Raw genomic sequence first — 72089 nt, 5'->3', positions numbered from 1 at the left:
CATGGGTTTCGAAAAAGACGGTCGTGTGAAACCCGCCTGGGTTGATAGAAGAGATAGAGAAGATCCAACGGAGAGCAGCGCGCTTCGTTGCAGGATCATTTAGTAATCGCGAAAGCGTTACGGAGATGATAGATAAACTCCAGTGGAAGACTCTGCAGGAAAGACGCTCAGTAGCTCGGTACGGGATTTTGTTGAAGTTTAGAGAACATACCTTCACCGAGGAATCAAGCAGTATATTGCCCCCTCCTACGTATATCTCGCGAAGTGACCGTGAGGATAAAATCAGAGATATTAGAGCTCACACAGAAGCATACGGACAATCCTTCTTTCCACGAACAATACGAGACTGGAATAGAAGGGAGAACCGATAGAGGTACTGAAGGTACCCTCCGCCACACACCATCAGGTGGCTTGCGGAGTATGGCTGTAGATGTAGATGTAGAAATTTTGTGGTACGAACAATTCTTCAATTTGCTGAGGGTAGCATAACACACTTCACAACTGATCGTTGCATCATGAGGGAGTACATCAAGCAGAATAGCCCCTTTAACCGGTTTACTAAAGAGCCTGTCTACACTGCAGTTGTTGGTCCTCTTCTCGAATGTTGCTGTGCAGTGTGGGACTATTATGTGATAGGACTGACGGAGGACATCGAAGAAGTTCAGAGAAGAACAGCTTGTTTGGTGTTATCGCGACATGAGGGACAGAGTGTCATGGATGTGATACGCAAGGTTTACATCTACATCTACATCCATACTCCGCAAGCCACCTGACGGTGTGTGGCGGAGGGTACCTTGAGTACCTCTATCGGTTTTCCCTTCTATTCCAGTCTCGTGTTGTTCGTGGAAAGAAGGATTGTCGGTATGCTTCTGTGTGAGCTCTAATCTCTCTGATTTTATCCTCATGGTCTCTTCGCGAGATATACGTAGGAGGGAGCAATATACTGCTTGACTCCTCGGTGAAGGTGTGTTCTCTAAACTTCAACAAAATCCCGTACTGAGCTACTGAGCGTCTTTCCTGCAGAGTCTTCTACTGGAGTTTGTCTATCATCTCCGTAACGCTCTCGCGATTACTAAATGATCCTGTAACGAAGCGCGCTGCTCTCCGTTGGATCTTCTCTATCTCTTCTATCAACCCTATCTGGTACGGATCCCACACTGCTGATCAGTATTCAAGCAGTGGGCGAACAAGCGTACTGTAACCTACTTCCTTTGTTTTCGGACTGCATTTCGTTAGGATTCTTCCAATGAGAGTCTGGCATCTGCTTTACCGACGATCAACTTTATATCATCATTCCATTTTAGATCACTCCTAATGCCTACTCCCAGATAATTTATGGAATTAACTGCTTCCAGTTGCTGACCCGCTATTTTGTAGCTAAATGATAAGCGATCTTTCTTTCTATGTATTCGCAGCACATTACACTTGTCTATATTGAGATTCAATTGCCATTCCCTGCACCATGCGTCAATTCGCTGCAAATCTTCCAGCATTTCAGTACAATTTTCCATTGTTACAACCTCTCGATACACCACAGCATCATCCGCAAAAATCCTCAGTGAACTTTCGATGTCATCCACAAGGTCATTTATGTGTATTGTGAATAGCAACGATCCTATGACACTCCCCTGCGGCACACCTGAAATCACTCTTACTTTGTAAGACTTCTCTCCATTGAGAATGACATGCTGTGTTTTGTTATCTAGGAACTCTTCAATCCAATCAGACAATTGGTCTGATAGTCCATATGCTCTTACTTTGTTCATTAAACGACTGTGGGGAACTGTATCGAACGCCTTGCGGAAGTCAAGAAACACGGCATCTACCTGTGAACCCGTGTCTACGACCCTCTGAGTCTCGTGGACGAATAGCGCGAGCTGGGTTTCACACGACCGTGCGGTGAGAATCATGAAAGCGAAGTCGTTTTCCGTTGTGGCCTTATCTTCTCACGAAAATTCAATCGTCAACTTTCTCTTCTGTATGAGAAAATATTTTGTTAGCGAAAAGCGAGCGTCGTAACAAAAGAGCAGAGATCGCACAGAAAGATTTAAATGTTTTCTCCTAGCGCTGTTCGAGAATGGAATGGTTGAGAAGGAAGCCTCCACCAGGCGGGATTGTGAACTGCAGAGTACTCATATAGATGTAGACGCACTTATTGTCCAAACGACTATCAAGTGCATGGACGAAGGTACTTAGGATTGTACAGCTGATGGATAGGGTGATGTCGGACTGCACCCTCGCCCCCTTCCCTTGTAACCTTGGTTGAGGCGACAGACTGATCGGTAGCGTAGCTCGAGCTCTTATTTAGGGTGAAAGATCATAATTCAGTTGAGAATCGACGAATGCCTAATAAGGGTAATTGTAAAAGATGGACCTGTAGTTAACCTTTTATTTACGTTCGCGCTATATTTAAATACAAACGATGCACTATTCATCATAAAGATTGAAAGTGCAATGTAAATTCAGAAAATGTGTATTGGATAATGGACAAGGTTCCATCGAGTATTTCGATGTGTACTATACATATATACATATATATATATATATATATATATATATATATATATATATATATATATATATATATATAGTAAATAAACTGCAAAACTGCAAGGGGGGTACATTTATAAATACTTCCTTCAACACTATAATATACATGAATACTTTCTCGGTGTGTCTTCAGGTACTGAACTTAAAACATTCTCGATATCAGCTTTTAACTGGAATATCTGTACTTCCGACTCTTTTTGCTTGCATACCATAACCCTAAAAGACATAACCGAATCTTTATCAATAATAACCTGGCGGAGAATTTACGATTATGGAATGGGTTTAACAAGGGGAGAGTGGAAATTTCATTATGCACTCAGTTAACATTTGATTATCATTCCTTTGAAACATGCATAGCCACTTGAAAGCTACAGCAATGAAATAATCAGTTTGCACACATTACAGGCGACAATTGCAATGAGAAAGGTCACGTGACCAGAAGTAGCTGTTAGCACACATACTTGCCTGTGCCTGCTAGCTGCTACATGTAACTATTTACAATGCAGCATCTACAGTGGTAAATCGCGATTTAACTTTGGTAGGGTGCTGAAGGGTACAAGTTGTGAATTCGTGAACTGCGATTTGAAGCTGTAACAAGTCAGGACTGCCTCAGTAATGCACTCATGGAGGTTAGGGGGCATGAGGATAACTCAGGAGTGGAACTGCTTTCAGGGCGAGTAAAACGATGCCACCACTGCAGTCCAACATGGGACCAGTTATGGATGTCAAGGCCAACGGCAGTAATATGATGTGAAAAGGTATGGCCTGTGTGTGTGAGGAAGTGGTATCAAATGGGGTTATTTGCTTGGATATACAGGGTGTTACAAAAAGATACGGCCAAACTTTCAGGAAACATTCCTCACACACAAAGAAAGAAAATATGTTATGTGGACATGTGTCCGGAAACTCTTACTTTCCATGTTAGAGCTCATTTTATTACTTCTCTTCAAATCACATTAATCATGGAATGGAAACATACAGCAACAGAACGTACCAGAGTGACTTCAAACACTTTGTTACAGGAAATGTTCAAAATGTCCTCCGTTAGCGAGGATACATGCATCCACCCTCTGTCGCATGGAATCCCTGATGCGCTGATGCAGCCCTGGCGAATGGCGTATTGTATCACAGCCGTCCACAATACGAGCACGAAGAGTCTCTACATTTGGTATCGGGGTTGCGTAGACAAGAGCTTTCAAATGCCCCCATAAATGAAAGTCAAGAGGGTTGAGGTCAGAAGAGCGTTGAAACCATGGAATTGGTCCGCGTCTACCAACCCATCGGTCACAGAATCTTTTGTTGAGAAGTGTACGAACAGTTCGACTGAAGTGTGCAGGAGCTCCATCGTGCATGAACCACATGTTGTGTCGTACTTGTAAAGGCACATGTTCTAGCAGCACAGGCAGAGTATCCCGTATGAAATCATGATAATGTGCTCCATTGACCGTAGGTGGAACAACATGGGGCCCAGTCATGACATCACCAACTATGCCTGCCCAAACGTTCACAGAAAATCTGTGTTGATGACGTGATTGCACAATTGTGTGCGGATTCTCGTCAGCCCACACATGTTGACTGTGAAAATTTACAATTTGATCACATTGGAATGAAGCCTCATCCGTAAAGAGAACATTTGCACTGAAATGAGGATTGACACATTGTTGGATGAACCATTCGCAGAAGTGTACCCGTGGAGGTCAATCAGCTGCTGATAGTGCCTGCACACGCTGTAAATGGTACGGAAACAACTGGTTCTCCCGTAGCACTCTCCATACACTGACGTGGTCAACGTTACCTTGTACAGCAGCAACTTCTCTGACGCTGACATTAGGGTTATCGTCAACAGCACGAAGAATTGCCTCATCTATTGCAGGTGTCCTCGTCGTTCTAGGTCTTCCCCAGTCGCGAGTCATAGGCTGGAATGTTCCGTGCTCTCTAAGACGCCGATCAATTGCTTCGAACGTCTTCCTGTCGGGACACCTTCGTTCTGGAAATCTGTCTCGATACAAACGTACCGCGCCATGGCTATTGCCCCGTGCTAATCCATACATCGAATGGGCATCTACCAACTCCGCATTTGTAAGCATTGCACTGACTGCAAAACCACGTTCGTGATGAACACTAACCTGTTGATGCTACGTACTGATGTGCTTGATGCTAGTACTGTAGAGCAATGAGTCACATGTCAACACAAGTACCGAAGTCAACATTACCTTCCTTCAATTGGGCCAACTGGCGGTGAATCGAGGAAGTACAGTAGATACTGACGAAACTAAAATGAGCTCTAACATGGAAATTAAGCGTTTCCGAACCGCATTTCCACATAACATCTTTTCTTTATTTGTGTGTGAGGAATGTTTCCTGAAAGTTTGGCCATACCTTTTTGTAACACCCTGTATATAGTGGCACAGGTAACAGTCATTTTGAGGAAGAGAGTGAGAAAAGGTATTTGATAGGAGTAGTGTAGAGGGATTGTGGCCAAACAGGGATGTTGTTGTGGTGGCCAATAGAAACTCGACCTCAAGGTATGCGGAGAGGGTTATCTCTCTGGTGGAGGATATATGGCAAAGTATGTATAGAATATTTAGCTTGGAGGAAGGTTTGATTCAGGATGAATGCATCAATATGGTGTTGGGAGAGTGTGCGAATGAAGAGGTATTTCTTAGCTGAAAAAGAATGGATATTGTGTAATAGTGTATTATACTGCTGTTGCGCCATGTTTTAAGAAAACACGGGATTGTGGGAATGGGTGGTTGGGGTGGGTTTAAACTTGAGTATCGAGATGGGTGCAGACAGAGTGGGCAGCAAGGGAAATTTGGCGTGGTGTTTGTGGCCATTAGAAAGGGTGAATTTTTTGAAGAACTATAGTCATAAACGAGATGATGTCTTCATCTGTGAGAGGTGGCCAGAGGGAGTTGTTGAGGTGGAGGGGGTTGTAAATAGATTTGATGGGAACTACCAGCTCAGGTTTGGAAGGTGGAGGTTGAGCACTACATTTGGAAGAATACATTGGGTGGGGCAGGCTACAGTTATTACATGACGGAGGGAAGGGAGGTTAGGACATTGCACAAGGAAATGGTGGGATTTACAGTAGGGGCAGGTGAGAGGGTTCTCGCAGTCAGTGGTTACGTGATCATTATACATTAGGCATCTTTGGTAGTGGTAAGATTTGGGACAGGATTTGAGTGGCTGAATGGTATGTCATCATACGCAGATCAGGGACTCAGGGTGGAGAAGTTGGTCAGTTGTAGATTGGGATTAAGTGAAAATGCAGACATTGATGGTTGGGACAGAAGATACAGAGTGCTTCTTGCATCATTATCTCAGGGTCAGTCCTTTTGATCGTGGCAGTGAGAGTGGGGGGACAGTGAGGATGTTGGTGTTGCTGGGTTTGGGTGGTTGTGGGAAAGGGTGCAAGGTTTGCATGGGGACTGACAGTGACACACGGGATCTTCTGGAGGAATTTGGTATGGAATTCTGCGTCAGGGGATGTGATGAGGACAGAGTCTTTGCTAGGGATCATATGAGTGATGGGTAAGGAGGGTAATATTTTTTGATGTTGGGGAGGAGGGTTTTGGATTTGAGGAAGTGGGAGCCAGGACAGGAGAGAAGAAAGGTACCAAGTTCTGTAGTCATAGTTGCAGATAGGATGACCTAGCAGTCCATGATGTCTGGAGTTTCTGTTTGTTTAGGTGTCTTTTTGGGTTCAGGTTCAGGTGGCAGTGTTATGAATGAGGTGTCTGGCCGCCCTCCTGATGGGTGTAGTAAGGAGGGAGTGGTTGGCACTACTGGCAGTAGCAGGTGATCGGGTGGTTTGGAATGGGGTTTGAATGAAGGGAGAACCACAGTCCAGGGATTTACTGCAGAGACATTGACTTAGTCGATGGTGATGGCGCAGGTAGATTTACTTATGGTAGTGGCAGTTTGGGTGTTGGTGCTGCACTTGATGACACTGGTCCCTGTACTGTATCTGAAGAGAGTGTTACTGAGGATGGTGTGTCAAGAGAGGAGAGGGCAGGGAATGGGGGACAGGCCTGATGGAAGCTGGAAGTGCTCCTAGTGATTCTTGTAGGGGGCTGGGAGGCACAGATATAAACAATGGTAGTGGTTGGAAAAGACATGGTGACAGTTGGGTTATCAGTTAATGGATGACTGACGAATTCCCCAGCATTAACGATGGCATTGGCATGAAGGCAGTGGCGATGACAGCAGCGATGTTGGAAAGGTGACGAAACAGCAGCGAAATGGAGATGGGAACACTAATGAGAATGGTGCACAAAACAGAGCACCGATGAATAGGCAATCTTGAAGGCAGAATAAACTGACAATGAACAGGGACACACACAGAAGAAGTCTTTAAAGCGCAACAAACTACATTGATGAGTAGATTGCCCAAATCACGCCAGAGTAGCGCCAACTGAATTAGTGGTAGAGTGTACACTAGTTATAATGAGATTTTCACCCTGCAGCGGAGTGTGCACTGATATGAACTTCCTGGCAGATTAAAACTGTGGCCAGACCGAGACTTGAACTCGGGACCTTTGCCTTTCGTGGGCAAGTGCTCTACCATCTGAGCTACCCAAGCACGACACACGCCCCGTCCTCACAGCTTCTCATTCTGGAAACATACCGCAGGGTGTGGCTAAGCCATGTCTCCGCAATATCCTTTCTTCTGGGAGTGCTAGATCTGCAAGATACGTAGGAGAGCTTCTGTGAAGTTTGGAAGGTAGGAGACGAGGTACTGGCGGAATAAAAGCTGTGAGGACGGGTCGTGAGTCGTGCTTGGGTAGTTCAGTTGGTAGAGCTCTTGCCCGCGAAAGGCAAAGGTCTCGAGTTCGAGTCTCGGTCCGGCACACAGTTTTAATTTGCCAGGAAGTTTCACATCATCGCACTCTCTGTTGCAGAGTAAAGGAGTAACAATGTTATCTGGGGACGTGTCCTACAGTTGCTCATCTTCAAACAGACTCGCTACACCGATTAGTTTTCAGTTGACACACACAACAGGAATTCGCCGTGCTACTATAGTGAGATCACAAAAGTTGGCAGAACTCGTAAAACATGAGACAGGCAATGCTATGTGTAATGTAGGTAGCTGAAGCCCAACCTGGCATTGACGACTTATATACGTCGTGCCTCCCCCCCCCCCCCCCCCCAACTGCTGTCAAACTTTGCAGTCTAACAAGCATTGTAAAACCTCATATTAATACTACTAGCAACTGCCATATTTTAATTTGAGTGTCTTACACACTAAAAAAAAGTCGTGGTTGCAAAATACGGACCGCCCCCCCCCCCCCACCCACCCATTAATGCCGCTGAGGGTAAGTATTGCCTAGGCTGCCTCACATTTCTAACTGATTCTCCCTAAGGTCTATTCCTACAGTTTTTCAGTTCTTCTGTAAATAATTAATATCAGTATTTTGCAACCATAACTTAATTAACTCATATACGAATCCCAAAAAAATAGAACAAACGCATATTTCATCAGAAAAACTGTAAGGGAATGCAATCTTAGAAGAGGTTTATCAGATGATGGATAAGGTTCCGAGACAGTAGTGGATGGCAGGAAATCGCCTACCTGTTACAAATCACAGTGATAGAGAAGTCATATATATGACAATAAGAACTTCACAGAACCTAGCTGCGACCGAGCAAGGTGGCGCAGTGGCTAGCACACTGGACTCGCATTCGGGAGGACGACGGTTCAATCCCGCGTCCGGCCATCCTGATTTAGGTTTTCCGTGATTTCCCTGAATCGCTCCAGGCAAATGCAGGGATGGTTCCTCTGAAAGGGCACGGCCGACTTCCTCCCCTGTCCTTCCCTAATCCGATGAGGCCGACTACCTCGCAGTTTGGTCTCTTCCCACAAAACAACCCAACCCTCTAGCTGCGATTTCAGCCGCAATTAGCAGTCGCAAGTAGCACTCACATTTAACGCCGTGTGCCATCTGTTGGCCGAATTTTTTATTGCTTTCCGTAGACCTGCTGTCATGTTATGGAATTAGCTGCGATTTCAGTGGCAAGTCGCGGCTAGGGGTCGCAAGTAGCAACTAAAAAGCGCAGTTGACAGTCAACGCCGTGCGTCATCTGTTGGCCAAGGTTCGTACTACGTTCTTTCTCTGCGGTTCGCTATCGAGTCCAACTGCGATTTCTGTGACAAGTCACGAGTAAAATTCGCAAGTAGCAACTAAAAAGTGTCGTTAACAGTCAATGCTGAGTGCTATCTGTTGGCCTAAGTTCGTACTACGTTCCTTCTCGGTGATTCCTTATCGAGTCCAACTGCAATTTCTGACAAATCGCAACTAAACGTCACAAGTACCAACTAAGAAGCGCAGTTGACATCCTTTGCTGAGTGCCATCTGTATATCGACGTTCGTAATCGTTATAAGAACATTGTGCCTCACGATGTCGATGTACTGTGTGTGTATACTGTATGACGACATGCACATTCAGCACCAGGTATGGTTGGCCAAACACAGCTGTGGCTCTGGATGTATTGTATCAATAAGAAGCAACATTGACTTTTCTCCTGGAAATGTCATTTAGAGACAAATAACCAAAAAATGTATTTGATTCTGCTTCCAATATGACAGTTGTGGTTAATACTCCGCATGCCTACAGGATTTTGCAATGTTTAACATAGCAGAACTCAGACATCTGTATAAGTGTAATGAAATGAAAACAATATTAGTAAGTCAAATGAATGCCTCACTTTTGTTCCGACACAGTTCGAGACTCTAGAGAAAAATTTTACACCTGGTGTTCTACATGGCAACTGTACACAAAAGAACTTTTTGCCGACACTACAACCACCTACACAAGTAAGCTTTTCCTGTGTCGCCTTCAAGTACTGCACTTAAACTATGTCTGATTTAACTGAAAGATCTGTATTTCCCACTTTCATACCAACAGCCTCAAAGTGCATACTCTAGACCTCGGTCTATGTTACAGGTCAGCATCACCCCATCAAGATTACGTGGAAAGAAGTGGGGGGCGGGGGGGGGGGGGGGGGGAGAGGGGGTTCACTCTCCAACAGGTCGTTACCAATAATTAAAAGGCGGAAAATTTACCGTTTATAGAACGGTTTAACATGGGGAAAATGGGATTTTCGCTATTCACTGACTGTATTTAACATTTATTTATCATTCCTTTAAGATCGCATAACAACTTCAATTAAACACAGTTCAGTCGCCGGCTGGTGTGGCGAGCGGTTCTAGGCGCTACAGTCGCAGGTTCGAATCCTGCCTCGGGCATGGGGGTATGTGATGTCCTTAGGTTAGTTAGGTTTAAGTAGTTCTAAGTTCTATGAGACTGATGACCTCAGAAGTTAAGTCCCATACTGCTCAGAGCCATTTTCTAACAGTTTACTCACTGATTCTCCACACTTATTTCATGGCAGTTTTAAGCTGCAAATCCTCCAATAGTTATCATGAATCTTCACTATTCTCACTCAAGAGCCTTGATGTGCATAGATACGTACAGCAACCAGCAATCAGAGTCGGAACTGTGTCTACAAAATCACAAGGATTATTAAACATTTTTGATCCCATTAATTACAAGCAATCTAATTGACAGGGTAGTATTGCTAATATCTCCTGTAATGAAAGCCACTCAACGACGGATGTTTCACATTTGCGAGAACGATCTCACTTAAATAATTTAGTTCATTGTAATACTTACAAACTAGCCTCTCGTCTGACGGAGAAGATCTAAAGATGCAGTGGCAATTTCTCCAGATCTGTTGACAATGATTCTTTGTATTAGCGCTATACTGAGTGACTGAAACGTAGTTCAGCAACCTGTGAACATTACAATAAGTTAGAATTCGTTTTCTAAACACGAACTATTATGGTACTGTATAGCTACTTACATATTAACTACACTATTAATATTCTCACAATAGTTTCTTTAGTACAAAGTTAAAGCCATCGGAAGAATGAATGTAAAACATATTTACTAATGACAGTTTTCTTGAACTTATTCATACGGTGATAAACTGCAGAAATCGCAGCAGTTACAGAAATCGCAGGAGTCACGAGAAATTGCAGGAGTCACAGAAGTCGCAGAAATAACAGTGCTAGAGTGCGTAGGGACAAGACCTGGATTCGTTAAATGCTACACTGCTACAAATCACAATTAAGAATAACGGATACTGAAAAGTAGCCGCGCAGGATTAGCCGAGCGGTCTAAGGCGCTGCAGTCATGGACTGAGCGGCTGGTCCCGGTGGAGGTTCGAGACCTCCCTCGGGCATGGGTGTGTGTGTTTGTCCTTAGGATAATTTAGGTTAAGTAGTCTGTAAGCTTAGGGACTGAAGGCGTTCTATAGGTCGTGGGAATAACTGTGAGAGTGCTCGCCATATCTTGATAAGAACTGTGCACTATTTCGTGCACCTTCGATACTTTTAGCACAAGCAATTAAATAAAGTTAATGCCGGAGCGGTGGCTGACAGGAGCTGCATTTCGTCGTGCGGTAGCGTTCCCGCGCCCGGGTTCCCGGGTTCGATTCCCGGCGGGGTCAGGGATTTTCTCTGCCTCGTGATGACTGGGTGTTGTGTGATGTCCTTAGGTTAGTTAGGTTTAAGTAGTTCTAAGTTCTAGGGGACTGATCACCATAGATGTTAAGTCCCATAGTGCTCAGAGCCATTTGAACCATTTTTTTTGAGCTGCATTACAGGCATTAACAAGTGCGGTCATGCCCTTGAGCCACCACTTCATATGTCAATTTAGCTTGGACGTGTATAGTTGAATTCTTTTATCTTGGCGGCTCGCGCATGCCCGCCCAGACGTGGAGATTGCTGCGTTGCCAGTTGCACGCACCAAGAGAAGCAGCGCCTTAGTATAGTATAGTTCGCAAACTTACGTTTAGGGGGGAGCGCGCAGTTTATGAAGTAAAGCCACCACGGCCGCATTAACCCTTTCGCTGCTACAGAGACGTGCTCCCCGCATTTTGTCATCACTGCACTGCTCGCCTGTGCAGACACATGGTGTTCCCACTGCTTTGACAAACTTATCATTCGGTTTCACAAAAACTATTTGGCCCAAAAATTTGATTTTTACACATCTCCTTGACTGATACCTTCCCCCCATAAATGACTTAATTTTGTTTCTATGTTCAACGCAGTTATTGTGCAGCATTAAATATAGTTAACCATTGCACGAAATTTTCAAGAGGTAAAAGTCCATAGCATATACTTTCCGTATGATCGATTTTAGTTGCCACAATGTTAAGAATGAAATGTGGACAAGATACCTAAATTTCATATAAAATGTACTGTATAACAATAAGTCATTTAATTTAAGTACCAGATAGGTGTCGTATGTAATATTGAGAAAAATTCCATCTTTCGCGACCGTAATAAAAGTTTTATTTGCATCGGGCCCGTTTGGCTTTGATTTAAAGCACTTCAATCAATCAAAATGAAGTAGACAAAATACATTAAACAAAACTGTGGACTTACAAAAACGTTAGGACTAGAATATACTGTGTATCAGTGAAGTGCTCTGAGCTATGTCAAATATAATTTTTATGTGTGGCATACACAAACACCATTTATTTGCTAAAACACTGATCAGCCGACACAAACGTTGAATATTGTGTTACTGCAGCACAAAACTACGAAAGGTGACTTGGCGATGGAGCAGACAAAATACTGTCCACTGAAGATGCTTCAAAAGAGAAAAACGCATCTGGTCTCAATAAGACGCATATTACAGTTGCAGAAGAGGAATATATTTCAATACCATTGCTAAAACTGCGACTGTGGAACAAAAACAAGAATGAGAACATGAGTATTATTGTATATGTGCCTTACCATGCATTGTTGTCGATCACTGCGAAAAACCGAAAACTTATGATTATATTGAAGAGACAAAGCACTAGAAATTTCAATAAATTACATTCAAACGAATAAAATTCATGAAGTAAATATTAAGCACCTAACAAAGTTTGAACTCAGAACTTTTCCCTTAACAGCCAAACACCTTAACAACTACACTAACGCAGCTCGTCCTTTCACACAACTCAAAAAAATATAACACAAAATACTAACAAACACTGTTGGTATGATTATGAATTACTCACGTTTCGTCAAAGTACAATGGGACATAAACAATTACCGCTGTTCTTTATTGCGAAAAAGCAGTTCGTGAGTATGATACAAACACCTTTCCTTGCTATCGCCTGAATTAGGAGACTTATTGCTTGTTTGGTTTAATTAATTAATAGAATATGAAGCAATTGGTATAAAGAATGCTTTTTCCAAACTTTCTATAAAAGAAAGTCTGCTATCAAGACATTGCTTTTGTTCAATTACTTCATTTATGACTGAACGTCTCTAAAACTGAAGACACTCGTCCGTGCTCTGCACTGCAGTCGAGCTCTGGCAACATCGTTCTCTGTTCATTGGCTGACTGTGTTTTGTGACGTCAGATGCGCAGAATGAACCTAAACTCAGCCGCCGTCGTAAATGACGTGCACTATAGTACAAAGAGAGTTACCATAAGGAATTCGAGCGACTATGGAAATAAGTGTCACAGGTCGGTACTGTCCTCCATCTCCGGCGGAACTCTTATCGAGTGCTGTACTTTGAGAATTGTTACCACAACTGTCAAAGCGCTAGGGTTTTGCAGCAGACGCAGCAGAAATCAACGGCACCTGTCCCCCCACAGCAAGAGCAGCAGCAGTAGCACCAGTGCCAGCCAGTTCTAACAGCCCAGCAGCGACGCCAGCAGCAGTAGCAGACGTGGTCCGAGCCATCGCCCCCCCCCCCCCATTGGCGGCAGCGGAGTGGGGCTTTGGCACCAGCCAAGGTCCTCTTCCTCGTCCTCATCTTCGTGTGTCATTCGTCGCTGTCTTTCTCCTTTTTTGTTTCGTTTCTCCCGTTCTGTTTTCCCTTGTAACACCTACCGTGACTACTCCCACTACCACAGCCACCACAACCACAACAGTGTACACCTCCCCTCTGCCACTGCCGCCACCACCATTACTTGGTGCACGCAGTCGCCCCCTACCCAGTACATCCCCCCTCCTCACCCTTACAACTCTTGCAACCCCTACACCCTTCCTTTCCCCATCTCCTGATCCTGCTCCAGCTCAGCAAACCCTTTCCTCCATTTCCTCCCTCCCCCACCACTACGTCAGCTCCTGCGGCCCCCACGAGGGTGGTCACTCGACAGGCCACAGTCCGCGCCATCGTCACACCGTCACTGGGACCTGCCTCCTCCCACCGTCTCCGGCCACTCCCTTCCACCAAACCTCCTCTCACCCCTGCACTGTGGTTAAGCGCCCCAGCGCTGCCCCAACTCCTCCGATCCTAAAAAAACGCAATCTATTCCTCCTCCCCCCTTGACACCACGAACGTCAGGCCTCCCGCCACCTCTTCCGCCACCCTCCCCTAGCCTCCTCCCCTACCTCTGCCTACCGCTATGTCCTCTCCGATCCCGACCGTCCCTACTGGAAGCCCGTAACCTCACCTTGCTTCTCTGGAAGTACTGCCCTAGTGGCCCTATCTCCCTCCTCACCCCTCACAGGGAATCAGTCCCTATCTCCTTTCCCAGCCCCACCCTCCATACTGATAGCCTGGCCAAAATTCCTCACATCCACTTTGACCCCTGCTCCATCCTTCTCCTCCTCCTGACAACCCCAACTCCCTTCCCATCCGCTGACCCACACCACCGTAATCACTCGGCTTAGCCCAGTGGTCAAAGAGGAGGAGGTCATGGCGGAGCTTAAGGGGGGATAGGATGTCAAACGGGCCGACTTGGAGCAGGAGAGGCACCACAGGACATTTTAATTTCCTCTGTCTATACTTTTACAAATAAAGTCATAAAACTTTAACAGCATGACCAGGAAGGATTCAGGATTCATACTCATAGCAGTGGAAGCTCAAAAACGTAACAAAACACATTTTTTTTACATATCAAATTTCATCATTTTTTCACTTACTACTGGCTGCATTTGTTGCTATAGGTACACTTTTCTTCCTAAACAAGAGAGATTCTTTGATGACTTTTGTACAGCATACAAACCATAGTTACAGGTGTATGAAACTCTAGCAGTTATTTAATTTATGAAAAAATGAATGAACTGTTACATTTTAAACTTCATGTTTAGAAAAAATTCAAGTTTTAAAATTATCTCAATTTTTCCACAGTTTTTTAATACATTTGGAAAATTCTAGAGTTTCATATCCCTGTAACTACTGTTTATATGCTATGAAAAATTCATCGAAGAATCTCTCTCACTTAGAAAGAAAAGTGTACCTACAGCAACAAATGCAGCCAGTAATAAGTGAAAAAATGATGAAATTTCACATGTAAAAAAAGGTATTTTGCTACTTTTTTTAACTTCCACTGCGATGAGTGTGAATCCTCAATCCTTCCTGGTCATGGTGACAAAGTTTAATGAATTTGTTTGTAAAAGTATAGACAGTAGAAATTAAAATGTCCTGTGGTGACTCTCGTGCTCCAAGTCGGCCCGTTTGACGTCCTACCACCCTCAACTCCCATCCCCACTTGAAATCCGCGTACCCAGCCACATCCGTAATTCTGCTGGCTCCACCTTCCTCGTGTGCTCTTCTCTGAGTCTGCCCCCACCATTGACCGTCTCCTCCCTGTTGTTCAACCGTCGTTACAACGTCGATCCTTCCCATTCCCCTCCCCAGTTTGTTCACTGACAGAGGTGCCTCCAGTACAGTGCGCACCACACATCTGAGTGTCGCGAGGCCCCGTCTGCCCTCACTGTAAACAGGCGCATTTCCTGCAGCAGTGTCCTAACCTCAAATCCCCCCCCCCCCCCATCTGCAACACTTGCAGCCTTCCTCACCCCACCTACTCCAAAAAACGTAAGGCCCGGCCCCATCCCATCTCTCCTGAACTCACTGTCCCTGTCTGACACACTGATAATCCCATCCCTCCTGGTAACACCCTTCGCCCCCTGCCCACAGCCGAGGACATCTCTTTTTTGTCAACTATGTTGGAGTTTTGGTTGTGATTATTATGTTGTTGTCATCAGCAAATAGCATTTTCCCCCATATCTGATACTCTGCAGAAAATCATTAATGTGAATAATAAAATGGATTGGACCTGTATCAATATTTTTTGAAACTGATGACTGTTTTACTAGAAATCCTCATGACGTATGTGAAACCTCAACATCCAGCATCCGGTTTTCAAGGTAGGGCTTAAACCACTTCTTAACCACACCTCTTACTCCTACTAACTCTAACTTGTGTAATAAAACTACGTGGTCTAGCGTATCAAACGCCTTTGATAAGTCCAAGAAAATTTCATTCACATGCTCACCTTCGTCAAGTGCCACAAAAATGACCTTTTTAAGCTGTGCAATAGCTGATTTTGTACCTCTTTTGGGCATGAAACCAGGTTCTCCTTTGCATAGAAGGTTAAACTTATTTAGATACTGCATTACCCTATTTTTCATTACATTGTCAATAATTTTGGAAATGGTGGACAGTAGAGAGATTGGTCTGTCATTTTCTACATTTTCCGTATGAGCATTTTTAAGTATGAATTTACTCTTACTTGGGTGCTCAGGTAAACAGCCAGATTTGAATGTTTCATTGATTATTTTTGTTAATGGAGCTTTTACGGAATTTGCACATTCTTTAAGGACACAAGCTGGGATTTCATCTAGACCAGTTGATTTTTTTTGTTTCAATTGATGTATAGCTTGTGCGACTTCTTTCTGACGTGGATAATTGTGGATTAATGCGTTTAACCGATCTTCTGAATGTGGAGAGTCACTCTGGTCAAAACAATCTTCCTTAAAATGAGAAAACCATTTTCTTGCCATGATCCCGTCCAGTGAAATTATCCCCATATGCTGCACAAATCTTTCTGGCTGCTTCCACTGACGCCACCCATCTATTGAACTCAAATAGAAGAATATGTCCGAAATGTTCCGATTTCTCCACTTGGCACTCCATTTTCTAGGATCCACAGCTCCGTTCACTATTTCCAAATGTCAAAACGACAATACGTAAACTGAAATAGTGGCAGTGAAACAGAAATAAAAAAATGACAATCAATAAATAAAGCCAAAGCAACCAGAGTACAAACATGCAAAACAAAAATTATGCACCAATCAAACACGAAGGCTAGTTACCCATTTCAGATGCTAGAACTCAGTGCTATAGTGTTTTGCATCCAGTGAACTATTGATACAACTGTTGTAAGCACTTTCATCCATTCCAGAAAAACTACGAATATAAAATACCAGCACACAAGAAAAATGGTTTCTCTGTCAGAGTATTTCTGTGATAGTAGCCTAAAGAATGATAATATTCACACATAGTGGCATTCATATGCATCAAATACTTCAAAACTTATTAAGTTGGAATGTAAGTTTCCATGAATCTAAGAAGAGCAGTACTCAACAAATATATATAAAATCTGTATAGAATTTTAGTAAGCTGTTCCACGCCTGCATTAAATCTTATTGTTTGTACTGTAACATTATAGCATGCCTTATCTATAGAATCAAATGAATAAAAAAGCAGCTTGAATATTAATTGTTGCATTTACATTAGGAAGAACCTTTAAGGGCGTGTTTAGTTTTGGTGTAGGCCTATTATACAAGCAAAAAATAAATCGGTATTTCTCCCATGATATGGTTTCTCTGTCAGAGTATTTCTGTGACAGTAGCCTAAAGAATGATAATATTCACACATAATGGCATTCATATGGATCAAATACTTCAAAACGTATTACGTTGGAATGTAGGTTTCCATGAACCTAAGAAGAGCAGTACTCAACAAATATATATAAAATCTGTATAGAATTTTAGTAAGCTGTTCCACGCCTGCATTAAATCTTATTGTTTGTACTGTAACATTATAGCATGCCTTATCCATAGAATCAAGTGAATAAAAAAGCAGCTTGAATATTAATTGTTGCATTTACATTAGGAAGAACCTTTAATGGCGTGTTTAGTTTTGGTGTAGGCCGATTATACAAGCAAAAAATAAATCGGTATTTCTCCCATCATAAATTTAAAAATCACTGGAATTGTTCATCAGTTTCACTTGAGCGAAATCAGAGCCGTATTTAATTTTCCTACTCCACAAACTGTGCTTGACTATTCCTGCTCGCATTCGGGAGGATGACAGTTCAATCCCGTCTCCGGCCATCCTGATTTAGGTTTTCCGTGATTTCCCTAAATCGCTTCAGGCAAATGCCAGGATGGTTCCTTTGAAAGGGCACGGCCGATTTCCTTCCCCATCCTTCCCTCACCCGAGCTTGTGCTCCGTCTCTAATGACCTCGTTGTCGACAGGACGTTAAACACTAATCTCCTCCTCCCTCCACTATTCCTGAATAGGCAGTAGAAAGAACATTTCAGGACTCTTGCAGAAGAAAAATTTTCTTAGTTCCTTGTTTTCCCAAAACATGTGTAACACACAAACTGTGCAAGGGAAACTGAATTGTTTATTTGTCTTTTTGGTCCTATTGCATCATACTGATCACGCCAAAACTACTGAAATGTTAGACCTAGAAACGATGGTTGTTCGACGCATTTGACAATGTTGTACCAAATACCGACATGCATTTAAAATGTGCTGCTACTGCCATCTGTAGCGGGACTTTGAATTTCGCCGCGCTACACTCGTTCCCTCAGACATAAATTATACCGTCGCAGTGGTATGGGCGCTCCACGGCAGAGAAAATACATAAGAAAATGAAGGTACAAAAATTGTAACCCTTTTTGTTTTCTATCCGGCTTTTGTCTCTTGATAGTGGAAGCTTAACTTACTTATTAGCTGGTCTTGGTCGGATTAAGACGAAAAAACTCATTGATGTGCAGACGTATTGAGGAAGTTGGTATGAAATTCGGAGGATGGAAGTAGCAACGTAAAATAAATTGCATTCAATACCAAGATGGTTTTGATTTGTATAAATTAGTGAGTGATTCCTGACGATTGCAAGATTTCGGAGCAACTACTACTTTTCACGCAGAAATGAAGTAGGAGATTTTTGAAGACCTGGACGCCGCACGAAAGAACACATGTTAACATGGTAAAGAATGAACTCTTATCTACGCCATTTCCCCCTGTTAATCACATTTTCTTATTCTCTGTTCTCTTTCAAATAATTTTTGTCGTGGAAATTGGTTTGACTTTTGCTCAGAAACGCCACAAGGACCACCCCAACAATAGCTTTTCCGAATCACGAAGTCCGATAACTTTTCTGTAATACGAAGTCCGATTTGCATTTCATTCTTTCCCTTTTTCACGGTCATTAACGATTTTAAAACCCCCTTTTTATTCAACATTTCTTCCCACATTAACCATCACAACTGGCTCCCGCAACAGGACGCAATCTTCGGATGTGTCGTTTTTGAGCAAATTTGAAACTTTAATTTATATTTTTTCCCAACAGAGAATAACCAAAAATCCTGAAGTTTAATGGTAACTAAAAGACCAACTTTATTGTACCTAAGCAAAGTAAAAGTGATTTTTCGTCCTCCACTCAAGACAGCTGCTCTCGTGGGCTATGCAAAGGTGATTTGCTGCTCCGAAAATCTGGAGTTTACAAAATTCCATGTGAATGTGGCCTTTCTTACATCGGACAAACAACTCGTACTGTCCAAGAAAGATGTACAGAACACTGGAGGTACACACGACTTTTCCAACCTAACAAGTCGGCAGTGGCAGAGCACTGTATTGATAATGGTCACAGTGTCTTGTATGACAACGTCGAAATTTTGGCAACTACATCATCCTTTTGGGACTCGGTAGTGAAGGAGGCAATTGATATTCGCTTGACGACGAATTTAATTAATAGAGATTGTGGTTTCAATCTTGATAAATCATGGAATCCGGCACTTACTGTAATAAACTCGCAAAGACGTCGTCACATTGCAGCTCACAATGGTATATCGATATGCCAACACAGATCAACTGCAGAGTCATAGCACAGTCTAACATAACAGTCGCGACACTCACTGCTGTAAAAGTTGTTGCCGTTTGACAGATGGAGCGACACTAGCGCTCCAAGCGGCAGGTAAGGTGAACGTCAGACGCGTCGTAAGCATAATGTTTGTTTGCCTCCATTTCCTACGTAATTTCCGAATTATTCGAGTTAGTTTCTTGCCTCCAAGAGTTTGTGTAGTATCAGAAGGCATCAGAAGGCGTCTGCTATTTAGCCATTTTTTTGCTCCTAAAACGAAACATTCATCATTTATACACATACATTTGCAAGTGAATCCTGACGATACAGTTTAGTAACATGATGGTATATACCTCTCAGGATCCTTAGGAAACCTAAAAAAGACGGCTGTGGTGTCTTCTGCCTATTGCTGCTGCAATTTATTGTGCTACAAACGCTCCCGATGGTAAAAACCATTGTATAAATCAAAATAAACAATCACTATTCGCTTTCACGATCGCGCCGAACTCACAGTTCAACCTACCGGGCGCTTGGAGCGCTGCTTGCGCTGAAGGCAACAAAATCGAGGCGAAGTGTCGCGATTGTTATGTTATACTGTGGTCATAGATACAACTCGCGCATTATGCACGTCTCCGCCGCCGACCAACGTCTCTGGCGCATTTGCATCTGTGGCCGCATGCGCAGTCGCGCGGTACAACAGTATGAAGGGACGAAGCGAGCACTGGAGCGGTAGTCTTGCGGCTCACTCTGAAGATGGCTGAACGTTATACAGCCGAAATATTAGAAGAAGAAGGAGGAGATTTCTTGCGGCTGCACACCCGAAACTTAACCCATTACTGGCCATTGTCCCTTTTTTGGGACGCGTATATTTTACTTATTTCTGCGTAAGCAATGGAGCTTTTAGCCTTTATTGTAACACCTGTAGGTTCAACTAACTGCTATAATGCCTGTAAATGTAAAATAAATATCTTTTTTCCAAGTACTTCACGTCAGGAAAATTATAAACTTGCTGATTTTTTGTTCTCGCACTTGGCAGCACTGTATGTCTGCTGGTAGTTCCTGGACGATAATGAGCTGTGATTTAGTGGTCTGGGCGTGTTTGTTGTGAACATACGGCTGTCCATGTAAGATTAAGTATACTTCAGATTTTTTCAAGTAAGTACAATATCGATGTATTTTATGCGTCCCAATAATGGGACAATGGCATGTTACACTATCATTTATTGTTGATGTGCCCTATTCTTGTACACACGTATTATATGGAGAAGAATTGCATTTTACGTTCTTTATATCTGCTTTTTTTCATGTTCTATTCGAATTTTAAGATTCCAGCAGGATACAAACATGCGGCATGGACTCACACTTGAAGAAATTGTAGCAGAACTAGCGAACCATCAAGAGAGTGACGATGAAGATGATGACGTAGAATTGGCGATCATTCCACCCGATGCAGATGTCATAACACATGAAGAAGACATCGACAAAAATCTATTGAACAATGAGTCTGTTGTACAAGATGTAGCCGGTGCTCTCACATTTGGATGTACGACAGAGAATAGTGATGTTTTACCTATCAAAGAAAGCAGGATCAGTACCAAAACGCAGAGGACCACAAGGAAGCAAACTGATGGGAAGACGTGTGAGCACAGATGTACGACTAGATCCAGGAAATCGTTTCATTGTGTCAAGTAAAACACAGAAGAGAGTAAAACACAGAAGAGATGTGCTTACTGCAAGAAAAAAACAACAAAAATTTGTGATAGGTGCAATTTTGGTGTATACGACAAGTGTTTTGCTTCATTTCATACTGAATAGACATTCAATAATATTAAAACATTCTTTATTTATTGTTTGTGTTGTTTCTTACAATATTATGCATGGAGAATAAGGTTGTGAATTTGGATAGCGCATTTGGCCAATGTCCCAAAAATGGGACGGTCTGTAGTTTTTGTTCTAATAAACTGAAAATTTTCAAAACAACTCTTTATTCAATTAATCACTCAATGAAACGTATTTATGTACAAAAGTTTGCAAAAAATGATCCGATAGAGTTTTGGATAGTAATGGGTTAACGGAACACATCAATACAGTTATGCCAACCGGCATGGCCGATGACACGTTTGTAAGCCATGGGTATTTCCAGACATTTTCCAGTGAGGACAAGCACAAAGTCCACCCTATTGTGTTTATTAGATCATTTGACTGTGTTTTTCCACGCAGTTGGTCAGAAGTCGATAAAATCAGATACGTCACCAATCTCATGAGAGGACGAGCAGCTAAGTGGGGTGCCGCTATGAAGCGGCGGTGCCTTACGTTTGAACAGTTCGAACAAGCCTTTCTGGACGAATTCTGGTCCGAGAATGAGCAACAGAGTCTAAAGAGAGAAGTGTGCAACACCGAGACCTATGACCCTAAAAAAGAGACATTAAGACAATACTTTGAGAGGTACCTAGACAAGACACTGTACTAGTCCAAACCAGCCGACTTGCCAGCGACAATTAACACTTTAAAGAGCAACTTACCCTTTCCATACCGAGACAGATTAATAGGAGTACCGGAGAATGACATTAAGACTTTCTTAAACTTCTTAGATCAAATGGACGTAGTTTGCAGAGGCGATTCACGTCACTCAAATTTTACTCATATTAGTAACCAAAATCAGCACCCACCCCAAACGAACCGTAGTGACGGTGGTTGGTGCAGCCATCCGTCCGCACCGCGACACAATACGATGCCTGTGCGCGAAACATATTCAAATGGAAACCTGTATGACAGTAGGAACAACCGCAGAAATTCGTGGAATAATAACAACAATAATTATCACCCATATCAAAATGGTAACTACATGCAAAATGAAAATCACAGACAGTACAACAACAACCGCAATAGGAGACGTGAGAATAACCGGTACAACCCGGGCTACTTCGACAGGAACATGCCATATAACAGACATAATTGCCTCCAAAACAACAACAATCCCAACAATCACCGACAGAATACGTGGAACACAAAAAATTCATACATGACAAATCATAACCCTCCACGGAATCCGCCGCCGTTCCCCAGTACAGTTATGCACTCCCCGCCACGAAGTAGTAATAACAATTGCGGCGCGCCATAAGCTGACGCGTGGGCGCCAACCGGCCGGAATGTACACATAGTGGAGCTGGTCAATGAACCCGGCCAAACACAGCAGACGACGGAAAACAGTCGACGACCGAGCTAAGCGCTCGTGCTTCGGTCGTGAGGTGTTGTAAGAGCGCAACGGCTGAGACGGTTTGTTTCCTCAGGTACGACGACAAAATGACAGCAGAACAGGAATTAACAAACCTATCAGGTTGATGACCTTGTTCTTTTACATTAACATCCCAAGTCTACAAAATTAAAACAACTGAACAGAAAATGGCAACTATTATATTCAGGTCCTTTCAGAATAGCAAGCATACCTCACCTAGGTTGTTACTCCCTAGAATACCCGTTATCTCACAAGCCGAGGGAGCTGCATCCCAACAGACATTTGAAACCCTTTGTGCACTAAAACAACATAATATAATGACAACTAATTTGAACATGAGCAAGTCGCTGTGAAAACGAGATCGTAAATATTTGTATTGAATGCATGAACATTAAGTTATACAGCCTAAGAGCACAAACGTTAATTTATGGAAATTATATACTGCAGTTAAACTTATACGCGTAATTATGAAGAGAATGTAAACCCAGGTAAGTACACTTACTGAATGAGATAAGATATTCATACAGGAATGAGATCTACGCAGGTTACATTTGTTGTTAACTGTAAATTATAAGGTGAATCAACAACTAGTCAGTTATTTCAAGGCACTCTAATGAGAGGAGATAATAGCTATTGAGATCAGTAATGACATAGGTATGTAGCAGAATCAATGAGGATGTAAGAATGAATGATCAGTATGAATGAGTTAATATTTAGGTTAATATTGTAAGTAGGCTGTTTAGGTTTTCTTACTGTATGAAAATCACTGGCTGTGCTGTGTTCAGTCTGTGGCTGCTTTGCATTGTTGTAATACTCGCCATTGTAGTGTTAGGAAGCTGGCTGTGAACAGCGTGTAGCGTTGCGCGGTTGGAGGTGAGCCGCCAGCAGTGGTGGATGTGGGGAGAGAGATGGCGGAGTTTTGTAATTTGTCATGAACTGCTATATATATTATGACTAGTAAGGTAAATACATTGTTTGTTCTCTATTTAAATCTTTCATTTGCTAACTATGCCTATCAGTAGTTAGTGCCTTCCGTAGTTTGAATCTTTTATTTAGCTGGCAGTAGTGGCGCTCGCTGTATTGCAGTAGTTCGAGTAATGAAGATTTTTGTGAGGTAAGTGATTTCTGAAAGGTATAGTTTAATGTTACTCAGGGCCATTCTTTTGCAGGGATTTTTGAAAGTCAGATTGCGTTGCGCTAAAAATATTGTGTGTCAGGTTAAGCACAGTCCTGTACAATTGTTCAAAGGGGACGTTTCAATATAAGAAGGTAAGTTACTGTGAAGTAGTTAATGGAGACAAGAGGTTATTTGAGGAAGATATTATTGTAGTTTTATGAGAATGGAAGTGCCAGATGGCCCCACGTATGTGATATATTAATGTTTGATGAGGAATATGTTTAATGTATAAGGATATATATATTATGATGAATAAGAGAAATATGTGAGTAGGGAATGAGAGAATGTTTTGGGTAATACTGTGCTACATAGAGAAGTGAGAAAATAGTCTACATTTTTAAGATTACATAAGAATTTCAGTTTGAAAGAAAACATTTGTGATGAGTTAGAACACGTGAGTACAAGACGTTAAATGTGAATCAAGTTTCAGTGCCCTTGAAAATGAACGAATGCAAGAAAAGCGGAGTGAACATAATGATGATTACAGCTGTTGAAAGAAGTGTAATAAGAATGTAACTTGGAAACACATTAGCTTTAATTTATTTCAGAAGTGTAACTTAGTAACCTTCCGTTAAGTTTTGCTAAGCCACTGTGTGGAAGAAAACATTTATAGTGGGTGTTCAGACAGGAGAATGATATTTTAAGGAACTTAAGTTGAAATATAGTTTTTACACAGTCCTCGTATGAATACATTTGTATTAAAAAAAAATTTTACGAAAGTGAAATTTAGTGCCATGTTAGCATTTATTATACTTACACACGACAGAGAACCCTGAGGAAACAAAAGATAGGAGAGTTATTAAGGCCGTTTTTGCGACTCGTACAACACCTCCACCTAAGCGAACAGATGACAAAATTACATCTACGTTGAAGACAACATTTGACTTTTCAGGTTATGCAAGGTAAGTGCAAAGGAGCAGTGACCACCCGTGCAACCGACGTCGAGCAACGGACGCTGAGAAAGAGACATTTGACTGTCAATTATAATACTATGTTCTTTATTTATGTTTTATAGAAATAAATGACATATATACACACATACATGATGTTTAACCTTTACTAAAGTAGAAGGAAGTTCATGGCTGAACTCGTGAGAGGAAATTTGCTACGTTATTATATAATACACACTACGAGAGAGACAATCTCTGTGAGATATATTTTCCATTTGTATAGACGGTATCCACAAGAAGTGGAGATATCGAGGAAGTACTGAGCAGATACGTGATTTACTCATGCAAGGTTTTGTTACGGGATAATACGCTTAGTCATATTAACAGTCAGAACACAAACTGAGAATCTGTCATGATGTTACACTACACAGACTCGACGTAAGGACACTTACATTTACCCATGATTTGGTAAATTGTAAGCACCTCCTTTCACACATCCCTTGAAGGTATGCCAACGTTATAATGTATTATGTTCTCTTTTTATGTAGTAGCTGTAGGATTTGGTAGTTTATAGGTAGTGAACAGTTTCTTACATTATATCTTTCTTTCTTTCTCCATTATCCTACCCTGCAGCTGGGTAGTGTTTGTTTATGGAATGTAAGAGTTTGTTGCGTGACAGTAAATTTTCAGATATGAATAAAAAGACATGAAGAAAATTAAGTCTTTTGAAAAGAGATTATTGATGGCATTAAAAGCTTGGTCAACCACTAGCCAGATATGGAATCAAAAGAAAGAAATGAATAATAAATGAAAGAAAGCCCGTGCTTTAAATATAAAGTCTGATATTCCTTGGTACGGCCAAACATGAATAATGAAACTTGAAAGGACCATAAGCCCCAATAAAAGAAAGCCAATGGGACTTAGTATAATTTTTAGTGTAAATATTTCACATGCATATTCTTGTGAATTTATATGTATTTGTATATGTGTTAAAACTTTGCATATTGTCAACATATTTTGAAATGTGACCACGAAATGTAAGCTTTCATAATTAACGATGTAAAAATAGTGGGACACAGTGAACTTTGTTAAAATGTAAATATGGCAAAAAGTGTTGCAAACTGTGTTAAACTGTGTACGTTATAAACGACGAAATTTGTGTTATTTGTGAAACTTATGGTGCATAAACCAAATAACTGTTTGTAAACCGATATAAACTGCAATTTACTTCGACGATAATGAGGAATTTCACACTGCAAATGAACGTTTGTTGGCGAGTGTAAACAAAGTGATGAAACACCTACCTCTGCGAACTTCGACGCCGTTGTTCCTGGCCGGTCTTCAGATGCTTTGGAGACAACAAACTCAGCACCTGTCGTAGGCGATGTGGAGCCTAAAACTACATCGACCACATGTGCCCCGGGAACAATAGTCATGAAAACGCACAAGGACCTGGAGTGTTGTGTCGTAACAGAAGACATGGACATTGCTTCAGGTCACGCACACGCTCAATCTTATGGTGTCACCGGACTTAGCATGCCATTCATGCTGGAATAACAACTTGTAATGAACACTACGTGAAAGTGAATACTGTGCAAGACTGTCATAACATAGCGATTTTGAAACTGCCGCACGCGAAATTCAGTAATGCTATTGCGCATGCGCAAAGACTACGTGCTGCCAGAGATGCATTGGGAAACCAACCATGGAGGTAGAATAAGGGGAGATGGCGCTACAGTGGGCGGTGCCTGCCGCCATCTTGGATCCCCCAAAACATTAGCAGACGAGTGTTTACAATTGCTTCTTGTTCGTTATTTCTGTCGTGTGCACGCGATATTCGTTTTATATAGTAAATGTTACACTGTTTTAGTGAACAACTAAGCATAAGGAACGCAACTTCAAACGTTTTTCTGGTCTAAAATGCGTATTCGATTCAGTAATACGACACGAAAATATGACGATTCTTGCCTCAGTACTGTAATTCATTTTGTTTATACACTTAGAATAACCGAGAAGAGAAGTATGTGCTATGAAAAGCGTGCTTTCGTAATCCATTTCTACTCACTTTCATTGTGTTTGTGACGATAATTGATAAAGCCAGAGCTTCAAAAGCAATGATTGATAGTTTAGAGGCACCTATTTGTATTTGTTGTATTTTCAAGTCAAATGCAAATTTTAAATGTTCCAGTTTACAAGAAACTTACCTCATTTCCTTTGGTGTCCCACAGATGTATGCAGGGATGAAATAAACAAGCCAGCTGTCATGTCAACAAGGTGAAAGATTCGTTAAATTACGAAGGAAAGAAGTGAATTTAAGATTGTCAGGCCCATTGTAGTTTAGACAACGGCTTTGTTTTTAAATTGTACCTACCAAGTGACATTCAGTGTGGCAAACAACAGCAATTTACAGGGTAACACGACAGCACAGTGATTAATGTAATGATCTAAATAGCCTGGACATAGATAGGGAACTTTGCTTTAACAAATATGTAACCCTCTAAGTACTTATAATTTAACCACTGTAACAGGTGTTCCACACATTTTACTGAAGGTTTACTTAACTAAATGTAGTTACATTACATTTATATTAAATTATCGCATTTTAAAACATTAGTCCCCATTTCGAGGATATTTCTTGCCACGACTTTTCGGTCACTTGGGAATAACCAAACAATGAAAACCAAGTGTATTGCTCACCCAGAGAGCTCCTCACGTTGGTTTGATAGGAAATCTAAAGTCAAATCACAGAAATAATACCATCATGTAAAACTTTACAGTGCATCAGAATTTCAAGTATATATAGCGCTTAAATAAGCCCACTTACGAATGAAATGTGATTTGTTTAAACTTTAGACTACAATCACAACGATTAGTACACCCGTAAGCGACGCAAGTCGGCATTTTTTATCAAAACACTTCACGACTACACGGAATCAAACCACCAGAAGCGAATGTTTTGGGGTAGCTAACGTGGCGGATCTTCACTTGGGTCGGCTTCAAGTTTGTGACGTCATGACAACTCCTCTTATTTTTACCTCCATGAAACCAACGCTGGAAGCACACAACATTAACTGCGCTGGCGAGCACTTGCGTCTAGGGGACGCCAAGGAATTGGCTTTGCTGATTGGCCACGTCGTGCCATGACGTCGTCTCCCACACCAGCCAATCCAGATCGTTGTTACATTCTGAAACGCGCTGTTCTTAAAGAAGTCATTCGTCTGTCCGCTGTCGATACATTGTGTGGGTAACTCGTTATAGTACTTCACTATTGTTTGCTAGCCTGCCACGCGTGACAGTCGAGGGGGCGATGTGGCGGGACTTTGAATTTCGCCGCACTACACACGTTCCCTCAGATATAAATTATACCGTCGCAGCGGTATGAGCGCTCGGTGGCAGAGAAAATATATAAGAAAATGAAGGTACTAAAATTGTAACTCTCTTTGTTTTCTATCCGTCTTTTGTCTCCTGATAGCGGAAGCTTATGTTACTTATTAGCCAGTCTTGGTCGGATTAAGACGAAAAAACTCATTGATGTGCAGACGTATTGTGGAAATTTGTATGAAATTCGGAGGATGGAAGCAGCAACGTAAAATAAATTGCATTCAATACCAAGATGGTTTTGATTTGTATAAATTAGTGAGTGATTCCTGGACGATTGCAAGATTTCGGAGCAGCTACTACTTTTCACGCAGAAATGAAGTAGTAGTTTTTTGAAGACCTGGACGCCGCACGAAAGAAGACATGTAAACATGGTAAAGGATGAACGCTTATCTACGCCATTTCCCCCTGTTAATCACATTTTGTTATTCTCTGTTCTCTTTCATATAATTTTTGTAGTGGAAATTGGTTTGCCTTTTGCTCAGAAACGCCACAAGGACCACCCCAACAATAGCTTTTCCGAATCACGAAGTCCGATAACTTTTCTGTAATAGAAGTCCGATTTGCATTTCATTCTTTCCCTTTTTCACGGTCATTAACGATTTTAAAACCCCCTTTTTATTCAACATTTCTTCCCACATTTTCAATCTTTTCTTTTCTACTCTTTTTCTTTTTTATTAACCGCTACAGTGGCTATCCACCGAATCCGATGCAGCCTTCTGCTGCATTCTTGGACAGGACAGTGGAAATTTTTTCCTAAAAGACATTTCCATGTTTGACTTTCTAAGGTAGTTAACCTTGGGTGGAGCAAGCTCCGATTTAAAACTACGGTTGTTAACTGCAGAGGCACAATGCTAGATTTTTAGGGTTTTTGGTTGGCATTTCCTCATAACCCACTAAAGTATGGTTTTCCCTCCAATACTCGGATTTATTAGTTACCTAACGTATTTTAACGTGTTGCACTTTGGCATTGTATCAGAATCCGCATAACCGTTGTTTTTCTTTCCATTTTAGTACTGACTTTACGTCTGAAATTATAATTTGGTAACACTCAAAGGGGCGAAATTAATTATTTGCTAAATTATGAAATGAAGTTTCTTTCTAAGTAAAACAATAGCCAACACATGAAAATGACTCTCTTCAAGAAACTCAGTGTGGTAGTGGATGAGGACACCCGTGTACTTGGTGACGGGTGTTAGTCCTGCTCTCAGGTAAACAATAAATCTTTTTTGTAATAAACTCCTTTTCTGTCAAGACAATGATTTTAAGGTCGGTACTACAGAGGTTTTTAACGGGGTTAGGTAATGGTAGGATTGGGTACTGGATGGGGGAGCGGGAAGGTCGTTGAAAACATTAGAGGGGCACTGACGCATCACTGCAGTGAGCAGTTCAGGTGTATGTACGCTCTGCAGAAGTAGGCCCGAGATGCAGACACTTGCGCGGGACAGAGCGGCATGGCAACAAACCAGCGTGCAGAATCACGAGAGAGCCAGATCACAGAAGAAAAGTGCTGATCCGCAGAACGTTCAACAGTGACAGTTACAGTTCTTAGAGAGAAATTACAGGATGCGCCCTGAGGGGAGGTATCAGGGGGTTTATACAGCAGAGGGTATTAATGGAAGATTTAACTCTTTCTTAATCGTATTGGTGCAGGGCTTTGAGTCTCAATTTCCCTTAAAATAAAATAAATAACAGAAAATTGAATAGAAGTGAGGGTCAGAAGTATGTTAACTGTAAGTCGGCTGACTTAAGAATGAAAGACACCGAAGTGGAAGAAGCGAGTCTGACCCGCTCGTGGACTGCAATGGTCTGCAGAGCTGTGTCCTCAGGCAGAAATTCGTGGCAGATCGAACTGTCGCCATCAAAAAAGTTGTTCGAGCTCATCCTAATGTCATATTTGGTGTTTGGCATGCAACTGTTTCTTGAGAGGTGAGGAAGGGGATGAACAAAATGCCATTGACTGTCACCTGATGCTTCGATTGTATTGGTAGCACCAAGTTTCACCTCGTATAAAGATGTGGGTATCCGATAGTGTGTGACCGTGATGCTTCGAGAGATTAGGCAAGCATCTACTGGCAGTTTAGGACTAATGTCAGAAGTGTTATTGTCTAATAGTGATTACTCTGAAGTACAGTAAAAGTATTTGGTTGGCAACTCTTTTTTCCATTATATTCTGACACAATTCACTGAACTTTTCAGATACACCTTGTACATGCAACTCAAATCATCTTATGTACATATATGTTTAAAGAAAATCCTAACTGCAGCAATTAGGCCTATGTACACTTATCACAAGGAAGGAAACACTACAAAATAGAGTAATTCACAATGCTAATAAAGAAGATGACAATGGCTCCCTTACACATTACAGTCAGCTGGGTGGCATTGGCTGCAACCAAAAGAAAATCAATACCGGTGGACGCCTTCCAAATTCTGCCAGTCAACACCCCATGGGCCAATATAAAGCTAACACACTGTAAAGTATCTCCTGATAGTTATAGAGAGCAAAACATAATTCAGAGAATGAGTGATACCATCAGTATAGACGAATCCTCCTCTCTTATCATTAAATAAGCAAAATTGTGTATGACGCTCAAAAAGTAAAACACTTTCAGAATAAGGAAAAACTACTTGGAACATTATTAAAAAAAGAAACAAACCAATACAGTATCCTAAATGTAATTTCGCACAGTCTCAGTGTGGAAGACCACATACTGGTTAGTATTTAATTGGTTGTATGTAACACTTTAGCACAATGAATTATTCTAAAAATCATGTGTTTTAGAAAGATCTTTATTGTAGTATATTGCTATAAATTTGTTTCAATTTTATGTGAGGTCACACGCACTGTGGCGTCAATGGCTGACAGAAACAAATTGAGTGGGTACCATGTTAGTGGTACTGCAAGCTCTTCATGATGACGAGTCTCTCATAGATATACACAATGTGATCAAAAGTATCCGGACAACTGGCTGAAAATGACTTACAAGTTCTTGGCGCCCTCCATTGGTAATGCTGCAATTCAATATGGTGTTGGCCCATCCTCACCGGTGCGATGTGTGGCCTATGAGCAGCCACTCGACCATGGAATCCAAGTTTTCTCACCTCCCACCTAACTGTCATAGTACTTGCAGTGGAGCCTGATGCAGTTTGGAATTCCTGTGTGATCATCTACCTATTACACATTATGACCCTCTTCAAATATCAGCAGTCTCTGTCAGTCAACACGTGATGTCGGCCTGTATGCTTTCGTGCTGTATGTGTCCCTTCACGTTTCCACATTGGAAAAAGTGGATCTAGGGATGTTTAGGAGTGTGGAAATCTCACATACAAACATATGATGTAAGTGGCATCGAATCACCTGACCACGTTTGAAGTCCATGAGCTCCACGCAGTGCCCCGTTCTGCTCTCTCACGGTGTCTAATGCTGACTGACGTTGCTGATATGGAGTACCTGGCAGTAGGTTGCAGCACAATGCACCTAATATGAAAAACGTATGATTTTGGGGATTCCCAGGTGCTTTTGATCACATAGTGTATTCTTATCCTTGTCCGAGTCTTCTGACACTGTAGATAATAAAATACTGCTAAAAAAGTCAGGACTAGCAGTCAGGGCAGTTGTGAGCAGGCAGCTCCTGTCTTGCCTGGCAAACAGGGTACTGAAAATGCAGATGGTTCACATGCCAGCTGATGATAGAAGTTTAGTAAAATAGTTGTTAAACAAATATCATATAAACATAGGTGTTTTTCACCATCGTGTATTGGATATAATTGTGTTCCTAATATATATCAGTGACTTTCCAGGTATTAGAAGACATGGAGGAAAACTTCTCTTTGCTGATGACAACAGTATCTTAGTCACTGATAAAACACCACAAGTCACATTAGAGAAAGAAAATGAAACAATAATAATGAGTAATAAAAGCTTGTTCCCAAGAAATAAGTGGGATTCTTAGCCACATATGTAATAGCTCTCTGAAGCAGGGTATTTTCCCAGATAGACTGAAGTATGCCATTGTTAAACCACTGCATAAAAATGGGGATACGTCTGATGTCAACAACTACCGGCCAATCTCTCTTCTGACTGCCTTATCCAAAATTCTTGAAACAGTAATGTACTGAACAGTAGCTTCACACCTTTGTAAAAATAAAGTTTTCACAAAATGTTACTTTGGTATCCAGAAGGGTTTTTCAACGAAAAATGCTATATATACTTTCAATAATGAAATATTAAATGCTCAGAGTAACCGGAAGTCACCCGTTGGGATTTTTTGTGATCTATCAAAGGCTTCTGATTGTGTAAATCATGGAATACTTCTAGATAAGCTCAAGTACTGTGGTATGAATGGGACAGTGCTCAAATGGTTTAAATCATACCTAACTGGAAGTGTGCAGAAAGTGGAAATAAGCAGTTCACATAATATGCAAAAAACTGGTGATTTCTCAAACTGGGGAACAATCAAGAATAGGGTGCGCAAGGTTTGGTCTTGTGCCCTTTGCCATTCTTAATATATATTAATGACTTGCCATTCTATATTCACGAAGATGCAAAGCTGGTACTTTTTGCCGATGATACAAGTATAGCTATCACACCCAACAGACAAGAATTAACTGGTGAAATTGTAAACGATATTTTTCAGAAAATCATGAAGTGGTTCTCTGCAAATGGACTCTCATTCAACTTTGACAAAACACACTATATGCAGTTCCAGACAGTAAATGGAATGACACCATTAATAAATATAGACTTTGATCAGAAATCGGTAGCTAAGGTAGAAAATTCAAAATTTCTAGGTATATGCATTGATGAGGGGTTGAACTGGAAAAAACACACTAAGGATCTGCAGAAACGTTTGAGTTCAGCTACTTATGCTAGTAGGGTCATTGCAAATTTTGGCGATATACATCTCAGTAAATTAGCTTACCGTGCCTATTTTCATTCTCTGCTTTCGTACAGCATCATATTCTGGGGTAACTCATAATTGGGTACAAAAGTGTTCATTGAACAAAAGCATGTAATCAGAATAATTGCTGGAGCTCATCCAAGATCATCCTGCAGACACTTACTTAAAGAGCTAGAGATCTTCACCATAACCTCACAATATATATATTCACTTATGAAATTTGTTATTAACAGTCTGAACAAATTCAAAAGTAATAGCAGTGTACATGGCTACAACAATAGGAAACAGGATTATCTTCACTACTCACGGTTAAATCTAACTTTGGCTAGGAAGGGGGTAAATTATGCTGCCATAAAAGTCTTTGGTCACTTACCTAATAGTATCAAAAGTCTGACAGATAGCCATATAGCATTTAAAAGGAAATTAAAAGAATTTCTTAATGGCAACTCCTTCTACTCATTAGATGAATTTCTGGATGGAGTAAGTGGGTAATTTCCCCAACCCCCTCAAATAAATTTAAAATATTTAGTGTCATGTAATATTTTGTGTAATGAAATATCTTGTATAGACACCTTTTTTGAGCTATTTACTTTCATTGTATCATGATGTCAGATTCTTATCACAATAAGATGATACCGGAATGAAAGAATAAATAAATGTGTCAATTTGGTCTTATAGATGCAAGTACAAAATATGAATATCCAGTTTCAGTGATATGCTGCAGTAAAGTGAGGTGTAACACAGCACTCCAGCACACTGGCATGGTCCACAGTGTTTATAGTACCGACAGATGAAGATCGCAAAACATACAGTTAACTCTTATTAGCAGGTGTTGTGAATTTGGACAGGTGTACAGTGCGGAGAATTTGTATTGCTCATGCACATTGATGAACCCAATGGGTGCAATGTTTCTGTGAGAAAGAGAGACACTGGTAGTTCAACACACTCTGTGGCACCTGCTAGTTTGGTAGTTACTCCACGCAGCTGCAGCTCAGCCTCGGAGACACGCTGCAGTCCACGGAATAGAGTACACTGCAACAGTAAACTACACTGTGAAAGAGGAAAGTTGCAGGTAGTTTGTTGTTGTGAAGTCTGACACAGAGGTACCACTGAACTGTATGTCAATTTGTAATACTTAATGTAATCAACAAATGGTAACTGCAGACAGTTGTTATATCAGACTTCTCAGATTTTATGAGTTGGAAGAATGTATGTACATCTTCAAAGAGTGACTCCTGTTATTTGGTAGTTTATTGGAAATGCATATGCATAATTTCCATCTTCAGCATGGGTCAACTGGCACAGGAGACAAAGTCCACAAAGGGATGGAAGAAGATGTTGAGAAGGTAGATAAGTACCACATTAATTTCTGATCTGTACCGCCTCTGAACATTTCTCGACTACAGTAGGGAGCACCCCAAAAGATCTCTCTAACATGCATTATTTCTAATGTGTTATGTTATGATTAAGTGTCGGGACAAGAAGCATTGAAATGTTCACATATCTCTGATTCTTTTTTTATCCGTCCAATATAGGTAAACAGGCCTAAGTATTACTGTTATTTATTCTGTGCAGATTGTGTCTGATGTGCAGTCTAATAGGATGGTAAAACACTTGGATTCCCCAACTTTGTTAAAAATATTAGCAAAATATAAATGAGTGTTTCATATAAGCATTTAGCAGAAAGCAACTATGACGAATTTTACAAATGATAGAATGAGCTACTGATAGTGCATACATCTACCTGGAAGAGAAAGGAGATGGCAAAGAGGTTAAACAAAACAAGGATTATGGCCATTTCCAAGAACCTTGTAAGGGAAAAATAAACACTAAACAGATTCTTGAAGAAAGATTTCAAATTTGGAAAACAACTGTACCTGCAATTACTCCACAATCTACCATCACTGCACCCAAAGTTCAAAACAGTTTTTCAAAAATGACAAATCATTAAATGTGTCCCAGCAACTTTAATGGAACATGTAATTACTTCATTTGGCAAGATTACACCTTCTGCTCCAGTCTTACCTCTAACCAGGTTTCCTCGGAGAATAAACTGCAATTTTCATGTTGCATGAGTGCAATATATAATATTAATGACAACATGTATAGTACAGAATATGTTGAATTTAATAAATTTCAGTATAATTAATATTAAACAATTTCTTCATTACGTTCTTGTTGAATATCAGTTCTTGTAGGTAACAAAAACATGATAACAGTAGAGAAGAAACCACTGTGGTGGAGTAGACCAAACAGGGAAAGAGTAAGAAATAATTTGGTATGATTAGCAGATAAGATGACGAGACAAAAACTAAACTAGATGGGGATCAGAAAAGCAGAGAGGGAGGCTGTATCAATGATAAAATATTATACTTTTATCACATCTTGAATGCAAAATGAGTTTTGGCAAGGTGCAGGTTACAGGATAATTTGTCCTACTGTCATACGGTTGGGTCGGAGAAGGAGAAAGATCTAGGGTTGTGTGAAGAAACAGCTAAAAAGCTGTACATATAGAATCTGGTATCAGAGAAGTGCAAGATGACAGGTAATTGATATGTGAGAATACATATTGGGAAGACAAGTGACTAGCAAACCAATGTACAGTGTGAAAATCATGTTGTGTATCTCGTCACGTGCACCCTGACTGAGTTTGGGTACGACTGATATGATCAGACAACCAAGTGTTGCACACATGTCTTGAGTGAGCATTCATCACTCTGGTTCAAAAGGCTCTGAGCACTATGTGACTTAACTTCTGAGGTCATCAGTCACCTAAAACTTAGAACTAATTAAACCTAACGACATCACACATATCCATGCACGAGGCAGGATTCGAACCTGCAACCGTAGCGGTCGCTTGGTTCCAGACTGTAGCGCCTAGAACCGCACGGCCACTCCGTCCGGCAAGAATCTGGAGTTTTCACTATTTGTATTGTGCTGAACTGCGTCACAGTAGTAAAAATTTGACAGGACTAAAGACAGAAATGATTTTTGTTTAACCAGAGGCAGAAACATTCTTCTAAGGTTTTCAAATGCATGTAGGCATGACAGAGATTTTCTGCATGCTGCAACAGTTTGCTCTTCTCAATTTATAAGCTCAGCAAAGATTGTGCCAAGCTACACTACTGGCCACTAAAATTGCTACACCAAGAAGAAATATATATGACAAACGGGTATTCATTGGACATATATATTATACTAGAACTTACATGTGATTACATTTTCACGCAATTTCGGTGCGTAGATCCTGAGAAATCAGTATCCAGAACAACCGCCTCTGGGCATTGAGTCAAACAGAGCTTGGATGGCGTGTACAGCTTCAACACGATATCACAGTTCATCAAGAGTAGTGACTGGCGTATTGTGACGGGCCAGTTGCTTGGCCACCACTGACCAGACGTTTTCAGTTGGTTAGAAATCTGGAGGATGTGCTGGCCAGGGTAGCAGTCGAACATTTTCTGTATCCAGAAAGGTCCATAAAGTACCTGCAACATGTGGTCTTGCATTATCCTGCTGAAATGTAGGGTTTCACTGGGATTGAATGAAGGGTAGAGCCACAGGTCGTAACACATCTGGAATGTAATGTCCACTATTTGAAGTGCAGTCAATGCGAACAAGAGGTGACCGAAACGAGTAACCTATGACACCCCATACCATCATGCTGGGTGACGTGACCATCATGATGCTGTAAACAGAACCTGGATTCATCCGACAAAATGACGTATTGCCATTCATGCACCTAGGTTCGCCATTGAGTACACCATCGCAGGCGCTTCTGTCTGTGATGCTGTGTCAAGGGTAACCGCAGCCAGGGTCTCCGAGTTGATAGTCCGTGCTGCTGCAAATGTTGTCAAACTGTTCCTGCAGATGGTTGTTGTCTTGCAAACGTCCCCATCTGTTGACTCAGGGATAGAGACGTGGCTGCACGATCCGTTACAGCCGTGTGGATAAGATGCATGTCATTTCGACTGGTAGTGATACGAGGTCATTGGGATCCAGCACAGCGTTCCGTATTACCCTCCTGAACCCACCAATTCCATATTCTGCTAACAGTTACTGGATCTTAACCAACGCGAGCAGCAATGTCACGATATGATAAACCGCAATCGCGATAAGCTACAATCCGACCTTTATCATAGTCTGAAACATGATGGCACGCATTTCTCCTCCTTATACGAGGCATCACAACAACATTTCACCAGGCAACGCCGGTCAACTGCTGTTTGCGTATGAGAAATCGGTTGGAAACTTTCTTCATGTCAGCACGTTATAGGTGTCGCCACTGGCACCAGCCTTGTGTGAATGCTCTGAAAAGCTAACCATTTGCATATCACAGCATCGTCTTCCTGATGGTTAAATTTTGCGTCTGTAGCACATCATCATTATGGTGTAGCGTTTTCAATGGCCAGTAGTGTTTTTTGGAACTGTAAGTGAATATCACTGAGGTATTGAAGGGATTGTTTTACAAAAATGTTCACCGCTCAGCTTTTGGTGAGATATCAGGGTGAACTGGCACTTCAGAAGGTTTAGTTTAAGAACCAGATTTTGTGCCCATTGTGATACTGAAGACAACTGAGTATCATCATCATACAAGTAGTAGTTACAAGAGTGATGCACAATGAAGTATCATTAATATACAATCAGGTCTGCAATATACCAAGGATGGAACCCTGAAAGACTTTACAGAGCACATTTTCCCATTCTGGCTTCTCTGACTCACAGGAACTCGTTACCATCCGTTTTGTGGTAGCTGTCACACTGCAGTATAGCGCTGTTTGATAAATTCATCTGTTCCATTTTAATAAGAATTATTTAAAAATAAACCACATCAAAAGAGTTGCTGGAATTAAGCAGTTTCTTTGTGACATGTTTGATGTCACCAATAACTTTGTTTAATGCAATCTGTGCTGTGGTTTCTTTCAGAAGACTGATTGATGTTTGTCGAGGATGTTATAAGCTTTGAGGTAACTGTCAGCTGTTCATGAACAGTATACTCCAAGGTTTAGATACTGCTGGTATAGTCATCCAATGATTTTGGGCTATGATTATTGGGTTTTGGTTGAATTAAACTTTGCATCCACTCAGTAGGATGTATATCAGTAGGAAGAGAGAGACTGAAAACATCTGAGAGAACTTGAAAACAGTATCCACAATGCTTTTAATCATTCTTATACTCACTCCATCATTACCTATTGCCTCAGAAAAGATTCTCATGATTGCTTTCTGTGCTGCGTGTGTACAACATGTTTTAAGAAAAATGCATCTGCCAATAAAGTACTATCTTGTAGCTGATAATTTAGCACAACTTGAGAACTGACTGCTGTTAAGTAAAAAAGGACTAATTCATCTGCAGAAGCTCGAAACACTGTATCAGATTTTCCCTTTACTGTGCCACAGGTGTGCAGTTTTTTCCACAGTGCAGGAGGATTTGGCACGTTGCGCATACCACAGCAGGCATCCCTATTTTGGCACTGCTCACATTTCGCTTCACTTTGTTTCGTAGTTTCCTACATACATCATGTAGTTCAAGAGTTGGAATTGTCTTTGGTCTTTTATTCATTATATGGCATAGTGTCGTAGTTAGCCATGTGCAGGAGCTGTCTTTACTTTGACAGAATCTTTGGGGCCAGCTTTGTAGTACAATGCAGTAAGTCTGAGACTTCAACGACCAATGTCACCTCATTGTTTATGTCCAGCCAAGTAATAACAGAACTGTTCATTAGTAGGGCATGACGGTTAACTCGTTTCAAGTTTCTGCATTTTAATATGTGAGAATTTTCTCTGGTTGTCGGCAGTGAGTTTATTAATAATATCATAACATGACGAGTAATTTCTGGAAGAGTGATGTCACTGGCACCTTCTTTATCTCTCCTCTTTGTTTTTATTATATGAATAAGAGTGTGGTGAGTGATAGGTTTCATCCATCTTAGTGGAACAGTCTCCTTAAACTTTCTGCAGAACAACATTTTCATTACAGGTCTGTATTCACCTCTCCTGCAATGATTTCCTGCTCATGTTATGGCACTTGTGAGGACAAGACTGATAGAAAGTATGATGAAACACCAATTTTGGGTGGTTTATAATTGCAACAAGTAGAAATTTTGAATTAGAGTGCTCATAAAAGAAATTGTAATTCCCCATTTCTCACATCAGCAACAAAGATTTTAGTTACAACAGAAACTTATCATTCCATGTTTCAGAAGATATGGAAATGTTACAAACTTTGTAAGTATTCTTCTGGTCCTAAAATTCTGGGAATATTGTATGATAAAATATATGAGAGATGAGAGTGTGTATGAGGTAAGGTTTATTACAAAAGTTAACATATGCATGAATATACACACCATTCACTTGTCCAGGCATCACTAATATTTAAACAATTACTGCCCTTTAAACTTTGTAGAAATTGGTCTTACCTCTGCTGATTTGTTTCCACAGAAGCAGTGAAGCCCACAGGTGAAATAGTCCTTTAAAATTTCTTACAGCGACGACATATAATGTCAATAATTTCAGTCTTGCTTTACTTCTGTTGCTGTTAACATACTGCAACTATCAAAACACGGGAGACCTGTTAATAATGAACACACTTTCATCCGCAACTCAATCAGTATACTCTTACTTCCACTTCACAGTAAACCTGGATTACTTCTGAAAACTCGCCAAGCTGCTTCAAATAACGTTACAACCTCCTTTGAAGGCTTCAATAAACCACATTTGTCTTTCATTTTCATCAGTCTATTTTTTCAGAACTTGAAGATAATTTCTCAAAATTTTCTCTACAGTTTACTTCCTTAAATAACAGTCTTACCAAACTACAATGAATTCTAGAACATTTTTACTGTACAATGACAATGTGCTAGGATGAACTGAAGCGTGCAATACCACTTCACCAACTAACAAACAAATTGTCACTTTTTGACCTAAACTTCACCTAGGGCTACACTCACAGAAATGAATCAAAATCTGATTCATGTCAGATGGGTAAGGTCAACCATTTAGGAGACCTTATTCAAAACAAAATTATTGGCTTACTCTGCACAATGACAAAAAAATAACATTTTGAACAAAGTTGGGGAATCCAAGTATTTTACCATCGTATTAGATTGCATACCACACACAATCTACACAGAACAAATAACAGTAGTAATTAGACCTGGTTGCCTATATTAAAACACTAAAGAAGAATCAGAGATATGTGAACATTTGATTGCTTCTTGTCCCAACATTTAATCACAATAGAACACATTAGAAATGATGCATGTTAGAGAGATCTTTTGGGATGCTCCCTACTGTAGTTGAGAAATGCTTATGTATTTCCAATAAACTACCAAATAACAGGAGACACTCTTTAAGATGTACATACATTCTTCTAACTCATACAATCTGAAAAGTCTGATATAACAAGTGTCTGCAATTACCATTTGTTGATTACATTAAGTATTACAAATTGACAGACAGTTCAGTGGTACCTCTGTGTCAGACTTCACAGCAACAAACTACCTGCAACTTTTCTCTTTCACGGTGTAGTTTACTGTTGCAGTGTACACTATTCCATGGACTGCAGCGTGTCTCCGAGGCTGAGCTGCAGCTGCGTGGAGTAACTACCAAACTAGCAGGTGCCACAGAGTGTGGCCAACTGCCAGTGTCTCTCTTTCTCACAGAAACTTTGCACCCATTGTGTTCATCAATGTGCATGAGCAACACAAATTCTCCGCACTGTACATCTGTCCAAATTCACAACACCTGCTAATAAGAGTTAACTGTATGTTTTGCAATCTTCATCTGTCAGTACTATAAACACTGTGCACAACGCCACCTTGCTGGAGTGCTGTGTTACTTCTCACTTTACTGCAGCATATCACTGAAACTGGATATTCATATTTTGTACTTGCATCTATAAGACCAAATTGACACATTTATTTATTTATTCTTTCATTCAGGTATCATCTTATTGTGATAAGGATCTAACATCATAATACAATGAAAGTAAATAGCTCAAAAAGTATACAGACATATAGGACATATACATACACTTTTAAGAGGATAGTAGAGGTAGTCAGCTGTGGCCTCAATGAAGAAATCACACTGGCATTTTCCTGAATTGACTTTGCAAAACCACGCAACAGAATTTATTTTGAAGTGCACACAGGTTTTTTTATCTTTTTGGCCAGCATTTATTTATTTCATCGTGCCCAATAGTAAACAGATTAGATTAGTACTTGTTCCATAGATCATGAATACAACACTTTGTAATGATGTGGAACGTCTCAGGTTAATAATAGGTGTCTATACAAAATATTACTTTACACAAAATATTACATGAAACTTATTTTTTTTATTTTTTTTATTTTTTTTATTTTTTTATTTTAATTTTTTTTTATTATTTTTTTTTTTTGTGGTGTTGGGCAAATTATCCACTTACTACATCCAGAAATTCATCTAACGAGTAGAAGGGGTTGTCATTAACAAATTCTTTTAATTTCCTTTTAAATGCTATATGGCTATCTGTCAGACTTTTGATGCTATTAGGTAAGTGACCAAAGACTTTTGTGGCAGCATAATTTACCCCACTTCTGAGCCGAAGCTAGATTTAACCTTGAGTAGTGAAGATCACCTTTCTCCTAGTGTTGTAGCCATGTACACTGCTATTACTTTTGAATTTGTTCGGACTGTTAATAACAAAGTTCATAAGTGAATATACGAGGGTTATTCCAAAAGTAAGGTCCGATCGGTCGCGAAATGGAAACGACTATGAAAATCCGATAAAGCTTTGCACAGATGTGTTGGGTAGTGTCTCTAGTATAACCCCAGTTAGCATCACGTTGCTCTTCTCATTTCTGAGCTCGCAGTGAGTGCGTAAAGATGTCTAGAAAATAGTGTCTGCCGCCAAGTACGAGGGCCTGGTGAGAAATTTCGCCTGAAGCTATGCAGCCAACATTACATAACTGTCGTGCTGTTTCGTCTTCACGACAATTCTCAGCCGCATTCTGCAGGGGCAATGAAGATGTCTTTGAAGACAACATTTTGACACAGACAACGAGGTGTAGGCCAGCGTGGAGAATTGGCGGAAAGCACTGGCGGCTGCCTTCTATGATGAGGCTATTGAAAAGTTGGTACAACGCTATGACAAAAGTCTAAGTCAGAACGGCGACTACATAGAGAAGTAGCTAAAAGGTGTAGCTAATTGTTACAAGTGAAACATTTCTGATGTTCACTGTGGTTTCAATTTGGCAATCAATCGGACCTTACTTTTGGAATAACCCTCGTATATTTTGTGATGCTACAGTGAAGATCTCTAGCTCTTTAAATAAGTGTCTACAGGTTGATGGATGAGCTCCAGCAATTATTCTGATTACACGTTTTTGTGCAGTGAACACTCTTTTACTCAATGATGAGTTACCCCAGAATATGATGCCATACGAAAGCAGAGAACGAAAATAGGTGCAGTAAGCTAATTTACACAGATGTATATTGCCAAAATTTGCAATGACCCTAATATCGTAGGTAGCTGATCTCAAACGTTTCAGCAGATCCTCAATGTGTTTTTTTCCAGTTCAACCGCTAATCAATGCAATCTTGAATATTCTACCTTAGCCACCGATTTCTGATCAAAGTCTATATTTATTAATGGTGTCATTCCATTTAGTCCTACTGTGTGGAACTGTATATACTGTGTTTTGTCAAAGTTTAATGAGAGCCCATTTGCTGAGAACCACTTAAAGATTTTCTGAAAAACGTCGTATACAAATTTACCAGTTAATTCTTGTCTGTCGGGTGTGATAGCTATACTTGTATCATCGGCAAAAAGTACCAGCTTTGCATCTTCGTGAATATAGAATGGCAAGTCATTAATATATGTTAAGAACAGCAGAGGACCCAAGACCAATCCTTGCAGCACCCCATTCTTGATTGTTCCCCAGTTTGAGAAATCACCAGTTTTTTGCATATTATGTGAACTGCTTACTTCAACTAACTGACTTTTCCAGTTAGGTATGATTTAAACTATTTGAGCACTGTCCCATTCATATCACAGTACTTGAGCTTATCGAGAAGTATTCCATGATTTACACAATCAAAAGCCTTTCATATTTCACAAAAAGTCCCAACGGGTGACTTCCGGTTACTCAGAGCATTTAATATTTCATTAGTGAAAGTATATATAGCATTTTCCGTTGAAAAGCCCTTCTGTAAACCAAACTGACATTTTGTGAAAACTTTATTTTTACAAATGTGTTAAGCTACTCTACAACACACTTCTTTTTCAAGAATTTTGGATAAGGCAGTCAGAAGAGAGATTGGGAGGTAGTTGTTGATGTCAGACATATCCCCTTTTCTATGCAGTGGTTTAACAATGGCATACTTCAGTGTATCTGGGAAAATACCCTGCTTCAGAGAGCTATTACATATGTGGCTAAGACTCCCACTTATTTCTTGGCAACCCGTGGCTCTACCCTTCATTCAATCCCTGCGAAACCCTACATTTCAGCAGGATAATGCACGACCACATGCTGCAGGTCCTGTACGGGACTTTCTGGATACAGAAAATGTTCGACTGCTGCCCTGGCCAGCACATTCTCCAGATCTCTCACCAATTGAAAACGTTTGGTCAGTGGTGGCCAAGCAACTGGCTCATCACAATATGTCAGTCACTACTTTTGATGAACTGTGCTATCGTGTTGAAGCTGCATGGGCAACTGTACCTGTATACGCCATCCAAGTTCTGTTTGACTCAATGCCCAGGTGTATTAAGGCCGTTATTATGGCCAGAGGTGGTTGTTCTGGTACTGATATCTCAGGATCTATGCACCGAAATTGCGTTAAAATGTAATCACATGTAAGTTCTAGTATAATATATATGTCCAATGAATACCCGTTTATGATATGCATTTCTTCTTGGTGTAGCAATTTTAGTGGCCAGTAGTGTAGCTTGGCACAATCTTTGCTGAGCTTATAAATTGAGAAGAGCAAACTGTTGCAGCATGCAGAAAATCTCTGTCATGCCTACATGCATTTGAAAACCTTAGAAGATTGTTTCTGCCTCTGGTTAAACAAAAATCATTCCTGTCTTTAGTCCTGTCAAATTTTTACTACTGTGACGCAGTTCAGCACAATACAAATAGTGAAAACTCCAGATTCTTGCCGGACGGAGTGGCCGTGCGGTTCTAGGCGCTACAGTCTGGAACCAAGCGACCGCTACGGTTGCAGGTTCGAATCCTGCCTCGTGCATGGATATGTGTGATGTCGTTAGGTTTAATTAGTTCTAAGTTTTAGGTGACTGATGACCTCAGAAGTTAAGTCACATAGTGCTCAGAGCCTTTTGAACCAGAGTGATGAATGCTCACTCAAGACATGTGTGCAACACTTGGTTGTCTGATCATATCAGTCGTACCCAAACTCAGTCAGGGTGCACGTGATGAGATACATGACATGATTTTCACACTGTACATTGGTTTGCTAGTCACTTGTCTTCCCAATATGTATTCTCACATATCAATTACCTGTCATCTTGCACTTCTCTGATACCAGATTCTATATGTACAGCTTTTTAGCTGTTTCTTCACACAACCCTAGATCTTTCTCCTCCTCCGATCCAACCGTATGACAGTAGGACAAATTATCCTGTAACCTGCACCTTGCCAAAACTCATTTTGCATTCAAGATGTGATAAAAGTATAATATTTTATCATTGATACAGCCTCCGCCTCTGCTTTGCTGATTCCCATCAATTTTTGTTTTTGTCTTGTAATCTTTTCTGCTAATCATACCAAATTATTTCTCACTCTTTCCCTGCTTGTTCTTCTCCGCCACAGTGGTTCCTCCTCTACTGTTATCATATGTTTTTGTTAGCTACAAGTACTGAAATTCAACAAGTAAGAAATGAAGAAATTGTTTAATATTAATTATACTGACATTTATTAAATTCAACATATTCTTTACTATACACGTTGTCATTAATATTATATATCACTCATGCAACATGAAAATTGCAGTTTATTCTCCGAGGAAACCTGGTTGGAGGTAAGACAGGAGCAGAGGGTATAATCTTGCCAAATGAAGTAAATACATAAATAAATAAAATAGTTTGTTCAGTTTTTGACAGCTGTAGAGGTCATTACATGTTCCATTAAAGTTGCAGGGACACATTTAATGATTTGTCATTTTTTTAAACTGTTTTGAACTTTGGGCACAGTGATGGTAGATTGTGGAGCAATTGCAGGTACAATTGTTTTCCAAATTTGAATTGTTTCCTTTCTTCTAGAAACTGTTCAGTGTTCCTTTTTCCTTTTCAAGGTTCTTGGCAACAGCCATAATCCTTGTTTTGTTTAACCTCTTTGCCATCCCCTTTCGCTTTCAGATAGATGCATGCACTATCAGTAGCTCATTCTATCATTTGTAAAATTCATCATAGTTGCTTTTTGCTGGCTTTCTGCTAAATGCTCATATGAAACACTCATTTATATTTTGCTAATATTTTGAACAAAGTTGGGGAATCCAAGTGTTTTACCATCATATAAGATTGCACATCAGACATAATCTGCACAGAACAAATAACAGTAATACTTAGGCTTGTTTACCTATATTATAAGAATAAAAAAAGAATCAGAGATATGAGAACATTTCATTGCTTCTTGTCCCCACACTTAATCACAACAGAACACATTAGAAATGATGCATGTTAGATCTTTTGGGATGCTCTCTACTGTAGTTGAGAGATGTTCAGAGGGGGTACAGATCAGAAATTAATGAGGTGCTTTTCTACCTTCTCAACAGCTTCTTCCATCCCTTTGTGGACTTTGTCTCCTGTGCCAGTTGATACATGCTGAAGATGGAAATTATGCTTATGTATTTCCAATAAACTACAGAAAAACAGGAGACACTCTGAAGATGTAAATACATTCTTCCAACTCATACAATCTGAAAAGTCTGATATAACAAGTGTCTGCAATTACCATTTGTTGATTACATTAAGTATTACAAATTGACAGACAGTTCAGTGGTACCTCTGTGTCAGACTTCACAGCAACAAACTACCTGCAACTTTTCTCTTTCACGGTGTAGTTTACTGTTGCAGTGTACACTATTCCGTGGACTGCAGCGTGTCTCCGAGGCTGAGCTGCAGCTGCGTGGAGTAACTACCAAACTAGCAGGTGCCACAGAGTGTGGCCAACTGCCAGTGTCTCTCTTTCTCACAGAAACATTGCACCCATTGTGTTCATTAATGTGCATGAGCAACACAAATTCTCCGGACTGTACACCTGTCCAAATTCACAACACCTGCTAATAAGAGTTAACTGTACGTTTTGCGATCTTCATTTGTCGGTACTATAAACACTGTGGACCATGCCACTGTGCTGGAGTGCTGTGTTACACCTCACTTTACTGCAGCATATCACTGAAACTGGATATTCATATTTTGTACTTGTATCTACAAGACCAAATTGACACATTTATTTATTCTTTCACTCAGGTATCATCTTATTGTGATAAGGATCTGACATCATAATACAATGAAAGTAAATAGCTCAAAAAGTATACAGACATATAGGACATATACACATACTTTTAAGAGGGTAGTAGAGGTAGTCAGCTATGGCCTCGATGGAGAAATCATCCTGACATTTGCCTGAATTGACTTAGCAAAACCACGGAAAACCTAATTTGGGATAGTTGTACAGAGTACACTCCATCCTCATAAATATGAGGACATTGCCACAACGAGGGCACCGCTTCATTGCTCAATCGGTATCGTACGACGTTCTTCGATACAGACACAGTTTTACTCTTAATCACCAGACACCTGAGGACCCCTGCTGACGGCTCCAGAAACATGGACTTACTGTTATACCCCTTGCACTAACTCCAGTCCATCTGGAAAACTGATCTACTTGTCTTCCCCTCAGCCCACCTGAAAAACAGAGTCAGCATCTGCCACAATCAGTGAAATGCTTAACTCAGGAGAATGACGAGACATTAATGTCTACCATTACTGATCTTTCAACATGATTTTCTTGCAAAAACATTACAGTATTTTGATGTCGCTAGGTGATTTAGTTACCCCCTTCCACTGTTAACCACTTTCCTGAACCCTCTAAGTAATCTTTGATCATACAATACTTACAAAGAATACCTACGCTCACTTTTCAAACAAATGTATTTTAGTAATCTTCTTCACCTATGTCAGTTTATTGTACAATTACTTTCCCTGACAGAATATCCTGTTTCGGGTATTTGTTCTTCCTTAGTAAGTATAACTCCAAACTGGTGTTTTCCCCATGTTTACCTCAAGTACTGTGTGAAATACTTAGTAATGTTTTCCTTGATATGCACTACACCCTCGGTGCAGTAAGGATGGACAGTTTTTTAAACATGTTTTACAGTGAGGATGACTATTACTGCTAGTTATTAAATTTGGGAATTTTCTGCAAATTGAAAATTATATCCACATTTTGTACCTTCAGTCTCCAGAAAAGAATCCCACAGCTATGAACAGAGGGAACATAAGACTAGACTGTCACCACAAGACAGATGATAGAACCCTAAGAGCAAAGTATGCAAATTACCTTTGCTTTCCCCAGAATCTGTGCATGTTCATTCCATGTTAACTGACGATCAAAGTTGTTCCTTAAAAATCTTATCTTTTTTTTTTTTTTTTTTTTTTTTTTTTTTTTTTGTCATCAGTCTACTGACTGGTTTGATGCGGCCCACCACGAATTCCTTTCCTGTGCTAACCTCTTCATCTCAGAGTAGCACTTGCAACCTACGTCCTCAATTATTTGCTTGACGTATTCCGATCTCTGTCTTCCTCTACAGTTTTTGCCCTCTACAGCTCCCTCTAGTACCATGGAAGTCATTCCCTCATGTCTTAGCAGATGTCCTATCATCCTGTCCCTTCTCCTTATCAGTGTCTTCCACATATTCCTTTCCTCTCCAATTCTGCATAGAACCTCCTCATTCCTTACCTTATCAGTCCACCTAATTTTCAACATTCGTCTATAGCACCACATCTCAAATGCTTCGATTCTCTTCTGTTCCGGTTTTCCCACAGTCCACGTTTCACTACCATACAATGCTGTACTACAGACATACATCCTCAGAAATTTCTTCCTCAAATTAAGGACGGTATTTGATATTAGTAGACTTCTCTTGGCCAGAAATGCCTTTTTTGCCATAGCGAGTCTGCTTTTGATGTCCTCCTTGCTCCGTCCGTCATTGGTTATTTTACTGAGGTAGCAGAATTCCTTAACTTCATTGACTTCGTGACCATCAATCCTGATGTTAAGTTTCTCGCTGTTCTCATTTCTACTACTTCTCATTACCTTCGTCTTTCTCCGATTTACTCTCAAACCATACTGTGTACTCATTAGACTGTTCATTCTGTTCAGCAGATCTTCTTCACTTTCACTCAGGATAGCATTGTCATCAGCGAATTGTATCATTGATATCCTTTCACCTTTTGTTTTAATTCCACCCCTGAACCTTTCTTTTATTTCCATCATTACTCCCTCGATGTACAGATTGAAGAGTAGGGGCGAAAGGCTACAGCCTTGTCTTACACTCTTCTTAATACGAGCACTTCGTTCTTGATCGTCCACTCTTATTATTCCCTCTTGGTTGTTGTACATATTGTATATGACCCGTCTCTCCCTATAGCTTACCCCTACTTTTTTCAGAATCTCGAACAGCTTGCACCATTTTATATTGTTGAACGCTTTTTCCAGGTCAACAAATCCTATGAAAGTGTCTTGATTTTTCTTTAGCCTTGCTTCCATTATTAGCCGTAACATCAGAATTGCCTCTCTCATCCCTTTACTTTTCCTAAAGCCAAACTGATCATCACCTAGCGCATTCTCAATTATTCTTGTAAGCAGCTTTGATGCATGAGCTGTTAAGCTGATTGTGCGATAATTCTCGCACTTGTCAGCTCTTGCCGTCTTCGGAAGTGTGTGGATGATGCTTTTCCGAAAGTCAGATGGTATGTCGCCAGACTCATATATTCTACACACCAACATGAATAGTCGTTTTGTTGCCACTTCCCCCAATGATTTTAGAAATTCTGATGGAATGTTATCTATCACTTCTGCCTTATTCGACCATAAGTCCTTCAAAGCTCTCTTAAATTCCGATTCTAATACTGGATCCCCTATCTCTTCTAAATCGACTCCTGTTTCTTCTTCTATCACATCAGACAAATCTTCACCCTCATAGAGGCTTTCAATGTATTCTTTCCACCTATCTGCTCTCTCCTCTGTATTTAACAGTGGAATTCCCGTTGCACTCTTAATGTTACCACCGTTGCTTTTAATGTGACCAAAGGTTGTTTTGACTTTCCTGTATGCTGAGTCTGTCCTTCCGACAATCATATCTTTTTCAATGTCTTCACATTTTTCCTGCAGCCATTTCGTCTTAGCTTCCCTGCACTTCCAGTTTATTTCATTTCTCAGCGACTTGTATTTCTGTATTCCTGATTTTCCCGGAACATGTTTGTACTTCCTCCTTTCATCAATCAACTGAAATATTTCTTCTGTTACCCATGGTTTCTTCGCAGCTACCTTCTTTGTACCTATGTTTTCCTTCCCAACTTCTGTGATGGCCCTTTTTAGAGATGTCCATTCCTCTTCAACTGTACTGCCTACTGCGCTATTCCTTATTTCTGTATCTATAGCGTAAGAGAACTTCAAACGTATCTCGTCATTCCTTAGTACTTCTGTATCCCACTTCTTTGCATATTGATTCTTCCTGACTAATGTCTTGAACTTCAGCCTACTCTTCATCACTACTATATTGTGATCTGAGTCTATATCTGCTCCTGGGTACGCCTTACAATCCAGTATCTGATTTCGGAATCTCTGTCTGACCATGATGTAATCTAATTAAATCTTCCCATATCTCCCGGCCTTTTCCAAGTATACCTCCTCCTCTTGTGATTCTTGAACAGGGTATTAGCTATTACTAGCTGAAACTTGTTACAGAACTCAATTAGTCTTTCTCCTCTTTCATTCCTTGTCACAAGCCCATATTCTCCTGTAACCTTGTCTTCTACTCCTTCCCCTACAACTGCATTCCAGTCACCCATGACTATTAGATTTTCATCCCCCTTTACATACTGCATTACCCTTTCAATATCCTCATACACTTTCTCTATCTGTTCATCTTCAGCTTGCGGCGTCGGCATGTATACCTGAACTATCGTTGTCGGTGTTGGTCTGCTGTCGATTCTGATTAGAACAACCCGGTCACTGAACTGTTCACAATAACACACCCTCTGCCCTACCTTCCTATTCATAACGAATCCTACACCTGTTATATCATTTTCTGCTGCTGTTGATATTACCCGATACTCATCTGACCAGAAATCCTTGTCTTCCTTCCACTTCACTTCACTGACCCCTACTATACCTAGATTGAGCCTTTGCATTTCCCTTTTCAGTTTTTCTAGTTTCCCTACCACGTTCAAGCTTCTGACATTCCATGCCCCGACTTGTAGAACGTTATCCTTTCGTTGATTATTGATTATTCAATCTTTTTCTCATGGTAACCTCCCCCTTGGCAGTCCCCTCCCAGAGATCCGAATGGGGGACTATTCCGGAATCTTTTGCCAATGGAGAGATCATCATGATACTTCTTCAATAACAGGCCACATGTCCTGTGGAGACACGTTATGTGTCTTTAATGCAGTGGTTTCCATTGCCTTCTGCATCCTCATGTCGTTGATCATTGCTGATTCTTCCGCCTTTAGCGGCAATTTCCCACCCCTAGGACAAGAGAGTGCCCTGAACCTCTATCCGCTCCTCCGCCCTCTTTGACAAGGCCATTGGCAGAATGAGGCTGACTTCTTATGCTGGAAGTCTTCGGCCGCCAATGCTGATTATTTATCAAAATTTTAGGCAGTGGCGGGGATCGAACCCGGGACCGAAGACGTTTTGATTATGAATGAAAGACGGTACCCCTAGACCACTATCCTTAAAAATCTTATCTCATCCTTAAAAATCTTGAAGAGGGTCATAAAGTGTAATAGGCATATGATCACATAGGAATTCCAAACTGCATCAGGCTCCACTGCAAGTACTACGACAGGTGGGAAGTGAGAAAACTTGGATATCATGGTCGAGGGGCTGCTCATAAATCACACATATTGAATTGCAGCATTAGTAATGGAGGGTGCCATGAACTTGTAAGTCATTTTCAACCAGTTGTCCGGATACTTTTGATCACATAGTGTATATCTATGGGAGCGTCATCATCATCAAGAGCTTGCAATACCACTACCATGGTGCCCACTCAATTTGTTTCTGTCAGCCATTGACACCACAGTGTGTGTGACCTCAAATAAAAGTGTAACAAATTTAAAGAAATACACTACTATAAAGATATTTCTAAAACACATGATTTTTGGAATCATACATTGTGCTAAAGTGTTACATATAACCAATTAAATACTAACCACTCTGCGGTCTTCCACACTGAGACTGTGCAAAATTACATTTGGAGTACTGTATTGGTTTGTTTCTTTTTTTAATGATGTTCAAAGTAGTTATTCTGGAAGTGTTTTATTTTTTGAGCATCATACATAATTTTGTTTTTCTAATGATAAGAGCCTGCCCCCATGAACCATGGACCTTGCGCTGGTGGGGAGGCTTGCGTGCCTCAACGATACAGATAGCCGTACCGTAGGTGCAACCACAATGGAGGGGTATCTGTTGAGAGGCCAGGCAAAGGTGTGGTTCCTGAAGAGGGGCAGCAGCCTTTTCAGTATTTGCAGGGGCAACAGCCTGGATGATTGACTGATCTGGCCTTGCAACACTAACCAAAACGGCCTTGCTGTTGTGGTACTGCGAACGGCTAAAAGCAAGGGGAAACTACAGCCGTAATTTTTCCTGAGGGCATGCAGCTTTACTGTATGGTTAAATGATGATGGCGTCCTCTCGGTAAAATATTCCGGAGGTAAAATAGTCCCCCATTCGGATCTCCGGGCGGGGACTACTCAAGAGGGCGTCGTTATCAGGAGAAAGAAATATGTCATTCTATGGATCGGAGTGTGGAATGTCAGATCCCTTAATCAGGCAGGTAGGTTAGAAAATTTAAAAAGGGAAACGGATAGGTTAAAGTTAGATATAGTGGGAATTAGTGAAGTTCGGTGGCAGGAGGAACAACCTTGGCCTCACCCTCGACCGTCACCTCACCTGGACTCCTCACCTCCAGACCGTCCAGCAGAAAGCGCATTCCCGCCTCCGCCTCCTGAAACTCCTGTCTGGCCAGACACAGGGATTGCATCCTTCCACCATCCTCCACACCTACAAATCCCTCATCCGTCCTATCCTCTGTTATGCCAGCGTCGCCTGGATCGCCGCCCCCACCCGCTTTTACAAGGCCCTCCAAATCCTCGAAATCCACGCGCTCCGCCTTGCCTTCCATATCTGCCTTCCTTCCCTACACGGCTCCTGTGTGAACTCATCCCCTTCTGTCACCTCCTCTTTTTCCTCCAACATCTCCGCATCCTTTACACTGTCCGCAAGCTTGATTCCCCCCACCCCCTGCCCATTGCTGCGCCTCTATCTCTGTATCCAATTTACAGCATCTCCCTGTCCCAGATGATGAACTTCACCTTGACATATACCCTTCCTTCCAACTATAACCTGGCCTTGTTCCTCCCCCCCTCCCCAGGGCCCCTTTTCTCCTCTCCCCTCCTTCTCCCAGAGCAGATTTTCCTCCTTCTCACCCCCCCCCCCCCCACTCTGTCCCTACACCCCGTCCTCGCCTCTCTCCCTCCCACGTTCCTTCCTTCCTGACCCTCTTCGGCACGCCACCTGTCTATCTCCCCCCACTCTCTTCCCCTCCCTCCCTTCTGGCAGATCCTCTGTTTTGATCGTCATCAGTGTGGCACATCAGCCTTGTGCTTGGTGCTGTTCTCCTGTGCGTCGAGAGGTGTGATTTTAATTGTGCACTGGATTTGTACTTAGTGTTATTGTCAGTGATTGTTATGTGCTATGCCATCCATCAATACTTTTATGCTCCAGTCATACTGTGCCTTGTGTTCTTTCAACTGTCCCAGTGTGTGGTTTTTTTGTATGCGCTACTTTTTTACGGTTTTTATCTCCATTTTACAGTCGCCCCTTTTGTCTGTTGTCTTCCATAATGTTCCCCCTTTTTTTTATCTATGTACACCATGTTTTCTCCTTTATGTTATTTTTAAATGTCTTCTATTGTTCGTTCTATGTCTTTCGGCTGAAGAGCAATGCATATGCTGCTGCCAGCCTGCCCTGATGGGGAATTGAAATAGAATAAAGAAAAAAAAAGGTTGTATAGTATTACACACATTATTTTGTATTGTTTAGATAGTGGATTTTTGGAAGGTGTGAATTTATTGATCTACACCTCACCAGGCATGAAGAGTATTCGTAACTGAAGTAATTCAATGACCTTTTAGTGTAATTGGCTTACTGCGAAATATAGTTGAAACCAAGTGAGAGAAAGTGAGGCAGCTCTCATTTTGTACCTATATTAATCACGAAGTTAAGGAATTCTACTACCTAGGCAGCAAAATAACCCAGGTAGACAGGGCAAGTAGGACATAAAAAGCAGACTAGCATTAGCAAAAAAGACATTTCTGCCCAAGCGAAGTCTGCTAATATCAAATATAGGCCTTAATTTGAGAAAGAAATTTCTGATGTGAATGTATGTGTGGAGCACAGTGTTGTATTGCAGTGAAATATGTAGTGTAGGAAAACTGGAACAGAAGAGAATTGAAGCATCTGAGATGTGGTGCTACAGAAGAATGTTGAAAAGTAAACAGACTGATAAGGTTTCCAATGAGGAAGTTCTCCACAGAACTGGAGAGGAAAGGAATATATAGAAAACAGTGACAAGAAGAAGAGACAGGATGGTGGGACATCTGGTATGACATCAGGAAATAACATCCACAGGACTAGATGAAGCTGATGAGCAAAAAACTGTCAAGGAAGATAGTGGAATGTATCCAGCAAATAACGGTGGACTCAAGTTGCAAGTGCTTCTCTGAGATGAAGAGGTTGGCACCAGAGAGGAACTCATGGTGGGCCACATCAAAACAGTCAGAATAGTGATGATGGTTTCCCCTACAACCCCCCCCCCCCCCCCCAGAAAATATCTGTAAACCTTGTGCTCAAGGAATATTTTGTCCAGATCTCTATGCAATTGTATCAAGGAAAAATGTCTGCTTGAGTTTAATGAGGAAATCTAATGGTATGTGCACTTTACAGCATTTACTGAATTCCATGTATTTTTGAAATGATGACGTATTTCAGTAAATAGAGTATAAATTTTTGCATTTTACATCTACAAGCTTGGTATTCATGTAATTTTGATCCTCAGGATTACTGTTTACATATTAAATGACAATATTATTATTTAATATCAATATTTTTCTTTTTAGACCACAAAGGGCACAGAACATATTCAGCTACAGAGTGAAAAATTTATGTTATTAAAAAATGGAATTTCCAACCAAATTGTTGTGTTATGCCACCACTTTCAAGCAGTTTTTACAGGGCATGTGCTTTTTAATTTGTAAATTACAAAATCTAAAGAAAAACTATGGAACTAATATTGTAGTTTTTAGTTCAGACATGTTTCACTTTATTTTCACGCCACATAGTTATTTTTATTTGAAGGCCATGCAGAGCAAAACACTTTTTTTCCGAAAATAAAAGTTGTGAGTCACATTACTGGCACAGGTTTACAAGAAATACCTATGCTGTGGATTTTATTAGTCAGTGCAAGGAACGAAATTAAGCCTAAGAGTGTTGCAAATGATAATCCATAAATAAAGAATACTACATTTATACAGCAGGTGGGCTTTTTCTGCATCTGTCATGATATTTGGTTGTCCAGCATTTTCTGTGTGTACCGTGCACCCATTTCTTCACGTGAGTGCGTGACTGAGTAGCCCTGAGAGTATTTTTACATGTCCATGTTATTTTAGAATTTTCTTCTGATCGTGACACACCTTAATATAGTGCCATTTTCTAAAATTCAGACATGCATTGGAATTACTTATGCACGATGTGATGAAAGGCGTGACATCACAACTCCACAGACAGCCAGAGCTGCAACTGATGACATCACGTCTTCCGACCAATCACCTTCACAGGATGTTACTCGGTTTAGTCGCTCCCATTGCCGTAGAATATAAATATCTATGGGGCCTCAACAGTAGGTCCCAAAGACAGCACATCCAGATATTACAAAATAAAGTCCTTCAGTTAATACTTAGGGCTTCACAATACACACACATCCAGACATTGCATAAGGAGCTCAATGGAGAACATACAGCAGAATTGATCAAACTCAGGTCCACAAAAAATTATGAAAAATTATACCAAGTGAGGCATGTCATACATCACATCAGAAATAGGTACCACCATAGCAGAACCATGGAATCAGTACAGAGTGCCCAAGGCATTAGTTGAATAGGAAATTGGAAAAGACACACTACAAATAAAGGAACAGACCCTTAGAGGAGAGACTTATGGACCTGTCACCCTTACAAGTCATTCCCAAGTGCAGTAGATAAAATGGTGAAAACTAAAAAGCTTACCCTGTTGCCGAGAAGTGGTGATCACTGAAGAAGTGATGGGGCTTCATTTAAAAAAGGCAGCATACTGTGCATGTTCTCAATATCAGATCAGGCTAATCATATGGTATTGGGCTGATGCTACTTAGTTGCCTATTGTGATAGTACATGTATTTACCTCATTTTACATGTCTTTCTGTACGCTTAACTATTAATAGCAGCTGTGGTGCAGTATTGTTGTTGCTACAGGAGCTAATTTTTGCTGTTTTTTGGTCATGTACGAGGGTCCCTCCAAAAGAAATGCACACTATTTCTGTAAAAATACAGTTTTCATTCTGCATGTGTGAAAGTTTTACAGTGTGTAGATACATCCTTCTCGCTTGTTTTCAAACTTAGTTCAACCTGTTCCCGTGTGTGGCACTGTCACAGCATGTCTTCGAGATGGCTGCTACACTTGACGTTCGTCAGAAGCAACGTGCTGTCATAGAATTCCTGTGCTGTGAAAATGAGACAATGGGAAACACCCACAAGAGGTTGAAAAAGGTGTATGGAGATGCTGCTGTTGATTGCAGTGCAGTTAGTCAGTGGGCGAGCAGGTTACATGATGAAAGCGGGCACGGCAATATTGAGGATTGTCCTCGCAGCGGCAGGCCTCGTACTGCACACACTCCAGACAATGTGCAGAGAGTTAACGAATTGGTGACTGCTGACAGACGCATCACAGTGAATGAATTGTCATGCTATGTTGGGATAGGGGAAGGAAGTGTTTGCAGAATACTGAAAGTGTTGGCGTTAAAAAAGGTGGGTTCCCAGAATGTTCACAGTGGCTCTCAAAAAGAAACAGGAAAAACAGCATGCAGCGAACTTTTGGAACAGTACGATAATGGTGGAGATGAATTTCTTTGAAGAATTGTGACAGGTGATGAAACATGGCTCCATCATTTTACACCAGAAACGAAGAGGCAATCAATGGAGTGGCAGCATGCAAATTCACCCAAGAAAAAAAAATTCAAAACCACACCTTCTGCTGGAAAAGTTATGGCTATGGTGTTTTTTAGATTCCGAAGGACTCTTGTTTGTGGACATCGGGCCAAGTGGAGCCACCATAAATTCTGATGCATATGTGATGACAGTGAAGAAACTTCAAGCTCGACAGAATTGTGTTTGACCACATCGGCGAAAGCACAATGTTTTGCTGTTGCACGACAATGCGTGGCCCCATGTCAGTCAAAAAACCATGGAAGCGATCACAAAACTCGGATGGACAACACTGAAACACCCGCCTTACAGTCTTGACGTGGCTCCGTGTGACTATCATCTCTTTGGGAAACTGAAAGACTCTCTTCGTAGAACAAGGTTTGAAGATGATGACTCCCTTGTGCACACTGCCAAATAGTGGCTCCAACAGGTTGGTCCAGAATTTTACTGTGCGGGTATACAAGTACTGGTTCCAAGATGGCGTAAGGCAGTTGAGAGGGATGGAAATTACGTGGAGAAATGAAAATATTTTTCCTAAAGGATTTATCTACACACTGTAAAACTTTAAATCATATAGAATAAAAGATGGATTAAAAAAAATAGTGTGCATTTCTTTTGGAGTGACCCTCGTATTTATGAGACAGGTGCTAGATAAATTTGAAGTATGTTTGAGTAAACTGTTAGTCTATGTATACATGTTCATACTATATTCATCTGCAGCTAAGATTTATACATGAAAGTCAGATTAATTTACTCTGTTTCAGGTAGGTTCTCAGATCCTTCTGGGTAATATAAGTGCTTTTGTATGAGACAGTTTACTAGTCTATGTGATTTTTCTATTTTAGTTTCCCAAAAAATGAAGAGAGCGTAAATAATATGGCTTTAGAAAGTAAAAAGGAACAATCACTACAAAGTACTCAAAAGTGTGCTCTAAGCACTATGCAGAGGAATGTTTTTATATGGAGACGTATGGAAAAGCTTGGTCAAAGGCTGATGGTGTGCCAACAATTTTTGATTTCCCACAGCATCTGTGACATCAAAGAAATCAGCAACAAAAATAAATTTATCAAGTGCTGCTACGTGTTGATTTTACCACACTTGTGATTTTTTTTCCATTTTTTTCTGAAACAGACATGTTAAAAAAAAAAAAAGAACTTAGTCTGACTTGTTATTAGGACATCAATAAATTTTACCAGATTGTGATGGAGTACGTTCCCAAAATGTGGATGATGTCCAGCAAAATACCAAGTGAAAATGATGTATTCCTTTCAATGCCTTCAACATCAGGAGGCAAGAAGAAGCCTTACAGTTACCGTGATGTACGCATATTTTCTGTGATGTTCATAAATCAGTAAGTTTTACATTTGTCTTTATAGCCATTTTTACCTTTACAAATACGAGTAGAGGACATGAACCCTCCTGCAAAATCAAAGAAAGCTCTTCTTGCTGCTAGGCTAGGCATGGTATAAGAAAAGCAGAAGGGTGATCAGCTGAGACCTTCGAATCCAAGGTGTAAGAAAAAAGTGTCCTCCTTATTGTCTTCACTTGCTGAGCTAAAAGAGAAGACAAATCTTTCTGACAAAATGCATAAAGTTTTGGAGGTCAAAGTTAAGGAATACTCTTATCCATTCTATTCTTCCATCTTGTAATAAAGAAGTGTATGAAAAGCTGATTTTTATGAAAAATAAAGGAAAGGCAATCACTCCCCTATAGCTGACTGATAGGTGGCACTTAGAAACGTGCAACAGAAAATGGTATTTACAGGAACTTGAAAGCCAGTGTAAAAATTGTTTTCTGTAATGCACCTCACAACACCCAGCAATAAGTGAGTGGTTGCCTTTCCTTTATTCGGGAAATTTGAAAAGTTCATGTTTATGTTTCAGGCCTCAGTTCCAGGACCTTCAAAGGAATTGGAGAAGAGGGTTTTATCAGCTGAAGAGACAATACGCATATGAATTCTGACCTTTTGCACTAACTCTCCAGTTCTACTCAACTCGAGCTTATAACTACACGAGACTTTTGACTTCGCCTTGTCCCACGAGGCTACATTAAGGATTCTGTTGACAGATCAGTAGGTTTTACCTTTAGAGCTCTAACTGTCCTGAAAGCGAAAGTTGCTGAAGTGTCAAACAAGGGTGAGAAATTGTATTGTGTAATAGTGGTAGATGAAATTGCAATGAGGCAACATGCTGAATGGGATGGGCAGGAGTTAAGTGGGTATGTCGATTGTCAGACAGGTCTGGACAATTATCAGCTTTCAGCATCATAAGAAGCACAAGTGCTTAATGGATATTTGATATTTCCCAAGGCTTATTTTTTAATTGATGGCTTGAGAGGGCTAACTTTATTAACTTAGCACTGGATTCCATTGCTGAAATTGATTATGAAATTCTCTTTCAGACATTTGATGCTGCTTCATGTAATTTAGTAATGGCTCACATCTTTCTTTCTTTCTTTCTTTCTTTCTTTCTTTCTTTGGGCCTCTGTCCCGCTCCAACACTTGCTAACTATATTACAACTGCATGCAATATCCATTATAGCTTAACCACAAAAACTGCAAGGACTCTGGCTTATGAATATGCTAAGAGGAATGGAAACCCTGTATCTCGGACCTGGGAAAGAGAGAAAATGGCAGGACTGGAATGGCTCAGGGCATTAATGAAATGAAACAGACTTTCATTACAAACACCAGAACAGACAAGTAGGCCACTAGCTTCACAGAGGCAAATGTGGAAGTGTTCTTTGACAATCTGATTTGCCTTAAAGCAAAATACAGGTTTGAACCACAAGACATATACAATCTGGATGAGACTGCAGCAGCCACTGTGCAGAAACCACCTAAAGTATTGGCACAGACTGAGTACAAAAAGTTGGACAAGCTACATCTGCTGAAAGAGGATCACTTGTGACAATGGTTGCAATAATCAGTGCTTCTGGAACAGCTGTGCCACCATTCCTCGTGTTTCCTAGGGTGCATTTTAAAGATCACATGCTGCATAATGTCCCACCAGGCTCTGGGGGTGGAGCCACTACCTCAGGATGGACGAACAGTGAACTATTTTTACCAGTCCTGCAGCACTTTGTAAAACATGAAAGGCCTACTAAGGAAAATCCTATGATCATGATTCTTGACGATCATGAAAGCCACACAAGCATAGCAGCAATATCATATGCAAAAGAAAATGGAATTATTTTGCTTACTTTGCCTCCTCACACAAGCCGTAAGCTCCAACCTCTGGATGTGGGAGTTGTTGCACCTTTCAAGATGTTCTACAATACAGCATATTGTGACCCTATGGCAGATACAGAAAGATCTATCACAATCTATGATGTTGCTGGACTGGTTGGCAGAGCTTTTCCCCTTGCATTCACCAGCCGAAATATATGCAGTGGTTTTAGGGCATGTGGTATTGAACCACTAAACAGAGATATTTTTTGACCTGAAGACTATCCCCCAACTTATTTAACTAATCAGCCTTTGCCCACTGAATCTAACCAGAGAAATGATATGACATCTACTTCCACTGTTGCTGTTTCTGACAGGACCATAACTACATATTTAAATATTCCTCAGCCTTGTAAAGTAGTCAAGACGAATGGCAAAAGAACTGAACCAATCTCTCCAGAAGACATTTGGCCTCATCCCAAAGTCCCTCTTCCAAGAAGAAAACAAACCAAGAAACAAAAATCAATGATTCTTACAGACATGCCTGTAAAAAACATTCTTGAAGATGAAGCTAGATTAACAGAAGAAAAGAAAATGAAGAAATCTAACAGTACAATAAGAGAGAAGTCTGATCAGAATAAGAGACCAAAGAGAAAGCTCTTTGAGTTGGAAGAATGTGAAGAGTCTGAAGGATCTCTTCTCTATGATGACTATTCTTCAGCAGTGAGTCTGTCTTCAGATAAAGACAGTTTCTTCAGGAAACTTTGTGACTGTGACAGTTTATGGTAAAGACTCTACTACTTTCAGACATTATGTTGCTAAGGTTCTTAAAGTCCTAAAAGATGGAGCTGAAGTGTCATTTTACAAACACTTGACTGGAACAATCAAATTTATGACAACAGATGAATGAAGTTTTGTACCAGAGACTGATGTTGTATTGAAATTACCTAATCCATTTCAATTAAAATCTGCTCGATATGCAAATATGTGTTCTTTCATGTGTGATTTGCATAACTTCACATTGTATTAGCTATTTATCAGTCTTTTGTTGAGTATATAACTAATTGTTTGCATTTCTGTATCCTGTATTAAATAATATGAAGCACTGGCTATTGTAATATATATTGTGTTTTTCAGTGAATACCAATAAATGTCAGTGGTCCAGTTAACCACACTGAATGGTTCAGTTAACCTCCTCAAGGGGGCTAAGTGGACCATTTGCAACTATGTTACATTTTGTTCTCTGCTTTTTAAAATATTTTGGTTGGGTTCTTAATATTTTTTAAAAAACATTCAGTAAATATCAACAAAATAATGATGTGCTACATGTTTACTTATTGTGTAAAATATGGATACAAAAATTAAAATGTAAAAAGTGGTCCAGTTAACCTAACTTTACCCTACATCTATACTCTGCAACCCACTGTGAGGCTTATGGCAGAGGTGTATCCCATTGTACCAATTATTAGAGGTTCTTCCCATTCCATTCATGTATGGATCATGGAAAGAATGTTTGTTCGAATGCCTCTTGTGTGCTGTAATTATTCTAGATATGTCATCTCAATCCCTATGTGAGCAATAGGTAGGGGGTCCTAGAGTCAACATTTAAAACCTGTTCTTGACACTTTGTTAGTAGATTTTCTTGGCATAGTTTAAATCTACCTTCAAGAGTCTTCAAGTTCAGTTCCTTCAGTATCTCTGTGACACTCTCCCACAGATGAAACAAACTTTTGACCACTTGTGCTACCCTTCTCTGTATACATTCATTATCCTGTGTTAGTCCTATTTGGTACAGGTACCACACACTTGAGCGATATTCCGTAATCAAGCCCATGAGTGATTTGTACACAATCTCTTTTGTAGACTGAATGCACTTCCCAAGTACCCTACTAATAAACCGAAGTCTACCACATCAGTATTTCAAAGATGCGTAATACACAGGGTACAGTTTTATAGAAGACAACCGATAGACTCCAAACATCCACCAGAAAGTGACTAAGTGCCGCTGGAGACCACACGCTGCACAGCTCTACTCTCTTCCGTAGGACATGTGATCAAAAGTATCCTAGTCCCTAGAGGTGGCTAGGGCGACACTCGGGTCAGATCAGACAAGTTCACTCTGAGTGAGTTTCCTGGGTTAAGCAATGAATCCACAAGAATTCCATCAATCAGGATTCTCACTCGAGAGCTATCTCCACGATGTCGATGCCATTCACATCTGACTTTGCAATCCTGGGAGATGCCAGCTGTGGACCAAAGAAGATGGGGACACTGACATTGTGGCATACTTCCGACCTGTAAATTTATTCCTGGTTAACTTTCAAACAGCCACATGCCATACTTTGTTTTGCTCTGTGGAGGACTGACCTTTATAGAGTGTGTGTTTAATGAACTTGGTTTCAGCTACACTCTAACCAGACTTCAGCCATCAGAAATATTATTGTTCTATTTCTAGAACTGATTTATTTTACATTTTGTTTCAGTCCATGTCATTGTGTAGAATTGCTATTAATCTTTGATAAATGAACTTGTGCAATCTTTGTCACCACTGACAAACATGTCACCTTCATCATATAATTTCACCTACCACAGAGGAAAAAAAAAGAAAAGAAAAACAAAAAAAACCTGCCACAGGGGGTGGGGGAAGGGGGGGGGGGGCGGATTGCAAATGTGTTTCTATTGTTGGACAAAGTAGATATATTTCATCCATTGATGTAATTTTTTAAGTACAGTTATTATATGGGGAAAGCAAAAATATCTTGTTGCTAGAATGATACTTTACAGTTACACCTGAATTGAAATAACTGCCACATATTTTACTGTTGTACAAGCATTTCCAAATGTTTTAAAATATGCATTAATTAAACAGGTTAAGAAAATTTAAGGACTTGGTGCAAACAAACGCTCATGCCCTTTACAATGCACTCCAAACATAGTGGCTTTTTTTTATCAATACAAGAAAGAAAGAAATTACCATAAACAGCACAGCTTCAGTACACATTATTGGATGAATCTACAGACCAAGTCATTAAGTGCAACATTTATTACACATTATGTTAGCACAACCTCTTTCTGGTACTGACAGCTACAGATGCTCTCTATAAAATAAATTATACAATACGACAAGACAGCTGTGATGGAACTGTCTGTCACTCTTGCAATTTTATTTTATACTGCTTACAATATGATTAATTACAAACAGTATGAGTGTGCTATCTGCCTCGAGCGTGCACTAAAATTTGATACTGAGAACAGTAAAAAAGCCCTTCACTGTCTGTTTACTTCGGTGCGAATTTTTTTTTCTTTATACAGTATGGCAGATATCTATAGAGGATCAGTATTTCACACATTCCAATTTCTGCCATTTCTTTATACTGTGGAGAACTTAGATGACCAACTCTAAAGAAAGTCTTACTACAAAACATATTTGTATCATCTGTTTTCAATGAGCAAGGCTGCACTGATTTAAAAAAAAATGTAGTGAATAATTTCTCCTAAAATAAGGTGTTTTCAGTCACTTGCATGTCCAAATACCTTGAGGTAAAGCCCTTAATAACTGCTATATTATTACTATAACATTGTGTTGTCAATACCAGTATGAGGTTTATTTATTTTTGATGTGTGTTTTTCACAGATCCACATCACTGAGCAAGTTGCTTGGATAAGGATTGATGCAATACAGCAACATAAATATCAATACATTGAATCTAAATAAGAAGGCAGGAGCAGTAATGAGCTCTACACATGGCCATGAGTTATTTAAAATTTTTCCCTGCAGGCTTAGATTGGAATACTACTGTCACACACAATTAACATGAATGTGTGACATTACAGGAGCGTATTAAAGATTTTATTTGTTATTGCAAAACAATTACTCCATAGAATAGAATGCAGGTCCAAGCAGGTACTCCTTTAAATTAGTTTTAAATAAGAATATGTTACATAGTTTGCATTGATATTATGTGGAAATGAATTAATTTTAACACCAATGTAATTTACCTGTTTTCTATGAGTAGAAAATGTTTGTGTTGAAAGTAGATATCATCTCTTCCTCTAATGTATTGGTTGTGGTATTGGCTGTTTGTTTCACACTGAGCAGGGTTATTTATTACAAGATACACAAGAGTTTATGCACCAAGATGATGTCGCTTGAAAAGATTACTGGACGAACTTCAGTGGTGACCTGTAAAGATTCGAACTCCTCTTTCGCATTTGGAGAACATGATTTTCCCAACTGTTGTCTACATTATTTCCAAGAAATTTAGAATCTTCCACTTGCTTTTTTACTTAGTCATTACACTCATCAGATGCTTTTTCTGTGTCTCTGTGGTCTGTCGAAAGTGAACAAAATCAATGGATTGTTCTTAGATTAAGTTAAAAAGAGTTGACTGTAAACCACACCACAATTTTCTCGGGTATCTTGTTGCAATCAGATACCAATTTGGTAAGAGATCTGTTACCTACCTCAATATTTTTAGTCATCAGGAAGCATTGTGAAATCACAGTTTTTGTCAATGGACAGAAAATGTCATACATATATACATTTCGCAAGGAAATTAGTCTTAAAGAACAGTCTTGCACAAATGTCAGTTTGTATGGCTGTACTCCAGAATGAACCAGTGTATTGTGCTTGAGACAGCAAGGTTTAGCATAGGATTTGCTACAAATGTCACATTTATGTATCTTTATTCGTGAATATACTCTGCATAGGAATGTAATGGCTGTAGCAAAAGATTACTGTAAATGTCACATCACTATAGCCCCACTCCACAATGGCCCACTATATGGGCAATGAAACGATCAGCTCTAATAAACAATCTACTAAAATAAGCTCACCTGACTAATATTTTATCACCATCTTATAACAGAACATTGCTAACTTTAGAGGACTGTAGGTGGAGCAAAACTGGTGTCAGGCAGTCATGTGACTCTCCATCACTAACATAAATCACAATACTTGCATTTTTAAAAAATACTCTCCTGCCTCACAATTAGAGGATTACTGTAAAGGTTTCTCAAACATGTGACATAAATTTAGCAATTTGGTAATTATGCAACTCAGTGTATTCTGACAGCCATGAAATGGAGGCAACCCACATTGAGGATGGGCGATTTGTGCACAAATACAATACTGAAACGCAGCATATTTGAGTTTCTATCATTCTTATTGACAGATTACCTCACTGTGGTTAGCTAACAGCCTTGCCACAGTCATAACACCCGTACCCATCTGATCACCAAGGTTATGTGCTGCTGGGCTCGGCTAGCACTCTGACGGGTCACCGTCCAGGTCTGCCGAGCACTGTTGGCATTTGGGGTGCACTCAGCCCTTGTGAGGCAAACTGAGGAGCTACTTGACTGAGAAGTAGTGGCTCTGGTCACGTAAACTGAGAACAACTGGGAGAGCAGTGTACTTACCACATGCCCCTCTGTATCCACATCCAGTGACGCCTATCAGCAGAGCATGACAGGCAATTGGTTGGTACTGTTGGACCCTACAAGTCCTGTTTGTGAGGAGTTTTACTGGAGTCCATCCCTGGATTTTTTCACATCACTGGTATTATATAGGGTCAACTAGTAAGCCAGCCGGCATCACTGTTTACAAACTAACCGATTGGACCCACAGAATTGTTTCTATAAAATATTGCGTACAGCAGGGAAGTGATCGAATAATGTATCTCAGGGGCTTATGGCTATTAAATAAAAAGTTATTAATGAAAGAACACCAACAGTGTCTGAATGTTTGTCTCCTAACAATCCACCACCAGCCTTGCTAGTTTTCTCCCCGAAACACACATAAAATAAAACATAAATCGAAGAAATGATAAGGAAACATGGTGGTGGCTTAGATTAATGATAGACTCAGCAAAATAGAGAGATATAAATAACATTTATCCAGCAAACATTTAAGGATTACACAACTTATATCTGCTCAGACTGAGCTCCCAGGAACAAGAAACAAATTAACAAGGTGGTGACAAAAGACTACAACATCTTCATCTCTTTCAGTGGCTTTACATCAACCACCTACGTAATTTCTGGAAGCATCAATGTATCAAATATATTCTATGGATCTTTGGTGAAAATTGTCTTTCACTAGATACTTTCCTGTTCTTACAAATGGATTTATTTTCTCTTATTATACATTACAACACCATCAATTAAATGAGAAAACTCTAGAGAAAAAAGAAATAATAAAAAATGTTTCATACTAAAGTAGAACTAATGTGTCAGCCAGTTGAATGAAATAAGTGTAGTAAGATGGGTCAATGTGGATACATGACAGAATGGCAGAAATGAATTACTGTGTTTGGATGCGCCTGTGAACACACTGTGTAAGAAGTTGTCCAATCTTTTCATGTACCAGCAAGGACAGTCCAACATGTCTGCAAGGAACGGTGTACCACTCTCAGTCATATTCTGGCAGATGCGAGACCGAGAAGTTTAGGAATTCTGTGTGTGCTTGTTGCAGCACTACCTTCCACAGACTGAATAATCCCTTCTGCTGCATCCACATTTTGTTGATCTGCATGTTCAGGTGAGAGATGACTGCTGGGCATTGCCGAAGTCACACACACACTGATCAGCCAGAACATTACGACCACCGACCTACTACCGATACAAACCTGTTGAGGCGACAGAAGCATTACCTAGTGAGGAATGACTGCCTGTCAGACACCCAAGGTGCGTCTAGTGTTAGAGAGGGTGCTGTCTGTGTGTAGAATGGGGAAGCTGCGTGATCTGTCCAAGTTTGACTGAGGGCAGATTGTGTTGGTCCAGAGGCTCGGCACAAGTATTTCAGAAACTGCAAACTGAGGCATGCTGTGGTGAGCGTCTTCAACATGTGGTGAAACTACGTCCAGATGTTGTGGGGTTGGGTGGCCACCCCTCATTACACATATCAAATGTCCTTGGCTGGGCAGACTGACAAAACAGGACAGGCAGTGAACGGTGGTGCAACTAACATCAGAATTTAATGCTGGCAGAGTTCGCATGTGACCGAACACACATTGGACCAAACACTCCTAAAAATGGGCCTTCGCAGCCAACACCATGACATCGGCAACTGTGACTGAAATGGGTACGTGACCATCGGCACTGGATGCTGGCACAGTGGCAGAATGTTGCACTGTCTGAAGTATCAAAACACTTTCTTCATTGTGCCAATGGGAGAGCGTGTATTTGTTGTCTTCCAGGGGAATAGCTCCTGGACACCGGTACTGCAGGATGGAGATGAGCTGGTGGTGGCTCCATTATGCAATGGAGAACATCCACGTGCGTATCCGTGGGTCCAGTGGAGCTCGTGCAGGGCACCACGGTGGCCAAGGAGTATCGTACACTGGTTGCAGACGACATACACCCCTTCGTGACGATCATATTTCCCGACAGTGGTGGCATTCTTCGACAAGATAATGTGTGTTGTCACAAGGCTAGAAGTTGGATGGAGTGTTTCGAAGAACACAGTGGTGAGTTCCAGCTGATGTGCCGGCACCCCAACTCGGCAGATCTGAACCCGATCGAACCCATCTGGAAACCGATTCAACGTGGCGTCAGAGTTCATCACTCCCCCTCCCCAGAATTTAGGTTAATTAGGTGACGTGTGTGCAGGTATGGTGCCTACCAAGGCCTCATTGCTTCCATGCCACAATGCATTGCCACCATTATCCATGCCAAAGGTGGACATGCTGGTTATTAGCAACATGATCACAGTGTTCTGGCAGAGCAGCGTATTTTAGTGAAAGAGTGAGCAAACACTCTGGGGCATGATGCTCTGCTGTTAGAAAATGGTCTACCAAGTTCTACATAAGCAGAAGCACCTTTCCTATCCCAAAACGTGGACACTGTAGTGAAACATATCAGTTTGGTGGTGATGAGTCACATGGCGTGCACTGAACTGACTGTAGTGGCTGGAGGTCTCTCTGTCTGGTGTGTGGTTGCTGGGGGGGGGGGGGGGGGGTCTTTTCTGATGAAGGCTTTGGCTGAAAGCTCAATGTGTAACAGTCTTCTCATTGTGCCTGTCTGCAACTCAACGTCATCTTTATGATGAGTAGCAATCTATCGTTTTTCATAATGTAACAATGAAAAAAATCAATTATTGACAAAATAATTTAACTGAACAGATACCAAATCTACTCACCAGATGGCGGCAGAAAATACAAAAAAAAGACTGTTGTAATTTGCAAGCTTTCAGAGCCAGTGGCTCCTTCTTCAGTCAGAAGGGTTGAAGGGAAAGGGCTGGAGATGTCTAGGAAAAGGGGTAGATTTCGGGAAAGTCACCCAGAACGATGGGTCGAGGGAGACTTACCGTACAGGATGAGAAGGAAAGACTGATTGTTGTGGACTGCATTGGATGAGATTTGAAAACCTGAGAGCTTCAGCTTTCAAAAGTAGACAGGGTAATAAGCAAGTCTGAGATTACTACTAAAACACTGTGCTTGAGTTAATAAGAGTGAAACGCTAAGTGCAGTGTACATAAGAAGGTTGGGAGGGGGGCGGTGAAAAATAGACAGGAAAGACAATGAGAGACGTAGAAAACTAAAATGGAGTGGAGCAAAAAGTAGTTACAGTGAAGAAATGCAGATACAGAAGAAATTAACATAAATTAAGGCCAGGTGGATGGAGAGAACCAAGGACATGTAGTGCTAGTTCCCACCTATGGAGTTCAGAGGAACTGGCATCTGGGAGAAGAATCCAAATGGTGCACGTGGTGAAACAGGTGCCGAGGTGACGAATGTCATGTTGTAGAGTATGCTCTGCAACAGGACATAGTGAGTTGCCAGTATACACCCTCTGCCTATGCCCCATTCATTCTAATTGATAATTTGGCAGTAATCATGCTGATGTAGAAGACCGAACAGTGTTTACATAATAGCTGGTATATGACTCGTCATATTCATAATTTTGTTGGACTTTCCATCGAGTTTATAAATAACCCCATGGCAACTGGATTACGAACAAGTGAAAATGCAAACTTACCTCCGTGACCAACAAAAACTGTTATGTTTAATTACTTGTTTAAATTTTTCTATGCTACCACCCCTTCAAATACACTCCTGGAAATGGAAAAAAGAACACATTGACACTGGTGTGTCAGACCCACCATACTTGCTCCGGACACTGCGAGAGGGCTGTACAAGCAATGATCACACGCTCGGCACAGCGGACACACCAGGAACCGCGGTGTTGGCCGTCGAATGGCGCTAGCTGCGCAGCATCTGTGCACCGCCGCCGTCAGTGTCAGCCAGTTTGCCGTGGCATACGGAGCTCCATTGAAGTCTTTAACACTGGTAGCATGCCGCGACAGCATGGACGTGAACCGTATGTGCAGTTGACGGACTTTGAGCGAGGGCGTATAGTGGCCATGCGGGAGGCCGGGTGGACGTACCGCCGAATTGCTCAACACGTGGGGCGTGAGGTCTCCACAGTACATCGATGTTGTCGCCAGTGGTCGGCGGAAGGTGCACGTGCCCGTCGACCTGGGACCGGACCGCAGCGACGCACGGATGCACGCCAAGACCGTAGGATCCTACGCAGTGCCGTGGGGGACCGCACCGCCACTTCCCAGCAAATTAGGGACACTGTTGCTCCTGGGGTATCGGCGAGGACCATTCGCAACCGTCTCCATGAAGCTGGGCTACGGTCCCGCACACCGTTAGGCCGTCTTCCGCTCACGCCCCAACATCGTGCAGCCCGCCTCCAGTGGTTCCGCGACAGGCGTGAATGGAGGGACGAATGGAGACGTGTCTTCTTCAGCGATGAGAGTCGCTTCTGCCTTGGTGCCAATGATGGTCGTATGCATGTTTGGCGCCGTGCAGGTGAGCGCCACAATCAGGACTGCATACGTCCGAGGAACACAGGGCCAACACCCGGCATCATGGTGTGGGGAGCGATCTCCTACTCTGGCCGTACACCACTGGTGATCGTCGAGGGGGCACTGAATAGTGCACGGTACATCCAAACCGTCATCGAACCCATCGTTCTACCATTCCTAGACCGGCAAGGGAACTTGCTGTTCCAACAGGACAATGCACGTCCGCATGTATCCCGTGCCACCCAACATGCTCTAGAAGGTGTAAGTCAACTACCCTGGCCAGCAAGATCTCCGGATCTGTCCCCCATTGAGCATGTTTGGGACTGGATGAAGCGTCGTCTCACGCGGTCTGCATGTCCAGCACGAACGCTGGTCCAACTGAGGCGCCAGGTGGAAATGGCATGGCAAGCCGTTCCACAGGACTACATCCAGCATCTCTACGATCGTCTCCATGGGAGAATAGCAGCCTGCATTGCTGCGAAAGGTGGATATACACTGTACTAGTGCCGACATTGTGCATGCTCTGTTGCCTGTGTCTATGTGCCTGTGGTTCTGTCAGTGTGATCATGTGATGTATCTGAACCCAGGAATGTGTCAATAAAGTTTCCCCTTCCTGGGACAATGAATTCACGGTGTTCTTATTTCAATTTCCAGGAGTGTATGTGTTATTCCTGCTGAAGCATTCTGTACAAATGACAAAGACTCCTCTCTTATTACTCAAACAAAATATGTCAGCTGAGATGAGGGTACTGTCCTCTTAAAAGGAACAATTATACAGTGATGCACTACATAGTTCAAATTCAGTTTCTTTATTTGCCATTGAAAGCATACAGTAGAATAGGTTCTCTCAGAGGCAGAAAGTTACAGCTGCAATCAAAGTATTAGAATTAATGCTCATTACAAGTACAAATTAAGTACCATATATAAAACTATAATCTTATATATAAAAACAAAGATGAGGTGACTTACCGAACAAAAGCGCTGGCAGGTCGATAGACACACAAACAAACACAAACATACACACAAAATTCAAGCTTTCGCAACAAACTGTTGCCTCATCAGGAAAGAGGGAAGGAGAGGGGAAGACGAAAGGAAGTGGGTTTTAAGGGAGAGGGTAAGGAGTCATTCCAATCCCGGGAGCGGAAAGACTTACCTTAGGGGGAAAAAAGGACAGGTATACACTCGCACACACGCACATATCCATCCACACATACAGACACAAGCAGACATATTTAAAGACAAAGAGTTTGGGCAGAGATGTCAGTCGAGGCAGAAGTGGAGAGGCAAAGAAGTTGTTGAAAGACAGGTGAGGTATGAGTGGCGGCAACTTGAAATTAGCGGAGATTGAGGCCTGGCGGATGACGAGAAGAGAGGATATACTGAAGGGCAAGTTCCCATCTCCGGAGTTCGGATAGGTTGGTGTTGGTGGGAAGTATCCAGATAACCCGGACGGTGTAACACTGTGCCAAGATGTGCTGGCCGTGCACCGAGGCGTTTTTAGCCACAGGGTGATCCTCATTACCAACAAACACTGTCTGCCTGTGTCCATTCATGCGAATGGACAGTTTGTTGCTGGTCATTCCCACATAGAATGCATCACAGTGTAGGCAGGTCAGTTGGTAAATCACGTGGATGCTTTCACACGTGGCTCTGCCTCTGATCGTGTACACCTTCCGGGTTACAGGACTGGAGTAGGTGGTGGTGGGAGGGTGCATGGGACAGGTTTTGCATCGGGGGCAGTTACAAGGATAGGAGCCAGAGGGTAGGGAAGGTGGTTTGGGGATTTCATAGGGATGAACTAACAGGTTACGAAGGTTAGGTGGACGGCGGAAAGACACTCTTGGCGGAGTGGGGAGGATTTCATGAAGGATGGATCTCATTTCAGGGCAGGATTTGAGGAAATCGTATCCCTGCTGGAGAGCCACATTCAGAGTCTGGTCCAGTCCCGGAAAGTATCCTGTCACAAGTGGGGCACTTTTGTGGTTCTTCTGTGGGGGATTCTGGGTTTGAGGGGACGAGGAAGTGGCTCTGGTTATTTGCTTCTGTACCAGATCGGGAGGGTAGTTGCGGGATGCGAAAGCTGTTTTCAGGTTGTTGGTGTAATGATTCAGGGATTCCGGACTGGAGCAGATTCGTTTGCCACGAAGACCTAGGCTGTAGGGAAGGGACCGTTTGATGTGGAATGGGTGGCAGCTGTCATAATGGAGGTACTGTTGCTTGTTGGTGGGTTTGATGTGGACGGACGTGTGAAGTTGGCCATTGGACAGGTGGAGGTCAACGTCAAGGAAAGTGGCATGGGATTTGGAGTAGGACCAGGTGAATCTGATGGAACCAAAGGAGTTGAGGTTGGAGAGGAAATTCTGGAGTTCTTCTTCACTGTGAGTCCAGATCATGAAGATGTCATCAATAAATCTGTACCAAACTTTGGGTTGGCAGACTTGGGTAACCAAGAAGGCTTCCTCTAAGCGACCCATGAATAGGTTGGCGTACGAGGGGGCCATCCTGGTGCCCATGGCTGTTCCCTTTAATTGTTGGTATGTCTGGCCCTCAA

Source organism: Schistocerca serialis, chromosome 11, assembly GCF_023864345.2.
Source record: "Schistocerca serialis cubense isolate TAMUIC-IGC-003099 chromosome 11, iqSchSeri2.2, whole genome shotgun sequence".
NCBI classification, from domain to species: Eukaryota; Metazoa; Arthropoda; class Insecta; order Orthoptera; family Acrididae; genus Schistocerca; species Schistocerca serialis.
This window is presented reverse-complemented; position numbering follows the sequence as displayed.